General features: G+C 38.0%; 1 pseudogene; it reads right to left on the reverse strand.

The window, feature by feature from the left end:
• The window catches only part of LOC149249553 (inositol transporter 1-like), a 16164-nt pseudogene extending 14129 nt beyond the window's left edge, over window positions 1-2035 (reverse strand).
• Window positions 2036-72089: the final 70054 nt, after the last annotated feature.

The following is a 72089-nucleotide window of genomic DNA, read 5'->3' on the forward strand; positions in this document are numbered from 1 at the left end:
TTATGGTGTGTTTTGGCTTTGTTCTAGGCTGTAGGTGTTGGATGCTACAATAGTAAGTTGGAGGGCTAGTTGGATGAGCTGAGAGGCCTAAGAGTACTCTCCTAACTCAGCCGCAGTCAACAAGGGAAGGTCGAAGTTAGAACAGGGGTCATCTCCATGTGTTTAAGGGATGGTTTGTTTGTTGTTGGTACAAGAGTGTTGTAGGATGTTGTGAGGAGGGTCCTCAAGCCCTAAGCACAATATTTGATGTTGAGTTTAGGAAAACAAAGGGAGAAACTCTTTGGGAGAGGAATACAACATATTTGGACAGTGGTTGAGGTTGTTGTTGTATGCCCTAACCAGGCCTGTGAATGCACAAATACCAAGGGAAGCGATTTGTTGTAGGTAGACCATAGTGGGCTGAAGTCCCTGAGTAGTTGAAGAGCAGTAGTGGATAGTTTTGAGTTGTTCACAAACGGAGTTATGAAAGACGTGACATGAGTCTTCATGTGTTGTGCCCTTAATGGACTTAGGCACAACTAGTGAGCAGATTATAGAGCCGAGGTTTAGTGACCAGATGGAATTGGATTGTTGATAGAGGCAGTGTTGCAGATCTGGAGCCAAAGGACCGGGTAGGTACAAGGTATGACGAAGAGGAGCTGAGAGAGCATGTGACAACTAGATGGTTAGAATATCTTATTGAGGGTAGATTGGTTGATGATAGATTGACACCAAGCCCCAATTTTTTATTCTTGTACTAGTGGATGTATGAGGGCCATTATCCCTAGTACGAGAGCCCTAGACTGATGTATTATTTAGTCTGATTAATATAACAAAGTTGGGTTAAAAATTGTAAGGTTTCTATATTTTGTGCACTAGTCGATTTACTATTGTTTATATTCCATTGTGCAAAGTAGATTCATTGTGATTCTTGGTTTGGTAGCATTAGAGTTTTAAGATTCCATCCCAAACACTAGGGTCGTGGAAAACCAACACTATGATTTCCCCCAGGTACAATCTACTTTCACTGGATATTTAAGGGAAAGAAGATTCCTTTCATTCATACATAAAAGCAACATAAGGTCATTTGGAAATGATAAATCATTGATCATTCAGATGGAAATACAAACTAAATGCATCGACATATTGACTCATATTATCTGCAATTTATCACTATACAAAGTTTAGTTGTTGAGATAATTAATTACTTAATTGCTAAAGAGAACTAAGTACAATCCATCCACTAACACATGAAATTTCTATGAAAGCATGTACCTCTCCCATGAGAATGTGGGTGTCTAATAATCATAGAGTTTATTTAAGACCTCAACTTCACTAGTGCAGAAAATAATAATTTAAAACGAAACAAAAAAGCACATCATGACTGAAAATCAAATATAAACTACGATATTTGAATGCTACTCAGCACTTGGCCAATCCTAGATATTTTTATTATTTTGGCTATTGTGCATAGATAGAACTAGAAACAAAAGAGAATATTATTCTAATCCTCGTCTTCTTTTTCTCCATTTCTTTTGTTTTTAAACTTGAGAAGATGTAAGTGATGTCAAAGAAGGTTGAGCACATGAACAACAATAAAAGAAAGATATGCAAGCATGGAAATATTTACCAATGAGGATTTCTTCATTAAATATTGATATTATTGCATTGGCAATAGATGGGGAATACATCCAACATTGTCTTATTTGGAATTTCCTCCAGAAAAATCAAGTGTAAGCTCTACTGTGCTATATTCTATTAGCATGCAACCAAAAGCCCATTACAGGGAGGCTTCATATCATAAAATTAAATAAATAAGAGGTGAAGGGAAAGTGAAAACCGACATGTTGGCATATTCCTGGCCAAGAATCTTGATAGGAGTTCCAAATCGAGGAGACATTAGATGAGTGACAAAGAGTTCATTCATACCAAGAATTATTCCACGCCACCATGATCCGTTTCTCCTCCTTACCCAAACTTTGGTTCTGATGTTGTAATCACCTATTCCTTCCCAGTCTGCCCCTTCCCCGCTCTTCGATGCTTTTTCTCCCCCCATTGTAGCCAAACTATATTAGATTGAACATCAGTTAATTGACTGAAATCTCTCAAAGATAGTCGAAAATATAAAAAATAAAAACCCATGGACTACCTTGTTTCAATTCTCTCATCGTATCTACTTGCTCAGATCATTGCTAACCACTCAAAAAATTGAGTAGAAATCTGTAAGATCTCCACATAATCCAAGCCTCAACAACCAGTAATACCACATGCCCATACTATTTAATTGATGGAGCTCTGTGAACAAGGTCTCAGTTCCAATATCGTCCATTGTAAAAGCCAGAGCTTGTGGAATTTCATTCAATATCTAAATCATTTCTGCTACTTTTCCTATTGCATATCTTCCTACTCTATTTCAATTGCAACAATGTGTTGGCGCCATAACATGTAAATCAAATATTTTTTTGGAAGGTTAGCTTTCATTACAAACCTTCATAAATCAACTAATTCAAACTAACCTTTGCATCTCTTCGTACTTTATTTCAATTGCAACAATGCGCTTGGCGCCATAACATGTAAATCATTTTTTTTGGAAGGTTGGCTTTCATTACAAACCTTCGTAAATCAACTAATTCAAGATAACCTTTGCAAATCAACTAATTCAAGCTAGAGATGTAAATTTATTATTAAAAATAGGGGAAAAAGGGAAATTATTTTAGATATCAACATAAAGAATGGATAAAAGTTATCATTTCAAGATTGAAATTTATACACATTAAGCCAATATCAATAAATTTACTTAAACAAATAAAAAAGTAAGGCAAGGTTTCAAATTAGAATGTTTGGATGGCTTTTTGGTCCAACCCTCACTCATGCATTATGAGGGGAAAATATCTTCTTATACCATTCCCTCTTCCTTCTTGGATCACAAACCCATTGGCCTAATATTAAAGCTAAATCGAAATCCAAGACCCCTCCCCTTTAGATGTAATCCCTTATAGTTCAAAAATAAGCTAGAGGAATTTGATCATATTTGAAAAGAAGTAGTTGGCTCACCCTTTTTTGTTTAAGATAAAACATTGGAACATGTAAAATTTACCTTGAAGAGCTATTCTAAGCAAAATTTCATGCCTCAAATAATAGAGAGAAGGAAAAATACGTTAGTGGGAATATATGGATAGAATGAAAAATAAAAATTACCCTTGTTCATGGCAATATAAGGCTTGGAAATGAACCAAGTTATCCTCACAACTCAAAAAGAAGAAGAATATTAGTGTCTCAAATCCATGAATGCATGTATAAGCACAATAAATGATAATAATAAATTCTTTCACAATAATAAATAATAATAATGTACGTTCAAACTAGATAAACAACTTGATATCCAAAGTTAAAAACTAGTATCCTAAGTTCAATGGATATGACCTTGATAATAAAAAATGTAGATAGGCATGAAAAGTTAAGTATTCAACTAAAGGAAATGTGTCATCTACTAATTAACCAACACTTCTCCTTATAAGTATTCTTCATAATGTATTTGACCCAGTTGTAAGCCCACTCCCATTTTGGATAGTTTGTTAGCCTTTGAATTTAATTCCTTGTGAATGTGATTCTAGGATATAACCCTACAGTTTCTAATTAGGTCCATAATTCTAATCATCTACTAATCCAATACATAAGTGTTTATGGAAGTATAACCTTCCAGCCAATCTATAACAACCTTTGAATCCACTATCACTTGTAAGTTTAGATTTCTAAAGTGACACAATTAAAATGACTAACATAAACAATTGATTCATATTATTGTAGTACTTGTTAGGTAGTTGTATTTTTGTTCCCAAACTAAATTAGTCATTCATGTTAGTCATTTTTATTTGTGTTACTTATTAAATAGTTGTATATTTTAACATAGGACTAAATTAGTCATTGTTGGGGAAATTATGTGTGTTATAATTCCAACATTAAATTATCAATCTGGGACTCGTAAGCTTCGAGGCACAACCGTAGGTAACACAGGATCAAAGCATCTAACCTAAATTAGAGTGTGAAATCAATTTATTGTTTTACTGCTATAAAAGAACACCAATTACTTCTATAAAATAAATCCTTAAAAGAAACCACAATACACTTGCTAAAAAAGAAAACCTATGATAGCAATTCTAACATGAAAGATCTATTAAAAGAAACTCATTGTAACTTAATCTATGAAAAACCTTCAATTCAAGACTCCTAATCTAAATAAAATAAATCATTTGAAAGAAATCTCACTCTTCATAATCAGGAAACTCATAATTGAAATTCAAAAGTAAATGAAAGCCAAATCAATCTGCATTAAATTGATATCTCTACTTGCGCAATCGAATTTACACTCAGACTTGCTCTTACAAAGAAATGATTATGCTATAAAAAAAAAGAAAGCTTCTAATTGAATGGATTCTAGAATTTTTAATTTCAAATCTACAAGATAGAGTTTTAAGTACAGAATGACGCTAGATTTCACACAACGAATTTCTCGAAGAACTTCACACTTTGAATGTAAATCCTATGATCTGAATAAGCTAAAGGACTTGTTTCCAGTTGTGGTGAGCCCTTGCCACTCCTGGGGCAAGCCTAAACTAACTCAATAAAAATGAAATTCAAAACACAATCATAATACTTACAAATAATTTAGAGATGAAGCAAAATTCAATTAAGATTCAATTATTATTACAAAAGAGCTTCAATCCATCCCTTATTCCTTCCCTACTCTTCTTCCCTTCAAAATCCTCCCCCAAAATCTTACAATACAAACCATGGCTGAGCCATTTATAATATTTTCAAGGCGAATTAGTCATTTTCCTCCATTATGAAAAATTGAACAATTTTAACAAACTAAACCCAAAGATATTAGCATATCTTCCTAACCATGGTGAATTTTGGAAAACTGTTTGGAGGGAACCTAACTTGTTATATTTTCAATAAAAAAATCTCTTGGATTTGTCTCATTCAAATCCAAATCCTTGAAAATCATGCCCAAAGTTGGTTGTCTAGCTCTTTTTGCAAGATTCTAGAACTCTGGAAAAACAATCATTTTTTATAAAATTGCCTTCGAGACCCACTTATAACATTTAGAAAAATTCAAATCTAGAGAAAATGTTTTGGATATAGATAATATGGTTAAAAAACCCATTTTCTTATATTTTCCAGATTCACCTCCATATGCATGGAAATCGAGGTCAAACTTGGCAGTTTGGAAACTCTGCACATTTTGAGCAGTTTTGTTAATTAGCTCCTAGGGACCCACATGTGCGATCTGGCTGCAATACAACATATGGAAAGGTATTAAAACATCATTTTTGACAATAGCCTCCCTCGGTTTTCCTCGGAAGTGTGCCGAAATGTCAAAACACCAAATTGGATATTCCCGTACTCTACTTGTACTATGAAGAATTTCAGCGATGGAACCTTGTGACAAATGAAATTAGAAAAACCCTCATTAGTAAATCATGGAAAAATAATCTTTAATCATAGAAAATATAAGAAAACTAATGATAATCAACCATGAGGCGTAAGACATGAATTGGCAACAAGTGATGGAATTATGGTGTGAAATGAGTGTAATAGTGCATGAATATAGGTTATGAATGGTGGTGTTGAATGATGAAAACATGGGCATATTTGAGGCCCAACATCCCCTCACGCCTGAGGATTTGCATGTCCTCATGCAAATAAAGAATTTTCTCATATATAGATTTTATGGCATCATGGCTTTGGGCAGGGTTGGTTTTTGTGGAGCAACACTGCATGAATATTTGAGGGTGTTGGTTCTTGTGGAGCAAAACCATTCTTATTTGACTTCCATATATTTTATTTTGAGAGAAATACAAATTGAGGATAAACAATAGACGTGGTAGGAGGAATTGATATATGAGATGATAGGTGGCAATGGAAATGGTGGATGAGATGAGGTGGTGATGGAGATGGTAAAATAGGTGCTTTCATACTTGGTTTTGTGATGCCAATTCTTATGGATGGTTCCTTTATGAAAGGCATCAATGACTTCATCTTCTATTGGATACATTCAACTGACAATATATGTGAATGTAGGAGGGGAAGGTACTATAGTTACTGCTTTGTTTACATGAACCAATATACTTTTCTTTTCATGATTATGACCTTATTAGAGTAGCATGCATTCTATTATGAATGAGGAGTTTCCAAATGGAGGGTATATGAAAAACAAAATATATGGAATATGTGGTGGTTAATCATCAAAGTTTTCTTAAATCTCTAATGAATTAAAAAACCTTAAGCTAACTTTACCTCAAGTTTTACCTTTACCGTGATGATAGTTGCAGGCTGAAGTAGAAGATGGAATGGCTAGAGCTGATGCAACTACTGATCTAACCTACTGAAGAAGGTGGAAGGCTGAACTAAAGAGCAAAAGGATGAATTGAAGGTCCCCTTCTCCCCCATGCTTGAGGAGTTGTATGTCCCAAAAAAACTGAGGAAAGGTGACTTCTGATGAAAATGAATGGCCATTGCTTCTATATGGTAGCCTCTACTGAAATAAATATACTGTTGCAAATGAAAATGGAAATGTTGATACAAAGATCCAAACTGCTGCAAATTTGTGTTGAGATCACAAAACCATATAGTCTTCAACCACTACACACGCATGTGCAATCTTGCATATGTGAATAAATGGTGTGGATGTCTAACATAAGCAAGAATCATTTGATTATCGACCATTGAGGATGTCGTTAACCAATGTGAGATATCTCACCTTTGATGTCAATGGGAATCAAGGCACTAGGTACATTATACTAGCCATGAATGGATTTTTTGAAGTCGAATGGACTGAAAAATTCATCCACTAAGAAACATTGATGTATTTCCTTAGTAGATGATAAGGATACCTATCGTTAAGGCATGCAAGCTCCCAAGTACCTTATCTAACCCTAACCTTAATCCCAGATAATGTGCTGATGTCGATGGGATAATGATTATTGGCAGGTGGGCCTTAAGGAATCCCACATCAACCAACTCGAGTACAAACATAATGACCTGAAAGATACATGATTTGAAGAACTCATACAGATTTACAAACTTTATTGGGAACTTTGCCCTCTAGTTACCTGGTTTTCAAGTAAAGTCCCTGTCAAGTTGCACTAGGCAAGCTGGTTTTCATAAAAGGACTTATTTTTCTCTTTACTATTTTCATTTATTTATTACAATACTAACTTTCCTACTATACTGAAGAAAAGATGTCCTCCTTCAAGTGAAAGAGAACTTCTAATGAAGCCAAGTTCGGATCAGGTACAAGGATATATTCATGCTTAGATTTAACATATAAGAGTTAGAATGTACAAGAGCATGAGAAATCAACAACTTTGAAAGACGTGATACAAAGAGTATTTGAAGATGAGAGTGGTACTTTGACTGGATTGTGATCTGGAACCAATTCTCGATGTAATCTTGGTGTTATTGGCCCATTTCTTCATTTGGACCACTCTGAAAGTCCTCCTTATTCAAGCCAGGAAAACGTGGATAATTGGTCTCTTGAATGCATACAAGACTTGTTGCTGGGCATGGTGAAAGTTCTTTGATCTCAGGTTCAGCTGGATGCTCCCCATCAGATTTGGTACATTATTTCTCAATCTCCTTGGTAGATAGGCAAAAGGAATCAAGGGACATTTCCAAATCCTCTTCTGGTTGTGGAGAGATAATTATTTCTTGAATGTGGTGAAGATGAACTCTTCCTGAGAGGCATATACCACAGCTACTGCTAGGATTTGATAAAGTACTTTGAGGGAAATTCTTCAAGCTCTCGATCGTTCTTTTAATTTCTTGTGTTGGTTTATGACCCCTGTCTCATAACATGGATTAGTATAAGTGGGTTCTTACAACACCCCAAAAATGTTTTATCTTTAAAGAGCTTTGAAATTTTAACCTAAATGTATTAAAAAATGCTAATTGCAATAAAACTCACCAAACTTGCTTATTTGGACAACCAAACTTTGGATAAACCCCACAATAGTGGATGCATGGCTCTTAACTCACGTCTTACCATACACTCTCCGCCCTCTGATTTTCTTGCAACTAAGATCACACAAAAAACTTGTGAAATAAACTAAGCTCTAATCCCTTTAGCACCTCCCCAACAACGACGCCAAAAATGTTGGGGAAATTATGTGTGTTATAACTCCAACATTAAATTATCAATTCGGGACTCATAAGATTTGAGGCACAAGCGCAGGTAATGCGGGATCAGAGCATCTAACCTAAATTGGAGTGCGAAATCAATTTATTGTTTTATTGCTATAACAGAACACCAATTACTGCTACAAACACAATTATGAAAATAACACACCATACACTTGCTCAAAAAGAACACCTATGAAAGCAATTCTAACTTGAAAGATATATTAAAAGAAACTCATTGCAACTTAATCTATGAAAAACCTTCAATTCAAGACTCCTAATCTAAATGAAATAAATCCTTCGAAAGAAAGCTTACTCTTCATAATCAGGAAACTCATAATCGAAATTCAAAAGTAAATGAAAGCCAAACCAATTTGCATTAAACTGATATCTCTACTTGCGCAATCGAATTTACACTCGAACTTGCTCTTACAAAGAAATGATTATGCTATGAAAAACAAGAAAGCTTCTAATTAAATGAATTCTAGAATTTTTAATTCAAATCTACAAGACAGAGTTTTAAGTACAAAATGATGCTAGATTTCACACAATAAATTTCTCGATGAAATTCACACTTTGAATGTAAATCCTATGGTCTAAATAAGCTAAAGGAATTGTTTCCAGTTGTGGTGGGTCCTTTCCACTCCTAGAGCAAGCCTAAACTTACTCAATAAAAATGAAATTCAAAACACAATCATAATACTTACAAAGAATTTAGAGATGAAGCAAAATCCAATTAAGATTTAATTATTATTACAAAAGAGCTTCAATCCATCCTTTATTCCTTCACTGCTTCTCTTCCTTTCAAAAACCTCCCCCAAAATCTTACAATACAAACCATGTTTGAGCCATTTATAACATTTTCAAGGCGAATTAGTCATTTTCCTCAATTATGGAAAATTGAACATTTTTAACATGTTGATCCCAAAGATATTGGCATATCTTCCTAACCATAGCGAGGTTTGGAAAAATGTTTGGAGGGATCCTAACTTGTTATATTTTCAACAAAACATCTATTTTATATTTCTCATTCAAATCCAGATCCTCAGAAATCATGCCCAAAGTTGGTTGTTTGGCTCTTTTTGCAAGATTCTAGAACTCTGGAAAAAGTCATTTTTTATAAAACTACCTCCAAGGCCTACTTATAACTTTTAGAAAAATTTGAATCTAGAGAAATTTTTTGGATCCATATTCACCTCCATATGCACTGAAATAGAGGTCAAGCTTGGCAATTTGGAAACTGTGCACATTTTGAGCCGATTTGTTAATTAGCTCCTAGGGACCCACATGTGTGATTTGGTTGCAATATAACACATGGAAATGTATTAAAACATTATTTTGGACAATAACCTCCCTCGGTTTTCCCCGGAAGCGTGCCGAAATGTTGAAACCCCAAATTGGATATTCCCATACTCTACTTGTACCAACTAGTTCAACTGACTTGTGAAGAATTTCGACGATGGAACCCTGCGACAAATGAACTTAGCAAAAACGTCATTATTAAATCATGGAAAAATCATCTTAAATCATATAAAATATAAGAAAACTAATGATAATCAACCATGAGGCGTAAGACGTGAATTGACGATAAGTGATGGAATTACGGTGTGAAATGAGTGTAATAGTACATGAATATAGGTTATGAATGGTGGTATTGAATGATGAAAACATGGGCATATTTGAGGCCCAACAACTATCTTCTATAGTGACAGAGGTATTCTTAAATGTGGCAAGAGCGATGATATAAACCAGTCGCAATGTTGTGAATCTGATATTGTCATATTAGCCTGCCTAATCAGACACTTCAACCTTTGATCAAAATCCCAAGGTGTCTCATCTATCTTCTATCATATTTCCTTAAATTCAATTACCGATTGTGCCTCTGACTTAAGCTGACTGAAATCCTTGTTCAAAGCTAGCTGGGTATTCGCCAACATCGCGTTGGGGTTATCAATACAATACTTGATATACCATGTTAATGCACAATCCTATAAGGTTGTAACCAACTGCACTTTCTTAATATTATTGTCTATGATTTGTTGTGTTTTCCAAACAGCTCCTGTGACAACCAAAATTGTTCGGGATCTTCGCTCCTTGTTCCCTTAAAAATCAACATCTTCATTGCATTCGCTATGTTGAATGGTGGAAATGGAGGTGGAGGGGGTGAAGGCATAGGTGTATGAAGCGGAGGTGGAGTGAATGAGTGAGGTATCCTCGGAATACCCTGCATAATTAACAAACTGTACTTTGTTGCATAGTTAGCACTGCACCTTCGTCGTCACTTGAGGGGGGTTCAATGAGAGGACTATATTCTAGATCCTTCGTTTCTTCTAAAGAATCTCCTGCTTTGCGTAGCCCCAAACATCAAGGTAGCTACATAACCCTATTTTCACATAACAAAATTTTAATCCAAGTCTTCAATGATTTCAAATACTTACCTCAGGTCCTTTAAATATCCTCCGTTCCATTTCGCTATAGTTGATATTTCTGTCGATCGCGAAATAAGTCACAAATCTTCCCAATGTGTGATCAATCTAGTGGTCCACAGCCCACGCGATATTGCTTTCAGATGCTTCCAAACGTCGCACCAGTTCAGGATTCCACACTGTAGGGCCTTCAAGCCTACACGTCCCTTGACTATCGGTCAATTTAGACAACCACTTGTATAGTTCTTCAGGGAAGAAACCAAAGAGAGAGTCGGTCTCGTCTGTGTACAAAAATCTTTGCACTTCTCCTTGGATAATTTAGGGCTCCTGTTCTACTGAGCCGCAAATGCGTGTGATTTTCAATCAATCCACTTATCAAGCTATTTCTTCGTAGGAAACAATTTATCACACATCTCTGAGATAGATCTCAATCTCAGAAACATAACCATTTGTTGGCTTAAGGGGGCCTGACCCAGGTTTAGAGTTGTTTGCGCCAACCAACAAAGCCCTAACCGTTGGCCCTTTCGGAAACAACCTGCATAGCGCAGACTGCAGTCTCACTCGAAGCAATATTGGGGGATGCTAGAACCAGGTTTCTGCATCTAGGGACATGGGAAAAGTGGTTCTTAAGCACTTATAGCTCAGATCTTCTTTTTCGTAGATCAGTAGTATTCTATGGCCTGATGCTGCAATTCTAAGAAAATGTTTTCCAAACCTTTGCAATCAGTCTTTGCGGACTCTAAACAGACAAATTATCAACTTTCGTGCATTAATAAATTATTATAGACCTGTCTTCGCACAGATCTATCTAATTCATCAGAAATCATAACAGAAATAACCCTTATCTTCACGAAAATGGATAATTACTTAAATCATGCACCAATAAGATAGATTCAGTAGTTTCGCACAACATTTATTCATTATTCCATAGAAAACATATTATAAAGTGATAAATCATAACATAAACAAAATCGACCATAATGCTCAGATTGCAAGATAATTCTTCAAAATCAGTCTTTATTCATCTTCAACGTTCAGATTACAGACTCTTTCACCCTACACACTCAGCTGCAACTTACCACGGCCTCCTGCACACTTAGCTACAAGAGCCTTCCCCTTTCACCTAAGTACAAGAAGCATAGCCTTCCTGCCTTAGTACTTGCCCAAAACAATCTCTATGTTGACTCCCAGTTATCCACTACTACCTCTAGACTTGCTATGACTCAACTATATATAGCTTTCTTCAATACAATAAAATGGTCCACGGACCATGGGAGAGTCTCAAAACTGACCTATTTACTTATCCAAACAAGGGTCTAAGACCCCTTTGACTCTTATCTACCTATACGCTCCACATCCACATTTCGCAGAGACTTTACATCTTTTACAAAAGCTTATACAAAATTTGGGTTAACTAACCCCAAAACTGACCCTAGGGACCCTATCCCAACAAGAGGAGTACCCATAGGTCCTACTTTTGATGTCGAACCTGTAGGGTCCAAACCCTCTGCTTCCTCCAAAGTGATCAAACTCGGAACATAGTTCAGAGAAGCATATACATTGAAAGTAGTTCAAAGTGTGTGCATAATAAATGTGTTAGATCATGAAGCATAAACATATAAATTATGATATATTAGAAATTAATCATAAAAAACATGAGATCATAACATATCGGGAACAAGAAAAAGCTTCTTATATTGATATAAAAAAATAGTAGTGGAAATATACAACTTGATCCAACCATGGTACCAATGAAACCTTCTTGTGGATCCATACAGCCCAAGCCTCAAAGATCACCTCTCAAGCATGTGAAAAGGGATGCCATATAATGGAATATGAGCATCTATGCAAGGAAACCAGGGTTTCTTCTGACTGGGAGTGCAGGAGGCACATGGAAAATTAGACTTGATGTAGGGACAAAAGGACTATAATGTCGATATCCTATCTCCTTCTATGATTAAGCCTTCCCATGAGGTGTATAAATACCACCAGAAATCAGTTGATTCAGTTAGGCCACAAGCTCTTGTAGGTGGGATTTCGGTGAAACCCATAAACCCCACTCGAGAAATAGGAAATATTTTTATTTTTTCATATTTTAAATTATGTACACAGGTTCTGTATTATGGTACTTACATGTTTATGTGATTTTTAAAGGGTAGAGTCGCGTATGGAATTGAAAATATTATTTTTTAATAAATGATAAAGCCTGAATGGGAAATGGCTTCCCAGGGCCATATCAAAGCATCAGAACTACAGGAGTTTTGAATGATGCTATAACAGATACCCCCTAATATATGAGGTCAGAAGGGGTACATGATGGCTGAAATATATTAAGTACAAAGTGAGATCATTTGAGGACCTGAGAGGAGATCACCAGATTCCAGCCCACTAAATACCCTTAGAAGGAATCAGAAAGAAGACTCATGTCTCAGACAGGCATACCCATGCTCAGATATAGTAAAACATGTCCACTGATCAAGTATAAAGCATATTCATCATGTATACATAAGTGTACAAAGAAGACTAAAGAATACATAGTGGATCATCTGATCATAACTGTGAAGAAACATAGTGGAGATATGTCTCAATATCACATATGAAAGAAAATATGATCAATGATGCTCGAAGAATGCGTGGTCACCGATGTTGCATAACTGATCCTCATAATAGAACCATGTCATATAGTTGGAATAGTGATACTGCATAAACTTGGGTGTCAACATATAGGATGCTGTTGTGATGAACTGCAACATATAAGGGTGGCTGGTGACATTGGAAAAAAACTGAAGCCGCTAACAAGTGAACCAATATGTTGACAAAACCTAAGGTCTTCACCGACTGCAGATGGTACATTTCTACACTATGGGAGTAAATGAGCTGAAGTCGATCATGTGAGAAATTTTTTGATTACCGGTAATTCATGAATATTGTTAACAAAAGCGAGAAAACTCATCGATAATGATGATTAGATTCAAGGTACCCCAGTACAATCTAACAAGTGTGAATAAATGTGTTGAAGTCTAACATTTGAGAGAATCTATAAATTAGGAGACATTGATGTATTCACATTTTTGACATCGAAGGAGTCTACCATTGATGACTACAAACCTTAAGGTACTGAAAAAAAGGACTCTAGATCGCGTTCCATGAGAAATGAGTTGGATTTGATGGGAAAATATATATTGGAAGGAAGGCATCCCGCATCAACTAGCATGAGTGTAACCCGCAGGCCAATAATTTCGAAGAAATCAGATGAAAAGAGATGAAGTAAACATTTTGAAGTACGTTTTTGACATACACAAGATGTGGCTAGTACACAGCAAAAACCCTCTGAACCAACCAATAATGAGAGCTGACACAGAGGCGAGGAATCCACCAATAGGGTCAAATGGAAACCAAGGTATTAGACGAATCCTAATGTGTGACAATGTAAGCTGGCATCAAACACAAGGGAAACCACTCAGTCAAAAACCCATGATACTAATCTATGCTGAGCACAAGGTCACCTATTAGTGATGTAAATAGGTGTGGGTGCAGCTCTAGGCCTATTCTTAGAGAAAATTTTCGGAGTCGATAAGAGAATACCCGCCAGCAAGAAGTTGATGGAGACCTTCTTAACCAACATGAGTGAAGGACCAAATAACTGATGTGATACTGAAGGTAACATGACAGACCAAGTATGGCCGACTGAAAATGAGTTAAGAAGCACCACAAGATGGCTGAAATAGGTTATCTTCCCTTGAAAAAAAACATGAATCATGTGTGACTCTATGGCAGCATAAAATAACTTGTATAAGTTTGCAATGTAGGAGGCATTAACAAACTCTCCATATGATTGGAAGAGATAACCAATCAAAGGAGGACAGACTTAGGAACAAGGTTATGGCCCTCCTAAAGTTAAACCAAGTCCCATCCCAATGGAGGAAAGACTTATTTTTAGTACTTTGTTCAAGGGAGACATAAATGACTCTTGCTTCCATCAAATATGGAAGTAACTGCCTCGTTCCCACTCTTTTTGGAATATATAATTTTTTTGTCTTTTTCATATATAAAGCCTGAAAAAGAATAAAAGAATGCCTATAGTACAATGGAAATAATGAGTGTTAAGGGAAGATGCACTAGTTCCTGGGATTGGAACATTCCTATTCTCAATGCAAGGTGGCAAATACTAGTCATCAACACTCAAGGAAATGTTCTTTCCATGGATAAAAGGTGCCAAGTTGTAGAGGCTAATGAATGCATGGTTTGAGCTTGTAGAAAGGTCATGGTCAAAAGTGGCTTATACACGTGTCCAAATGAAGTCGGATTAAGGCCGAAAGGGTACAACTAGTCAATATGCAATGCAATAGTATAAACCTCACAGGGAGGCTTTCATCCCCAGAAGGAGCCAGTGTTAGCCCCTGAGGTGCAGTGCTGCTATTTTTAGCAGAAATGTCCCCTGTTTCAGCTTTGACAGCCACATCTCCTCTTGCTCTACTTTGGCCAGAGTCCAGACTTCAAAATATTCCTCTTGCATCTATAATTGCATCGGTCCTGATCCAAATGGGTCCAAATATGCTCTTTAAGTCTTCAAAAACCAGTAAAATCAGGCCAAAGATCAAAACTAGCGCAGGAGAAGAACCCTTAGAGCAGCAGAAAAGCACTATGGGGAGGCAAAAACACATAAAAATAGTGAAAAACCAAGTATCGGAGGCATAAACAGTGAAATGCACAGCAGTCGTCCGATCTCGTCAATCAATGGTCTAGATCTGATCAGCGGGTTGCAATCAGTGGTCGCAATCGGCAAGTCGCAATCGACACAGACCATATGAAACTTGTGATGGCGATCGGTGATTCAACGTGGACTGTCGATCAAGCACGATGGGAGCCTCTAGGGTATAAAGCTAGAATGATAGCGAATAACAAGAGGAATGAGGCTTCATCGCAAAGTCATGGTTGGACTAAAGAGCACTCCTAAGCCTAAGAACAAATGTTCATCATGGGTGCCAAGTGACAAAAGGGTAATATCTAGGGTTCCCATGTTAAGGTAGGCTCCTACCACACAAGTTATGACACTTCTAAGTAGTGAGAAGGTTTCGTGTCACATCTCGGTAGGGATGATCCTAGGGCCAAAACATAAAAGGAAACTAATAAATGCACAATGCATGTGGGAAACCTAACCTATATGCCAGTTCCAAGAACCTATACCTTGTTAGAATGGATCAAAGATAAAAATTCCAAAAAGAGAAGTCTTCAAAGTTCTATAGACATAAATAAGAACACTAGGCAAGAAGTTAATGCATCCCATATAGAAAATTCAAATAAAAGATTGTGTTACAAAATACAAAACTTGAAAATATGTACCATATACATAAATAAAATATGGTACAGGGAACCACGCAGCCTTGTAGCTTACGCATAATAGCTCTTCAGAACAAGCCCCTTCTAGGACTCAGGCCAAGGACTCCTTTGGTAGCTGAGACTCATGGCTTCAAAAAATTCCTCCTGCATAGGCAACTCAACTTCCAAGAAATCATGAGAACTAGAAGGATCAAAAGAATGAAATAAGGGGTCCCATGCCCCCATAGGAGAAATCACTGGATCAACTGCCGGGACCAAGTCCTGAGAAGGAAAATAAAAGTTCAAAGGATCCTTCTCAAAAGTAATTGAGCATTGAGGATATAATGTCACATAGTTTACTCATGGCAGGGTAGAGTCTACTTGAACACTTGGAACATACCAAGGGGTATTCTAAACTAAATTCAAATTAGGAGGGTGATTATCAAATGAAAGTTGATTAGTAGTGAAAATACTTCCGTTATGAGGAAAATACATCACTCGAAATAGTGAAGACACCACAACATTCATAGGATATACATAATCACGCCCAAGTGGCATATTAAAGTCTAAAGTACGATCAACCAACATCATATCGATTAAGATAGTCTTCCCATCCAAAGTAATAGGTGGTTGAGGAAGAACACCCATAGATTCACCAAGTCTTCTATCATAGGCTAACAACTGATTATCAACTTCCAACAACTTTGGAGAACCCAAAGCTTTCCATGTCGAGGAGGATATTGTAGAAAATCCTATAGATTCACAAGCTTGTGCAATGTACTAAAGCACAAGACAAGAATCTACTTCTACTTTCAACCAGTGGAAGCCAATAGATCGATGAAAACAATAAGAACAAGAAGAAGATAAATTAATGGCACATAACAAAAAATGTATCTGGGGAAAGCCACTGCTCAAAACCCCGCTATCTGTATTGCATATATCATAAATATGAGTGAAGATACAAATCTTGTTATCACTATACCAATTCTGCACAAGTATGCTCAACTCTCTTAACTCACAAGCTAGCTCTTGGCCAACACTTAGCTAATTCTAAAACTCTCCAAGCCCCTAATATCTTGCGTAATTCCTAGGATGAATAGCCCATATTTAAAGGGAATTCATGCTTCCAAAACTACGCAATCCAAACATAGGATCAATCTATGATGAATTCATTGTATTTACAACTCAGTAAATCACACAACTGATAGTACATTGTCCCTACACTATAGTATCAACTAGGTCTTTCTCAGAATCGACATGCACGAGTTTCTGATGAGGGAATCTTCAGTTAACTAGAGTAACACTAGTGGATGTACTAGTGCACCAATTGACTGTTAACTCTCTATTAGTTCCTCAAATAGTTTGGAACTAATTTAACTGAACATAACTCAGTAAATTTAGTTCTCTAATTTACAACTCAATTTAAACTCATACTGGACCCCTAAAACTTAGGGAGAACATATACATGACTTCAGAAAGACTTACAACTCAAAATTCCTAAACTAATTAAGTTAATTCAACTTAATTAACTGTTTACAAGTTGTTATGAGAATAGAATTCGATATTAAATCTCAGTTTAATTCAAGGACAAATTAAACTGGAATTTCTTGGTGCCATTTCTCAACACTCCCTCTCAACAAGGAAGGGATTATTTGCTACCCCGATCCTGTCTCTGTGAAACTCGAATTTACATCTTGACAATGCCTTTTTCAAAATGTCAACATCTTGCTCCTCCGTGGGAATGTACTCTAACAACATAATCCGCCTCAATACACAATCTTTGAGATGATGATATCGGATATCAATATGCTTGGAACGATCATGAAAAAATGGATTTTTAGAGAGTTTGATACAACTCTAATTATCGCAATAAATCAAATTTGGACCCATATGCTGACCAAACAAACCAACCATGATCTTCCTCATTTAGATGGCCTCACATGATGCTGACTCACAGCCATGTACTCTATCTCTGCCGAACTGAGTGCAGTGGATATTTGCTTTCTGCTGTACCAAGAAACCGTCGCTTACCCAATACTGAATTTCCCTCTTGATGTGCTCTTCCGGTCAGATGGACTCCCTGCCTATTTTGCATCGATGAAGCCTTGAAGCTTCACTCCCTATGTCCATTTGTACCATAATACATACTGAGAAGTGCCCCCGACGTATCTCAACACATGCTTTGTCGCCTTACAATACAACTTGGTAGTCCTAAACATCGCTTGAATAAGTTGGTTAACTGCATAGCACATATCTAGTTGTGTCTTCACCAAGTACATGAGTGAACCCACAAGCTTCTTGTAAATAGTAGCTTCCACCACTTCCCCTGAAGTAGCATCCTCCTTCCTCCAGTTACCTACTAAAGGAGTCTCCATGGGTTTGCTGCTCTCCATGCGGAATCTCATGAGCATCTCATTGGCATGCTTTCCTTGAGACATAAACAACTCCCCATCTCCCTGCCATACCTCCCTGCCAAGAAAGTAATGAATGAGCCCCATGTCCTTCATCTCAAACTCTCTTGCAATGTCATCCTTGCAATATTTGATCAGCTAATCATCACATGCTAGTATGAGATCATCAACATAAAGTACAATGATCAATAGTTTACCTTCCACCACTATGTGGTACTAGTTCACATCCGCTTCACTCTTCGTGAAGCCCAACCCAGTGAAGTAGATATCTATCTTGGTGTACCAAGCACGGGGTGCTTGCTTCAGCCAATACAACGCTCTTGTGAGTTAGCACACATGTGACTCACGGTCAAAGGTCTTAAAACCTTTAGGCTACTCTATGTACACCTCTTCCTCAGTCATGCCATTAAGGAAGGCTATCTTTACATCCATTTGATGTATCTTCCAACCCATCTGTGCTGACAGTGCCAATATAGATCTGATTGACGAGTACCTTGCAACATGAGCAAATGTCTCATCATAGTCAATCCCCTCTACTTGCGAAAATCCACCAGCGACAAATATAGCCTTATGCTTCTCCACACTACCATTTGTAGATTGCTTTAACTTGTAAAGCCAATGAGAGATTGCCACTGAATTATCCTCTTGTCTCGAGACCACATCCAAAACATTGTTACGAAGTATGGAGTCATACTCCTCCACCATGGCATCAACCCAAACTGCCTGTTAAACTGCTTCCTTAAAGGAAGATGGCTTTGTCACAACACATTCGTCCATAAGAGCCATGTATCCAATGTACCTCTCAGGTGACCTCCTCTGCATGCGCTAAGAAGTGGATGCTCCTACATTCTCCCTTGCATCGTCCAACAATTTTTTAGCCTCTTTAGTGTGATTTTTTTCCTCTCTGGAAGACTCTACCTAAGTAGATTTCTCCACTCATGGATCCTCTACATGTGGTTGCTCCACATCAATCTTAGGCACCTCAAAATTAGGAGCTAAAAGCTCTTCATTCACATGTAGCTCAAGCTCCCTCTAAAGGGAAACTTGCATGGCCTTCTCCTCATCGAATCTGAGATCCCTGCGAACCACTGTCATCCTGCTAGTTGGCAAGTACTCTCGATAGTTGTGGGGTGTATCAGTGTACCCCACAAATATCCCCAACTCTGTTGTCAGCTCAAGCTTCTTTTGTGCATATTTGGCCACATGGAAATATACTGATGACCAAAAAATCCTAAAGTGACCAACATCTTGCTTCTTATTGGAATAAGTCTCCTCTGGTGACTTCATCTCAAGTATCTGATGTGGGCTACAGTTCTGAACATAGACTGTGATGTGTTGCATGCCTTAGCCCATAGTGTAGTTTCAGGACCTGATCATGCAACATCTCCCTCGTTTCCCCTACTATGCTTATGTTCTTCCTCTTGGCCACCACATTTTGTTGAGGTTTATGGGGTGTCATCAACTCACATTTAATCCCTTCCGCTGCACATAATTTCTTAAACTCGTTTTAGACATACTCACCACCATTATCACATTAGAGAGCTTTAATATTCTTGCTCGACTCTTTCTCCACCAATGCTTTAAACTCACAAAACTTTGTGAAAGTTTTATCCTTTTTCTGCATGAAAAATATTTAGCATTTATGAGAATACTCATAAACGAATATAACATAATATCTATGTTTAGTCGTGGATGTTGTCGAGAATCGTCCACACACGTCTAAATGGACTCACTCTAGAATAGTCTCTACTCGACTGTCTCTGTCGTGAAAGGAAGACTTGGCATATTTTCCCAAAGTACACCCCTTTCATGTATCAACTTGCTGAATCACCTTTGGAAAGATCAGTAGAGATTTGTTGCAATATCTTCAAAGCCCCATGATGCAAGTGGCCCAATCACTTGTGCCACAACTCACCAACATCTAGGCTCTACACCCCTTCTACTTTATTGCTAAAAGAAGCACACTCCTCTACCTCCAGCTTATAGATATTCTTCACCCAAATCCCTATCTTCTTTACTTGACCCGTGGCTATGTGTTGAAGGAACGCCTTTCCTTTCGAGAAGATCACATCATTGCCTCTATCCTCAAGCATGAAAATGGATACCAAGTTCTTCTTCAGCTTGGGCACATGCATAAACTTATTCAAGGCGAGTGGAGCCCCATGCTCCCTTTGTAAAGTAATCATGCCCAATCTAGTAAAATTATAGTTCTTGTCATCACCCATCTCGATATGCATCTGGAGATCTTTCTCCTCCAGGTCACTGAATAACTCTTTGTCGCTAAACATGTGGAATGAAGCTCAATTGTCTAAGTACCATACACTTCCCATCATTGATGACACCATGCATGCAATTATAGAAAAGTCTAATTCAAATTAAGAGGCCAAAGCCTCACCGACCGCTCCTCATGAGGACTTCTTCTTGGACTTCTTGAGTGGAAAATTTGTAGCAAAATTTCCCAGCTCATGACAATGAAAGCACTTAAATTTCGTCATGTCTTTCTTCTTACCTCCATGATAAGAATATGATTTGGAATGGTAAGGTTTCCATTTCCTCTTCTTCACCTTAATCGCTAAGGCAAAATTATCATCTGTATCAGTATTTGATGAAGATCCATCCTTGGTGTTCCTCCTGATCTCCTCCTCAAATCTAACCATAGTCGTTCCCAATCTGGCAGCTTCTCCTAACCATTGATAGAGTCCTGATAACTATGCCAACTCTTTGGGAGTCCTTGAAGAGCAAGACTCACCATATCATCCTTGGAAATCGTGATTCCAACACTTCCAAGTTCATCATGACACTCATTGAACTTGGTCAAGTATTTTGGAATCATATCACCTTTCTCCATTTTGATTTTTCGAAATTTATCCTTTAGTGCCAATTTCCTTTGGTCACTGCTATTCTGATACAAGTTTGTCAATGTTTTCTGCATAGCATATGAAGTTTCCTTACCATGGAGACTCAAGATAATGTGGTCTCGAACTCCCTCAAGGATTATCCACCTCACCTTCGCCACACACTTCTTCCATTCGACCAAATGTTGTGCATCTGATGCTGCTTAGGAATTTCTTAATCAATGAATTCCTTCAATGATCCAAGTGGATGTTGGTGGCCACCCACCTATCCCACTTGGACCCCCACAACTGTCTCTTTTAGCTTTTTAGTTTCCTTATTTGTAGCACAATTTACTATTTTTAGCAGTTTTTTGGGTCCTGAACTTCCGGAGCCATTTTGAGGCCCTAAACGACGTTTTTTGGGAAATCTGGGAGCAACATGGGTCCATGGACTGCTCTTTCTCTTCCCAAAGTTGTACTTCCTAGATAGACATTTCTAACGAGCTATTGTACACGTCAAATGGAGATCAGGTGCCAAAGTTATGACCTCGGGAAGTTGATGTACCAACTTACCCAAAACAGGGCCCACAATTTGGCGTTTCATCTCCTAGGGTTAGGTTTTTGTAGGTTTATGGTTTTCCATTGTTCCTCAACAATAAATATGCCTTGGAGCCTCATTGTAACACAGTTCAGAGGCATGTAGCCACCACATCTCTTCTTAGAGATAAGCTACCATCGCCCTAGCTGGTTTATTTCCATTTCTGTTTGTAAGCATATTTTAGTATTTTACATTAGCTCTGTAATTTGTTGTGTTGCTATTTAAATACGGATTAGTGGTATCAGAGTGGTCTACTTTTTTCTCTGTTTTTCTTTGCATGTCCCTAACGAGGTCGGGATATAAGGAGTTAGGGCTTGAACTAGTCGAACCTTTGCAAGACTAGCTTCGCAAATCTCGACGGCCTCCCATGGCAGATGAGAAGAAAGATGAGGGGCTAGGAGAACCTATCAAAATTTTGCTCAAAGAAGCCCTCGAGCAACAAAGGAACGCGATGATGGACAACTTTGCCCAGATCCTTCAACGACTGCCTAGAGGTGACGCATCGGCTTCCAACAGCTACTCTGGAAACGCCACACCTTTTAAGGTACAAGTTAATTTTGAAATCCCCATATTTGAGTGTCAGACAGACATAGATGTCATAGATAAATGGTTGAATCTGCTAGAGGGTTATTTTTTTGTTCATTATTTTTCCATTCGGGAAAAGATTATTTTCGCTCTTCTCAAAGTAGCCCCCCAAGTCAAGGACTGGTGGGAAACCTACTGCGAGCAGAAAGATGAAAGTATGGGGTCACTATTTTTAGCCACACCCACTTGGAATTCATTCCGGGATGCCATCAAGGAGCAGTACTACCCTGTCAAAAGCTATGAGGACAAATACATAAAGTGGACCATGTTGCGGTAGGGAAGGGACCAAGATGTGCCAGAGTTCACAAACATTTTTCATACCCTTCGCACACAGTTGGGTATCAAGGATTCTGAGCTACATTTGGTACTCAAATACCGCGACTGCCTACACTGATACATCCAGGAAGAGATGGAGTCCCTAAACATCTTCTCTCTTGGCACGACGTACCGATACGTTGTCAAAAAATCAAGCAGAAGTTTAAACAGAAGAAGCGAGAATTTAGATCTGTGAATCTTAAGACCAAAGGACAAAGCCAAGGCGGGGTGACCCAAGACAACCTCTCGAAGCCACAAGAAAATAAAAACACCACGAAGTCGAACAAGGACACAGGAAAGTAGTGTGAGTTCCATAAGAGCCCCACTCACAACACAAGTGAGTGTCGGACCAAGCAGTCACTGGTGGCCAAGTTGAAGGCTTCAGAATCAGATGCATGTTTGGACCTTGAGTCAGAACTCGACAAGGGGAATGGTAAAGGGAAGCAGATCATTGACGCGGAGCCCAGCGCCACTGTTTCCACCACCAAGATCCAGAAGAATGAGCTCGAACATCCGGAGGAGGGGGAGCATCTTTTCCACTCACAAATGTGGGTGAAGTGTTCACCACTGCAATTCATTGTCGACAATGGCAGCCAAAATAACCTCATTTCAGTAGAGGTCTTGAAGCGGTTGGGCCTACCAACTACACCACGCCCGCAGCCGCACAGTATCGTGTGGCTTCACCAAGGATGAGATCTTTGAGTTCGCTAGTAGTGCCGCCTTCCCTACAACATCAAACCCTTCACAGATGAGGTATTGTGTGATGTTACACCTCTGGATGTTTGTGATGTATTATTAGGCCAGCCATACTTGTCGAGGCGACATGATGTGTATGAGTCAAGGCCTCGCGTTGTTATTGTTTCTTTATGTAATTCATTATACATGATACTGGAGGTAGCCCCACCTACCACCACCTCTTTGATCGCTGCCAAGAAAGGAAGCAAGCTCATCTCACAGAGTAGGAAATTTATTTTTTGTTTGATTCGCTCCCAAAGTAAGGGGAAGATCATTACCACATCCATGACCCCCGCGAAGGGTTCCTCCACGCAGCAGCAGCAGCAAAGGGATACGATCATGATAGAACATAGGAACAACTTCTCCTCACCCACAGGGGTACCACACAAGTTTCAGGTGGGTGACAAAGTTTGGTTACATCTGTAGAAAGAACGCCTTACAAGAGCCCATCAAAAGCTCAGACCACTCTGACATGGTCCTTACAACATTACCAAGGCTATGGGAAACAATGCTTTGGAGGAAAAACTTCCCTCATTCCTTCGCCTGCACCAAGTGTTCAATGTGTAATGCCCTCGACCATGCTTCCCACCATTACTGGACACATCTGAGATTGCAGAACAGCTCACCAGGGACCAAGTTCAGCAGATGGAGGAACTCAACGCAATGGGGACCATTGCTTCCTAAGGAGGGAGGAATGATCCAGGTGGATGTTGGTGGCCACCCACCTATCCCACTTGGACCCCCACAACTATCTCTTTCAGCTTTTCAGTTTCCTTATTTGTAGCACAATTTACTATTTTTAGCAGTTTTTCGGGTCCTGAACTTCCAGAACCATTTTGAGGCCCTAAATGACGTTTTTTTGGAAATCTAGGAGCAAAATGGGTCCATGGACCGATGTTGCTCTTCCCAAAGTTGTAGTTCTCGGATAGATATTTCTAACGAGCTATTGTACGCGTCAAACAAAGATCGGGGTGCCAAAGTTACGACCTCGGGAAGTTGATGTACTAACTTACCCAAAATGGGGCTCACAATTTGGTGTTTCATCTCCATTGTTTCTCAACAATAAGTAGGCCTTCAAGCCTGATTGTAACACAGTTCAGAGGCATGTAGCTGCCACATCTCTTCTAAGAGATAAGCTACCATCACCCTAGCTGGTTTATTTCCATTTTTGTTTGTAAGCGTATTTCAGTATTTTACATTAATGAAATGAAGTATTATTTCCACTGCATATATGTGTTTATGGTTATTTTTGTAATTTTTTGCATTCCTGTTTAAATCCGGATCATTCAAGCTATTATCCTCTAGCACAACCTTCATTATGTCCCTCCAGGTTATAAAATTCGAGTTGCCTTCCAAGGCATACTCGAGCCGCAAATCGTAGAACACCATCTAATGATCCTGAAGTATGTATTGTAAATTCGAATTTCACCTGTAACCCAAAACTAAAAACTTCGAAATCTCCTCTAGTATACTGTCTTCAACTCTGATACAATGTAGAAAATCTTGTAGATTCACAAGCTCATGCAATGTACTAAATCACAAGACAAGAATCTACTTCTACTTTCAACCAGAGGAAGCCAATAGATCGATGAAAACAATAAGAAAAAGAAGAAGATAAATCAATGGAACATAAAACAAGATCTATATAGGGAAATCCACTGCTCAAAACCCCGCTATCTTTATTTCATATATCAAAAATATGAGTGAAGATACAAAGCTTGTTCTCACTAGAACAATTCCACACAAGTATTCTCAACTCTCTTAGCTCGCAAGCTAGCTCTTGGCCAATAATTAGCCACTTTTGCAGCTCTCCAAGCCCCTAGTCTCTTACATAATTCCTAGGATGAATAGCTTGTATTTAAAGGGAATTCATGCTTCCAAAACTGCGCAATCCAAACATAGGATCAATATCTTATGAATGCATGTTACAACTTAGTAAATCACACAACTGATAGTACAATTTCCATGCACTCTAGTCTCAACTGGGTCTTTCTCATAATCGACATGCATGAGTTTTTGATGAGGGAATATTTAGTTAACTAGAGTGACGCTTGTGGATGCACTAGTGCACCAACTACCTGTTAACTCTCTATTAGTTCCTCAAATATTTTGGAACTAATTTAACTGAACATAACTCAGGAAATTGAGTTATCTAATTTACAGCTTAATTTAAACTCATACTGGACCCCTAAAACTTAGGGAGAACATATACATGACTTTAGAAAAACTTCAAACTCGAAATTACTAAGCTAATTAAGTTAATTCAACTTAATTAAGTATTTACAAGCTGCTATGAGAATATAATTCGATTTTAATTCCCAGTTTAATTCAAGGACAAATTAAACTGGAGTTTCTTGTTGCTATTTTTCAATAGATATAATACTTGTAGAGGATCCTTGATCCACCATACATCGATAGGAATTTTTGGAATTAACTCTAACCCTTGTTTGGAAAAGTGCAATAGAAGGAAGACAACTCTAAATAATATTATCCCAATCAAAGGAGACACTCCTGGAACTTGTAGGGGGTACACTCGAAGAGACCAAAATGTCCCCTAGACCATAAGACCCTGAACTAGAAATCAAGAAGACTATGTTGTTAGGAACTTTGCCCCCTAAAAGAGGAGTGGAATCAGCCAAAGATTGCACTAGCTCAACCAATTCATCAACCAATGGTTGACTAGATTATTGAGAAACTAGAACAAATTCAGAAGTAGAAGAACCTTCATACACAGAACTTAAACTTTGTACCACTGAAATACCAGGGCATAAATGAGTAAGATGGTCTCCCTTACATATCTTACAAGGTAACTTAGGTTTAAATCTTATACGCCTAGGTTTCTGATCAACATCCATTCCCCCAACATGACTAGCAGTGGTTGGTGGAGAGTCTCCAACATGACTTGTAGAGGTTAGTGACTCTTTCCCAAGAGAGATATGACTTGTGCCCCCAGTCCTACTCACATAAGCAGGTGAGTCAACAAAAATATGACTCACATAGGTAGGTGACCCATTTCTAGTATGACTTGCAGTGACTACACTTATGCCCCTAGCGTGACTTACAGCGGCTGAAGGCTCATCTCCAACTTGACTTTCAGAGGATGGTGATGATTCATGGAGAGAAATATTCTTCTTCTTATTCTTCCTCTTTTTCCTCTTTTTAGAGTTCTTATTACAAGATGAAGGAGAAAGAGGAAGTCTAGATTTCCCTTGTGAAGAAGATGAACATTTATCACCCATTCGATGCCCTTGAAATAAAGTATTCATCTAAGAATCTTCAAGAACATTTGGAATATTTGGAGTGGATCACAACCAAACTGGTAGACCAACATTCAATCCAAGAAAATTCAAATTGGCTATCAAGGGGTACCAACGTGGTACCAACATTTCCAAAGAAAGGAAAAGCACAAGGATCCCCTTTTGGAGGGGTCCCTTGGCTGGCCTTCACAAGAATATTGGCCATACCCAACTTATATGCAGATCCTTTCCTTGTGGGATTATTCAAATGACTTTTCAAGGAAGATAGATGCATAATCAAACCTTTTCCCTTAAGGAGGAAACTCCACAATTTCAAAAGAAAGATCAAAATCCTTTCAAGACTAGTGGAGTGGTTGGTCAGTCACTTAGAATCAAAGGTCCAAAAGTGACAAGACAAGTCCACCTAAAGCCAACTAAATACAAAGAGCAAAGAGCACTCCACTATAAAGTCCTAAAGATCCAAACTAGCAACTTCCAAGTATTTCCACTCCAGGTGGTTAGGACTAGCCACCAAAATAAAAGAAAGTGAAGGACCTCCCAAAGGTAGTTTGGGATGATAAGGGCCCAAGCCTACCAGCGAAGGTGTCAGAAGTAGTTATGCTAACCTCTAGACAATAGCCTTTGTCGGTAAAGTAACCAAGCTTCGCAAGGGAACCCTTTAGAAGTACTATGAAAGTGATGCAACATTTTCCTTAGGTACCACAGGCATTCCCCCCCACAGTCACCTCTGTGGTCCCTAGGAAAGGCAACTAAGGTCACTAGTTCGTAATCAGAAACCGGGTGGGACAGTTGTGGGCGTGTGATCCAACAAGTAGGATAGGGGGTATCTATCTTCCTTATCTTCACACATCCTCATGCTTAACTCATGTGTTAGAAGAGCTTTCCCAGACAGCTTAACGAGATTGGATTTCCACTCTTTAGTAAACTTCTATACTTTTAGTTCAAGTGGCCTTAAGATTTTACTCCCCAATCACCTATTCCAAGGCCCTAATTTCCTAGACTAGTTGATGTATCTATGAAAAAAATAAAATTCTAGCTCATTTTAATTAAGCGCTTATGTTAAGTGGTTGTTATTTATGACATAGGGAAACATAAGTGCAACTGATGGTGTTTTGACGTGAAAAGAAACCAATATAAAACTAGGCTACATGAAAATGCAACTTCTTTTTCTTTGATGAAAAGTAATCTCTACAAGGTTCTACGAGAATTCTATGAAAGCAAGAAATCTTTTCTTTTTCTTTTAAAGACACACACACATTCAACATCCGTCGAAAGAGACTAAAATTCCTAAAACGAAAACTACCTTAATTCATACTAGAATGCCTAAATGCAAGATTATATAGAATGTTCTAAACAAACAAATGTGTTCTTTCAAAGTCCTAAAGCCAAAATTTAACCAAACAAGGAGAAACAAATATCCAAGAAAATATCTCCCAAGTGAAGCAAATTTCAACCTTAAACAAAGATTCACACTCTTGTTGATAAACCAAAATATCAAAAACCAAAAACCAAAAACCCAAGAAAGAAAACACAGAAACATTTTTTTTTTTTTTTTTTAAAGGACTTAAAAAAAAAGTTTCAAAGGCAAAGCAATCAATCACCTCAAGATCAAAATCAAGTGAAAAGACTCCAAGCTTCACAAGCTATAAAAAATCATCAAGATGATAAGACTAAAGTGACTAAGAGACCAAAACACTTGAACAACTTAACCTTAAGGATACCTAAAAGATTCAGAAAAATAGAAAGATTTTAGGAAACCAAAATCCTTCACTAAACCGAAATTGCAAAGACCTTTCTCAAATAATGAAAAAGAAACCAAATGAGTAAAATTCAAGAAAGCGAAGTAGCAAAAATATTGGATTATAAGCTAGTTGAGAATCAACTCATTATTCCAGAGCCATAGAAAAATCAGACACTTTACCAAAAAGGTCTGAAACCCAAACTTAAAATGAAAAAAACTTCAAAAATTTCAAACCCTATGTTGATAAAATCTTTTTGTAAAAATAGACAAAGAAACTGACACCAGCAAGAAACAAGACCGTTCCAGAATGAAAATGACTTCAAAAGAGCAAGAAAACCAGGCTACTCACCCAACTGAAGGCAAAAATTTGAAAGAAAACAAAATTTCCCAAATATATGTGATTGTGTATTGGCAGAGTCGCGTGTACAAGTGACTGTTTCTGAAGAAACAAGCATATACGTGGGTTTCTTTCGAAGAAACCGCATGTGGATGCTTCTGTATACAAGAAAAAGTGCCTATATACACAAAAATAGGGAAAAAAAAAATACAAACTTGATCAAAAAGATCAGACTGATTGCCTAGATTGAAAATGAGTTAATAATACTATAAAAACACATATCAAGAAAAAAAACAACCCTTCTAGGACATATGAGACTGTATTCCCCAGTAGAGTCACCAATTCTGTTGGCGGGAAAAACTTACCGAAGATAAGGGTTGACAACCTCAAGAGATCGAAGGCAGACTATCAACAAGAAGCCTACATTCAAGCAAGAAAACTATGCAAACTACTAAAGTTTGGTTTGAGAGGATCACCCATAGGTCCTAGGTTTGATATCAATCCTATTGGGTCCAAACCCTTTACTTCCTCCAAAATGATCATAACTGTAACACAATTTAGAGAAGCATATACATAGAAAGTATTTCAAAGTGCATGCATACTAAACATGTTATATCATCAAGAATAAACATATAAATCATGATATATTAGACATGAATCATAAAAAGCATGAGATCATAACATATCAAGAACAAGACAGAGATTCTTTATTGATATCAACTAGTAGTAGTGGAAATATACAACCTGATCTGACCAAGGCACCAATGAAACCTTCCTCTGGATCTATCCAGCCCAAGCCTCAAAGATCACCTCTCAAGCATGTGCAATAGGATGCCATATAATGGAAGCTGAGAATCTATGCAAGGAAACAAGGGTTTCCTATGACTAGTAGTGGAGGAGGCACAGGGAAAATCAAACGTTATTTGGGGACAAAATGACTATAATGTTGATATCTTATCTCCTTCTATGATTAGGCCTTCCCATGAGGTGTATAAATACCACCAGAAATCAGTTGATTTAGTTAGGCCATGAGCTCCTATAGGTGGGCTTTCAATGAAACCTGTAAACCCCGCTCGAGAAATAGGAAATATTTATTATTTTTTCATATTTTAAATTATTTACGCGGGTTATTATGGTACCTGCATGTGTTTGCGCTTTTTAAAGAGCAGAGTCACGTATGGAATTGAAAATATTATTTTTTAATAAATGATCAAGTTTGAACGAGAAAGGGCTACCCAAGGCCATATCAGAGCGTCAAAACTACAAGAGTGTTGAATGATGCTATAACACAAAGGGGGAGATTGTTGGAATTATGGATAATGTGTTGTCCTTGATGGCAGCCTACTTGATAAAAATGTCAACATTGTGATAAAATAATGTTTATGCAAAGTGATACAGAGGCTACATGTCGTATGTACAAAGGAATGTCAATTCAGAGACAAATGGATGGTAAAGGTTAAGTTTGAGAAAGTATATGTAGGTCTTGAGAAACAAGGTCGCATACATACATAGGTATTGTGAAGAAAAGTCATGTACAGAATCTGCACAATGGTAATTTTAATACCATAGGTCTTTACCATGGTATTGGCCCATAGTAATCAGCATGACAACAATTATTTGATCTCGTAAAAGAATACTAATGACATTACCAAGGGATTGGCCTAAGTTATTGGCTAAGGCTAAAGCTATCTAATGATATGGAGATCAAGGTGTTATGTGTGCAAGTAATGGATTATTTGGAACTTGTTTGCACTAGTCAGCAAGGAGGAGGCTCAGATGTAAAAGATATGAAGACATGTTGAAACATATGATTGTTTGACTTGCTTGTTGATGTTTAAGTAACTAACAATGATAGATCTATGATGATGATATGATCTGCATATAATGGTGTGTGACTGCAAGAATATGCATGCCAAGATTTGGGTTTGACAAATGATGTGACTTGTAGTGAAAGTTTTCAGATCTGTACGCAGATTTGTTTGGGAATATTCACGTACATACACAAATCCATCTTTGTAGGGTCACGTATATATTTAGAGATAAAGTATGTAGTATGTTGAGATCTATACGCTGGTGTTTTGCATGGTAAGTGCGTACATACGCTGATATGTTTCATGGAGGTCACGTATATATTATCGGGTTTTGTAGTATGGATTGATGATGACATCTGATTAGTTCTATTCTATTTGTTGATGTATGTCGATGATGTCTCTATCATGATAATCTGTGTTTGACAGTGTTGATAGGGTTGAATTGGTTTTGGAATGGAATGTTTATTAGTGATGATGCTATAGTGTGGTGATCTGTAATTGGTTCAATGATCTATGATTGATTTAGTACATGATTCAGTGTTTCTTTTAGTGCTACAACGATTCAGATTCAGTTTTCAATAGATATGTACACAGGTCCTATACAGTGGAAGCAAGTATATATGTAGGTGTGCTTCAAAACAATAGTGTATACATTATAATATACGTATGAATAGGGTTTGCAAGAGCAACATTATGTTACTATGATGATGAACAATGTATGGTTTGGTATATGATTGTGCATTGGTATGATTTTATGGTTTATATCTGTTATGGATTGTTTTGATCTTGTTGTAATGGTTGATTGAGATTCAATGATTGGTTTGATGGTAATATAGTGATTCAGTCGGTTCAGTATTTGGTTTCAAAATTGTTACTTGGTATTGGGCTTAATATTAGAAGTGGGTCCAAATTAAAAATATGATGAAAGGTGGCCTATAGGTTTGATGTTTTGAGTCAAGTGGATCCAGTTTGAAATATTATGAAACATGGTCGAAAAGAGGTTCTGAGGGTTGGATCCTTTAGTAAGGGAATAAAATCTTCCTTCCAGTGGTAGCTGCTAAATTTGTTCAAGGGTTAGGATTTCCCTTCTTGTAGGAGCTAGTAAAAAATATTAGGGGGTTGTAGCTCCTTTCTAGTGGGTGTTGAAGAACGAGAGAAGGTTGTAGCCTTCTATAGGTGGGTGCATGTGTGCTAGTAAGAGTTTGCACTAGTACAATATTGTAATATTTTTTCTTAATAATAAAAGAAGAATATAAAGACAATGACCACGATGGTTTTCTCCCACATTGGGTATCCACCTAAAAACGCTGGTGTTCTCATGTGTTATTGTGTTTCTTATGTGCGTTGGTTTATTATGCTCTTACTAATGGTTACTTTTTAATTAATAATGAAATAATCATGCACTAGTTAAAGATGAACAAATGATGAAATATACAAAAATTTAGTTAACTGGATATCTGTTGTTTGCCTTTACTGAAGTCAAGTACATACGTTGGTTGCATGAATGACAATAGCATATGGAAATCAGAATATGAAATGAAAAGTTTAAAGTGAAATAAAGTACTGATTCACCCCCCCTGCCCCAGTATTTTTCCCAACATTAAATACATATGTGCCTTCATTAAATCTCAATAGGCAATTCGAATTGCATGATCTACTAGGGCTAAATTTAGCAACTGCTACTTATTAACTGAGAGTAAGTTGAGTTAACAAAAATTCAATTACTCAGCTAAACTCATGTCTATCTCTATTCTAGAACTAGATATCAATTAACTGACAGACACTAGAGTTAACTCCACTAGATAGATAATTTTAGCCATTGACTAGTCGACAACTCACTGCATGCCATCTAACTCAAATTAACTGAAAATAACTCAATGATAGGCCACATCACACATGTTACCTAAAATTTAACTCAAGAAACTATGAGACTAAATTAACATCTGCATATATGTCTAAGGTACAAGTCAAATAAGCCATTCCTTGCTACATTTTCAACACATCTTTTGTAATTCCCTCCATGTGGATTTCCAATCCCTGAAAGGAGGCTATAAAGTATTCCATTGTGTTGGTTTGGCATAACTTGGTTAATCATATCAAATAGAATGTTGGTTTCAAATCAAGCATGATGGATATGATAAATTAGGTTTAAGCAATGTGACCCAAATATGATTTCATTTATGTTTTCCACCATTTCCAATATTCCTAATCCAAGTGTAACACATCTAGTCAATGTTTCATCAAGTCATGCATAATACCTTGGGATGGAAAGTAATTTTCCATTTGAATAAGACATCATGTGAGACTAGAGCCATCAAATTTGTTGAAATCTACTTTACAATATATGTGCCACATATTGTGTTGATAAGCTAAAAGTGTGGACTTGTGCAATGCCCTTTCCTATTGGAAGAATCACCCACTTCTAGTTGCAATTCTACATCTTGTTGAATTTATTTCACTTTTAGAACCACATAGAAGTGCTTTTTGAAGCCTTCAAATTTAGTTTTGACATCATCAAAATTATACTCAAATTTAGCAATGCGGTTCACGACCTTGATGTTAATAGTGGAAACCTTGGCATCATGGTTGGAAACCCCAATTTTCAAGTTGTTGATCATTTTTAAATTTGTGTATAGTTTCTTGATTATGCTTTCCATAACATTGATCCCAATATCCATGATTTAAAATGGATGCCATTGGCCTTGAATTTCATCAAAAAGTGTGATTTGAGAATTATACCAATGCTATCAAATTCTTGTTAGAAGAAAATTGAGACAAATCACTTATAATATTATGATCGAGTCCACATAAAAGGGTAATTAGGGAGTGCAAGTAGACCTTCGTGATATGTCTCCCATAATGGTCCAAGCAATAACCATAATTTTTTTAGAACTCTGATAGAGTTTTTATTCCTACCTAAGTATTACCGCACTAATGAAATTTGCAAATTCTCGTATATTCAATAAAATAGCTTTTAGTTATTTGTCTTGTAAAGGCTAAGGTTTATAGGTTCCTAAGGATAAAGATGTGCCATATGTTATATATCTTTGATATATATACTGGTTTCCAACAATTGTATTCAATCAAATATCTCACAATGTTAAATTGGGAGGCTAGGATGTACTTTCATCTATATTGCCTTGTTCCTAGGAAATAGAGAATGATATACCCAAATGTTGTTCTTGGGGTATTGTAATAAAAAGGCAACTAGAAGGTTTATGTAAGGTGGTTCTTGGTGAGAATGATTAATCTGGGAATATAATTATAAACGAAGATATTTTTCTCTTTAGTAAGATGAAAGGAAGTTACCTTAGTAATCATTTTCTAGAACATGGCTTGAATTTCAAATCTTGAACTCATTATTTCATCTAGTCAATGTACCACTTCCAAAACTAACATAATATAAATACAATTAGTGTACGTATTTCAGTAGAGTTAAGACTTCGAGGATGGATATCTTTACTAAGAAAACTTTAAGATGCGAGGATACCTAATTCACCTTTGTAAATAAACATCATTCCTTTGCATTTAAACCTAATTATGCTGAGAAGATGTTGCTAACATAACGGGGGAATGAAAACACCTTTATCGTGGTTATAGATGCCTGATGGTATCACATCAATGGCTACGGTATTAATTCTAACCTAGTGCGCTAACATCCATGTTACAACATAAAAATATATTGTAATCATATTCCAGTGGGAAATGTAGGTATCTTCACATGGGCTATGGATGCTTGAAAGCAATAGAGCAAGTCCTTTTTTGTCAAGGTGAATACACCAAAGGATATGGATGTTTTTTGGTAGTGTACTAACACCATAATGATGAGGCATAATACTCTGTAACAACCCCAGGTTAAAGTTTCATGTGATAATGAATAATAAAGGCAAAAGAATATCACCAAGGTCACGACACTTGTATTCCAAGCTGAATGTTGGGAAAACACTATAGTGGGCATCAATTTTGGTTTATTATGGCTATGGAAATTGGCAAAGGCAAAGAGAAATTAATTGGAATTTAATTATGAAAATAAAGGAAAATAGGAGAAAAGGAAGGTGAAGAAACAATTTTTCATGCAAGGGAAATTAGAGGAAAAATGAAGTAAAATGAAGAAAATACAGACATCAGTAATAAAAAGGTATTAGATGATCATTTCATAACTTTTGTCAATTCAATTTGGCTCTCTCATTTTCATTCTCTATGTCATACACTCTTGCACACTTAGAGTAATCTTGGAGCATGTGGGCATTCACTTGGATTTGGAGAAAGGAAAGCAAAGGAAAGCAAGAAGAAGGTTGGATCAACAGCTTCAATAGAAGGATTTTGTAGGTAAGAAGTTGCATGTGTGATTTCCAAGCTAAGGTGTGAATGAAAGGTGCATGAATTTGTATATTTGGTTCATTTGTTGTCATTGGTATGAATTTTTCCTAGTTTGACAATGGTTTCACCCTTGCCTTGCCATTTCCTGGATAGCCATGGCGTGATGGGATTCATTCTTGGTTGAGATTTAGATTACCGGAAGGTTTTGGAACCGGTGAGGTGGTCGTAGGAAAATTCCCAAGGGTTGGGGGTGGATATGGTTTTCTTTGGGAATCCCTCGACAAGTGGGTGGAGACAGGAAAATTCCTCAAGGTATGCTGAGGAAATTTTGAGGCATCCAATCTTAGTTTGGTTTGTGATCTTAGGACTGGTTTAGGTGATATCACAATATCCTGAGGGTGGAGGTGGTTTAACCTTTGGAGTCCCTGATTGATTATGTATTGGTTTAACCCATGAGATCCCACATTCATGATTGGAATATGGCACGAGGGTGATTGGATGAAAGAAATATTTGGTTTAGCCTAATCAATGGTCGGGTGGTACGTGGAAGTCCCTGACTTGGTTGGCTTTTGCATATGTTAATAAGAGTTATTTTCATATTATTATATATCAACACTTGTACTTTTTATTATGTTGATTTGATGGATGATTTGTCATGATGAATATTCTGGTTATATGTTGATTATAAGCATGGTTCTATGATGTACTCTAGTTATGGCTCTTGTTCATGATTTGATAAGTATTTGAATGGTTGATGAATGCATGGGATAACAAGTATTGTTGCAACTATTTGAGAGGAAATTAGACCTTCTTGGTGATTCTCAGATGAATTTCATAGATTTATGATTAGATATGCATTCATGACCTATATCTTACATGTTTACCATATGTTTGATGAAATGTCTAATGTCTAATAGGCAGTCTAGGGAAAGTCTTTTCTTCAAGTTTGAATGTTTGGCATTGTCGTCATGTTAATTATGATTCTGGAAAGTTAAAGGCAATTATGGGCAACGGTCTGGAGACTGGTCTAGAAATGTGGCTCAAATCTCGGAACTACTGGCACTGAATTGGAGGATTTAGATCACAACCACATGGAAGCAGGCTTGTTCGTGTGGTTCGGGCCTCATAACTACACTCTTTCCTTGTTGTGTGTGTGGTTGGGATGTTAGGTCATAGAAAAATGGTTCCAACTTAGGGATTGATTACCTGAGGTGGTTGTCCGGCTCCTAAGTGATTTGTAGTCCCTGTGGATTGTCATTAACAGTTTAGTTTTAGGCCCCACTTCCTTAACCGGAAATTGGAGGTCGGGTCATGTCATAGTAGAACTCATCCTCACATTTAACCTAGAAGCTTGTAAAAGTGGGTAAATGTTGGGAGGAGGCATTACAGGGTGGTAACAGAGCTTCCAGGTTCAAACACTTGGACTAGATGAGCTATATAATATTGTTATGCATGCATGTCAATTGTATGCATGCATTGCAGTGGATATGGTTTTCATGTATGTAGTCAGTGTTATAGTTTGAGTTATCATGCATGATGTCAATAGATTGATAAGTTGGTGTTGTGTTGTATATATATATATATATATATATATATATATATATATATATATATATATATATATATATATATAGATATGTATATATATATGTATATGTATATCGTGCTAATATAGACTGATTTGTGCAAATGAGATATCCTCCCTTGAACTTCATTAAGGTATGTTTGATCATGTTTATATTTGGTTTATTTGACATGGTATGTTTATAGGAAGAAGAAGATCAGAGATGACGAGAAAAATGGTGGTTTAAAATTCATGTGAATATCCTTATACATCAGCTGAGCAACAAGGGCATGAATACTCTCCTGATATAGAAGATACAATGAGAAGCTTGAAGGAAGGAATCAGAAGTTGCAAGGTAGATAATGATAGGATAATTCAGTCAGAGGAAAGACTTTCCAGAGCTCAGGAAAAGAAAGCAGAGGTTAATGTAGTGATCCTTTAGAGATTATCATATTTGCAGAGACAGGGACAACCATGGATCAATCATGGATAGGATGAAAGGAATAATCGAGAATATGGTAGCAGGTCTTGATCATTTTATAGGTTGGACAGGGATGACACTTTCATAGGTGGCAAATGGTTGGATACACCTGACAGGAGAGGTAGTGCTTCTAGGTTTGATTCTAGTTATGGTTCAGAGAGACATCATTGTTATCACTACTATCATCCTTACAGGAGGAGTGAGAAGTAGTACTTACCAGATGAGTTCAATAAATCCAAGCCTCCTACATTTTAAGGAGAGATGAAGGAATCAAAAGATGCAGAAGCATGGTTGCTTGGGATGAAGAAGTTCTTCGAATTGCATGACTATAAAGAGAATATGAAATCACAGATATCTATTTTTAGTCTCAAAGTAAAAGAAAATATATGTTGGGAAGATGTGAAGCGTGTCAATGGAATCAACGTAGAATTGTTGAGTTGGCATGAGTTTAAAAGACTCTTCATGAATAAATGCTTGTCTGAAAGTTATTATGATGGAAAGGCCAAGGAGTTCTATGAGTTGAAGATGGGTTATATGATATATGAAGAGTATATGACTAGTTTTTTGGAGTTGTTGAGGTGTGTTCCTTACCTCAAGGGTGAGAAGAAAAAGGTCCAAATTGGCCTTAGAAGTAAGGAAGACCTCAGGATGCATGTGAGAAAGAAAATGTGGCTCCTTACAAGAAGTTTAATGCAGCTGCAAAGGGACATGGACCTCATCCTAGAGAGAAACAGAATAAATATAGTGGCAGAGAACCATTGCAAAGTTGTATTTGTGGCAAAGATCATCGTAAGAAGGATTTTCCATTGTAATAAGGGGGCATACCTCAGATCTATAGTTCTCATTAGGCGCAGACAGTTGGGGATGTTGGTCATAACATTCCTTATATATATATATATATATATATATATATATATATATATATATATATATATATATATAGATATATATATATATATATATATATATATATATATATATATATATATATATATAATGTTTGATAACAAGCATGCAGATCATCAGACATCCATTATTGAGATGGAAGATAAGCTTTGTGGTCGATTTGTTTCCATTTTGATTTATTCTGGATCTAATTATAGTTGTGTTAGTCCTGATATGGTGGATAAGTGTGTCTTGAATAAATAAGTGCGTGCAAAGTCTTGGTTGGTGTAGCTGGCTACAGGGACCAAGAAAAGGGTTCATCATTGGGTGAGAGCTTGTGCATTTGATCTGAATGGTATTCCTACATCAACACATCTAAATGTGATTCCATTGAGATCATACAATATGTTATTGGGCATGGACTAGTTGTTTACTCATAGGACTAAGGTAGATTTTTGTGGGAAGGATATTAAGTGCCTGGAAGATGATGGACATAAGCTAATCTTGCAAGGAAAGAAGAAGCCTACATCAGTGAGAATGGTTACAACTATGTAGCAAAGCGTAGTTGCATGAAACATGTTTCCAGTGATAAAGAGAAATATGTTGAAGATGATGAAGTATTGAAGAGGTATATTTTTTTGTAGCAGTTTCTGGATGTGTTTCTAGTATAGATTTCAGAGTTACCACCTCATAGGGAAGTGGATTTATCTATTGAGTTGGTACCAAGAGAAACACCAACACCAAAGGCACTTTATACGATGAGCACTCCAGAGTTGGTAGAATTGAAGTTGCAGATTAAAGAAATGTTTGGTAAATGATACATAAGGACAAGTGTATCACCTTGGGTTGCACCCGTATTGTTTGTAAAGAAGAAGGAAAATACTTCTAGTTTGTGCATTGCTTACATGTAGTCAAACAAGGTGACTATCAAGAACATGTATCCATTGCTACATATTGATGATCTGTTTGGTTAGTTGAAGGGAGAAACAATGTTCTAAAATATTGACTTGAGATCAAGATATCATCAGGTGCGCATCAAATAAGAAGATATCTACAAGACCACGTTTCGTACTAGGTAAGGACATTATGAGTTAGAGGTCAAAATTTTTGGTCTTACTAATGCTCCAACCACTTTCATGTGTTTGATGAACAATGTGTTGCGTCCTTATATAAAAAAAATTGTGATAATGTTCATTGAGTATATATTGATATATTCTAAAAATGAGGAAGAACATGCAAAGCACCAAGTAGCAATGTTAATATTTCTAAGAGAGCATCAATTGTATGCCAAGATTAACAAGTGTAGTTTCTTTTAGACTGAATTTCATTACTTCGGGCACGTTGTTTCCACGGAAGGCATAACAGTGGACCTAGAAAATATCAGAGTTGTCATGGAGTGGAAAACTCTTAAGAATGTGGATGAGGTCAGATTAGGATTGAGGAGTGTGCAACTAGTTTTGAGAATTTGAGGCATTTTCTTACAAATGCTCCAATTTTGAAGATTGTAGATCCTAACAAGGAGTTCATGGTATGTACAGATGCTTGCAAGAAATCACTTGGTGGAGTCCTGATGTAGGAAGGATAGGTAGTATGTTATGAGTCAATGAAATTGAATGACCATTAGAAAAACTATGTGACTCGCGATCATAGTGGAATGATCATAGTGGAATGAGGTACTTATTTGACCAACCTAATCTAAATTCTAGGCAAGATAGATGTTTAGATACCCTCAGTGAGTTTGAATTTGAGATTAGATACATCAAGGGAAAGGAGAATCACGTTGCATATGCTCTCAGTAGGAGAGTGCAGGCGAATCACATTTCCATTGTGAATTCTTATGGGATAGATTTACAGGAGTAGATCTTGCAGGTAGGGTAGCATGATGACACGTACCAATAGCTGAGGAAAAGGTTACAATAGAAAGGTGAAGGTGATAGGGACGAGGAGTATTGTAGTGTCCCTTTTTGGTGAGATAGCTTTAATGACACTTGGAAAGGGATATTTTGATGCAATGATATAAAGACTATGTATTTCAAACTTATGTGTATGATTGTATGCTATATACCTAGTTTAGGTCACATGGTTGCTATGTGTTAGTGATAAATATTGATTTTGGTTAAGTGCATATTATCGATGTTTTCTCTTTTAGTATACTAGTTTGGACATGGGTGTATGACATGGATGGTGATCCAAGGTTGAGACACTTAGATCCATGGATGGTCATGTTTATGTGGAACATATGGTTAATTATGATTTATGGGTGATATATGATTTGTATTATTATATGTACTTAATATTGTACTGAGCAAGATGTGGCAGGGGGCCTGGTTATTTGTAAACATGGATGCTCAAATTATAAATAACTGTGGAAGTCATGATATATCATTTGTATGATAGTATATATGCTTAATCTTGTATTGGGCAGGATGTGGCAGGGGACGTGGTTATTTGCAAACAAGGATGTTAAAATTATAAATGATTGTGGAATTCATTTCTTCAAAACCAAAATGACTATGGAAGTCACACACAATTCTTGGTCTTGCAACAAGACTTCACAAACGAACCATCTGATGGGTATGAGCTCACAATAAGTACCTTAAGGTGAAGCACAGCGTTTCAAAGAAGAGTAAATGAGAAGCCACAGATATTAGGGCACAGAGTCATAAATACATGAAAGATAAATCCATGGAGTCTTGGATCTATAATAAAAGGATTAGGGTGTCTAAAAAATTTAAAAGATGAAGATGTGGAATCTTGGATCCTTGGAGTAGATTAGGGCACAGAGTCCTCAATCTACTAAGGCACGAAGATGCATGCAATAGGGATGTGGAGTCCCTATTCAAAAAATACCACCCATGGGCAGCTCAAGGATGCATTTCCTTAATAAAATCTCATTTCTGACAATTCTGGAGTGACTTTCTAAAAACAAAAAGTCATGTCTAGCATCTCAAACATGACTTTCCAAAAATAGTAAATCACCTTGCATCAATTGGTAATCAAGTATAGTCAATGGAAAATCACTTAACTTATCACTAATCAATCCTAATAGTTCAATCTTGGCTTAATCATCAATATTATTATTATTATTATTATCTTTCATGAAACTATGATATTATTATTAAAAGGAATTACAAGTCACCTTCATCACCTAAATCACTTCACACCTCTCTCCTTTATGAATCTCATGGCTCTACATAACTCTGTCTCTGAATGATACATTACACTCTCTCTTACGCACTCATCAAAGACATGGAAAATTCCTCTTACACATTGAAAGTGTGTCATAAAAGATTCCTCTTACTCTTTCTTTAATGCACATGTTACACTCTCCTTAACTAAGGCATTCATACCTATCCTTAATGGCATGAGTTACACTCCTCTAAATGGAATATGTTACTTTTTCTCAAGGAATGCATATTACTCCTCCTTTATGAAAATAATTTGTTGCTCCTCCTATATATGTGTCTCATGTATTCTCACTTGGGGCAAAGAAAGGTGCATTGTGAAACTAAGAGTTGGAGAGATTTGAGTAATATTGTGAGAGGGAGAGACGTGGAGAGTAGCCAAATTCTAATCTAAATTACTAAGTAGCTCTACCCAATGGAGTTGAACGTGAGTGGTATTGAGAGGAAGTGAAAAATTATCTTCCTCAGCTTGCCTTGTATATCTCTCTACTGCTATATTTTGGTACTTCTTGTGAGCTTATATAAATCGGGGGTTCCAAAGGGAGAAGTTATTCCTGGATATGCTTGGGAAGAAAATTGGATGGTTCAAATGAGTTGGTTAAGGAATCAAATATGGATCATATTCTAGCAATGGAGGTTGAATATCTCATCAGGTATAATTTTAATTGTTCTAAAATTGTAGTATAGCATTAGCATAAAAGAAAAAGTAGAAATTTAAATTGTTGCAAGAATCTAATTTTGGTTTAAGCATATGTTATCTAGAATTTTATTGGCTAGTTGAAAATGAATACTAAGGGAAGTATATATATATGGACGTTTAGATCTCAAGATTGGAATTATTATTGCTATAGTTTACGGTACTAACCTTGGTATTGTAGCATTTGAGATAGGAAAACCAAATATTGCTAAAGGTAATTGCAATAAAGAATTTCCAAAGGCCTTGGGTAAGAGTTTCATGAATTATGGTTTTGTTTCATTTTAATTGAAATAGGTAATTAAAGGCATGTTTTAGAAAGAGTTTCAGGATATGTTACCAAGTATTTGGAAAAATCCTTGAATGAGTAATGCTATCTATTAGCACTCCATGATTCCTTTTAGGTTGAAGGAAAAGGGTCACAGAGGTAACCAGATACCGCTTTTGGTTAGAAACTGGTATTTTCTAACCAAAGGGGGTTCCCTCGTTCTGAAAAAACTTAAAATTGGGTACTTTGCAAGTACATACAAGACAAAGACCAGACCTGAAAGGATTCTTTGAGAAAATGTTTGTTGAAAGTAAACTAATATTACTGAGAAATGAAAATCAGTGATCCTAATAGTGCTGGCCAATGATGCTTATGCATTTAACAACCAATAAAACACACATAGGCGTGTCTAGCATATACTTCAGATAGAGGAAACCAATTATTTTATAGTAGAAGATGAACATGAAAAATTCTCATTATAACTTAGCTAATTTTTCTTTTGTTCTTCTGAAATGTATAAAGGTTGTTGAATGTCATCAATAAGTTCTGGAGAAAGCACGTCATTGAAATGCATATTTATTTCATTTTCAACGCTTGGAGAAACTATTGCTTTTTGTAAATCCACCTAAATATCATGGCAACTATCCTCTACTATTTCTTCTGGATGTTGAAAAGGATTCTCATGAAAGGCCTCTATAATCTCATCATCCATAAACTCATCATCTCCATAAAAAATTTCCAAATGCTGAATGAAATTCTCAAAATGATCACAGCATTTTTGAACTAGTAGAAGAGATGGGTAAGATCCTTTATAATTAAAAAAAAAATAATGTATGAGAATGCTTCAAAGAACATAAACTAGCAACTGGTATTTTTTCATACCATGACCTTGTTTTTCCTTCCAGAGTGGCCATGAACATCTTCATGAAACAATCTTCAGGAAATTGAACCCTTAGCTTGCGTACATGTATGTAAAATTTTACCAGATGTAGAGAAGCATTATCTCCATCCTCATATTTGAATCTTGGCAAATAAGTTTTCCAATATACACAAGGCATGTGGTTTGGAAAGCCTAGAATATTAGCACGATTCATAGGTGCATACCTCGTAGTTTGAATTCATCTTGAAAATGTTGAGACACCAATGGAACTTGAAAATCTGGTTTATACTTGATTGGAGTCGCTAAGAGAAATGTTCATCCCTCTGATATCTAAATATTGTTCACCATTAGCAATTAGACTTGATCCTTGTCGTTCACACCCGGGGAAAAATGTGACTTTTCACTCCCTGATAACAACGTCAATATGTTAGCACTCCATGATTCCTTTTAGGTTGAAGGAAAACGGTCACAGAGGTTACCACATACCACTTTTGGTTAGAAACTGGTCTTTTCTTACTAGAGGGGGCTCCCTCATTTAGAAAAAACTTAAAATTGGGTACTTTGCAAGTACATACAAGACTGAGGCCAGATCTGAAAGGATTATTTGAGAAAATGTTTGTTGAAAGTAAACGAAGATTATTGAGAAGTGAAAATCTATGATCCTAATATTGTTGGCCAATGATGTTTATGCATTTAACAACCAATAACACACACATAGGCTTGTTTGGCATATACTTCAGATAAAGGAAACCAATTATCGTATAGTGGAAGATGAACATGAAAAATACTCATTCACATAGAAGAAGAAAATACAAACAACAAAGGCATAAAATATTCTATTTGCAACTCAAATATCTGACACAACATAATTAGAGCAATGCAAGATTGAATTCTAATATAGCTGAATCAATAATACCCATGAACTAAAATACTGTAGAGAAATATAATGAAATAATAAACACAAGGAGGGAACAAATTTGAAACACAGTACCACAAGTAGCTTTGTGAATATCCATTGGCACACTGATCATAAACACCTTTTATTTATAAAAATAGATCATAATCACAAGATTCTTATAGCTAATTCATAATACCATCCAACCCCTTCTCATTTCCAAAATTTAGCATTAAATATCCATACAATATTTTAAAAATTATATCCATATGCAGAGCATCTCTTATCCATGAAATGGATCAGATTGAAAACAAAATAGGAAATTTAACATACTTATCAGTTTTTTTTCTTTAATAGAAAAACAAAACAAAAAAAATACAAAATCTTGACATATTTTTATCATATTATCTTGTCGTGATTGTTATCCAAAGTCTAGTCTTTAGAAACCTCGACCATACTTTTTACATAAAATGAGAAGAGGAAACAACAATAAAGCCCTGCATTGCATAGCAACTAGTTATGATGCCCTGTTGGCATAGGTCTTCACAAAATCGAACACCTGGTTGACGAATGGTTGTCTTACCTAGATCCCAACTTAGTAGCACCACATTCCATTCAGTCTCTGACAGTTGGCATCCTCCAAAAGCTTGTGAATACCTATGTGTAGCAACAACGCGACGACTGCATAGGGCCTGTACATCGTGCCAATTTTTTGGGTATATATACCAAACCGTAATACTTGTGTAAAACCTAGAGGAGGTTATTGTATATGATATTTTTTTTGAAGATAAACCTCTCTCAGTTTCTTCAAATTATTCCCCAGCTTCCCATAATATTCTCTGCAAAACAATGACTTAAAACCTGAAATTTATGAATTACGAAAAATGAGCTTTGAAGATGCATTTGAGACTCTAGATCTATTACACCTGTGAAAAAACTGGAAGATTTTATTGTTATTTCGCTTGTACTTGGAAAAAATACATTCTATTTCCAAAAATTCTCCTCCATGGTCGGAAATCGTTCTGAAAAATGTTCACTAAAATAGAGTATTTGTGCAGCACTCGGGAAGTGAAGATAGGTCTTATGCAGCAGATTCCCATAGTCAGTGTGACCTGGTTTCTTTCCAAATTCTAATTGTAGATCGACATGTGGTTTCATGGTGTGGATGATATGTCTGGTGATTAATGTAGTGAATGTACAGTGCATAACATTAAGGTAGCATAACCATTTGAATGACCCTTGTTCTTTGTCTTGTAGCATAGTAATTTGTATTGAGGACTTGGAGTGCTTCACTTGATTTGGCATGAGCATAGGAGTATGGGGAAACGTTGAAGTATTATGGATATGGTGTCATTTAGGTATGGGGGGTTGTGTATTATGCATAATGGGCATATATGGTGTGAGTATGGGAAAGTAGTGGTGTTATGGGGGAATGGGTAAATGAGGAATATTAGAAGAGGAAAAGAAGTGTAGTATCCAAAAAACCATGCTACTTTGAACAACATACCCTTAACTATAGTTGATTTTCAAATGAAACCTTTAACAGACCTTCACTTTGACAATATACCCCCTGACCCAAAAATCTATGACGATGACTCCAAAAGACTCAACACCACTTCATGCTATCAACCAAAAACTTTGACGACCAGATTCATGGTGATTTTGAGATAGTGGTCAGTCGAACTCATGACATAAAAATTGTTTGTGAGTTCAACTTATCCCATGACAAAAAATTATGGATTCAAATACATTAAAAAACTGAAAATTGACTAACTCTAACATCATCTCCATGGGTGATGGCAGCCTCCCAGTGAGGTGCTAAGAACCACACTGCAGACTAGTAGCCTATCTAGACCATTGGGCAATGGAGTCAACATAGACGCTGAAAATGTAACTGACTGACTGAAATTAACTCACTCACTCATTGAATGAACTTACATATGGCAACATATCACTGGAATCTCAAGGCCTTCTCCTCGGGCTTCAACTTCCAATGATAACTTCCCACACCTGCTGAAGATATATATACACTCATGTGATATGATCCCTCCAATGTAGACAATCAAGAAATGGCTACTTACTTGAATTATGCTCACACCCTCTATAAGCAGACAACAAAATGTAAGTGATGGCAACTTAATATGAAACCTGAGTCCAAAACCTATGCTGACGAACAAAACTAACTCCACCTTTTTTTATGCTTCCAACAGACTAACCAAAGGATCTTGAAGGATTGCTTCTTGTTGATCAGCAAAAGGAGAAAAATAAACATCATTCCTAACTATTGGTTGTTCTTGTTCTATGTCATCAGTTTCAAGGCCACTCTCAAAATAAATGGCAGCAATTTGTTTATCATCCTCATTATTAATATCAAGGAGAGACTTTGTATATTCTTGAACAGATTGAAAGAGGAAAGCCACATCAAATACATTAGCAACATTAAAATTTAACCCTTCATGTGATTCTATTTGAACTGTGTCATATAGCGGGTTGTTGCCTTCTTCCAGATCTAAGATATGTGATGTTTGAGTGTCTAAAGTTTCTATAATTGCTGATTTATAAAATTGATTTAGATCTATCTTTTCTTGAATGAAATATTAAGGAAATGTACAATCTAAAGAGACATGTCAATGACTATCCTCATACCTTTGATCACAAAAAGATTGACAAGACTGTTGCAAATGTTCATTAAACTTAGAGGATGGAACATGATTTCTATATCTAAGCATTGATTCTTCATTATAACTAAGATGATTATTCTTTTGTTCTTCTGAAATGTCTAAAGGTTGCTGAATTTCATCAGTAATTTCAGGAGAAATCATTTCATTGAAATGCAGATTTATTTCATTTTCAGCGTTTGGAGAAACTATTTCCTTTTGTAAATCCCCCTGAATATCATGGAAACTATCCTCTACTATTTCTTCTTGATGTTGAAAAGGATTATCATGAAATGCCTCTATAATCTCATCATCTCCATAACAAATTTCCAAATGCTAAATGAAATTCTGAAAATGATCACAACAATTTTGAACTAGTAGCAGAGATGGGTAAGATCCTTTATAATTTTCAAAAAATACTGTATGAAAATGCTTCAAAGAACATAAACTAGAAGCTGGTAATTTTTGATAACATGACCTTGCTTTTCCTTCCAGAGTGGCTAGGAACATCTTCATGAGACAATCTTCAGGAAATTGAACCATCAGCTTGCATACATGTATGTGAAATTTAACAAGATGCAGAGCAGCGTCATCTCCATCCTCATCTTTGAATCTTGGAAAATAAGTTTGCCAATCTACACAAGGCATGTGGTTTGGAAAGCCTGGAATATGAGCACAATTCATAGGCACATACCTTGTAGCTGAATTCATCTTGAAAATGTGGAGACACCAGTGGAACTTGAAAATTTGGGTTCTGCTTGATTGGAGTTGCCAAGTGAAAGGTTCAGCCTTCTGATATCCAACTATTGTTTACCATCAGCAATTGGACTTGATCCTTGTTGTTCACACCTAGGGAAAAATGTGACCTTTCGCTCCCCAGGGAAAAATGTGACCTTTCACTCCCCTACAATGGTGCCAATATGCCAGAAATCCATGATTCCTTTTAGGCCGAAGGAAAAGGGTCACAAAGGTAACCACATACCGCTTTTGGTCAGAAACCGGTCTTTTCTAACCAAAGGGGACTCCCTCATGTTGGAAATAATACTGAGAGGGGGGGGGGGTGAATCAGTATTATCACATTAATAAAACTTTTTCATTTCCATAATCAGATTCATATATGCTACTTCCACAACTTCTTATGATTAAGTTAATTGATCTTCAATGAGTGCATTAGAACATTATCAACCATATTATCAGATAACAGATGCCGTAATAGAGAATAGATCATCACACATAAGGCACACACATGAACACCATGATATAAGGTGGAAACCCAATGCGGGAGAAAAACCACCTTCTGCAAGTCATCTCAATCTTCTTCTTAATAAGAAAATCCTTTTACAATATTTGTACTGGTGCAGTCTTATACCAGTACGGGAGCTACAACCCCCTTTGCTCTTGTACTAGCCGATCCATTTACTAGTACGTAGGCTGCTACCTGCTACAATGCTCCAAAGATCTTCCTTAGCTTTTGTAATAGCTTAGATACTAGTACATAGGCGCTGGCCTACAATCTTCTCTCCTCCAGGTACCACGTTTCATCAATTTTCAGACTGGATACACTGAAGCACAACACATAATCTGAAAGACCACTTTTCATCCAATTTTCATACTGGACCCAACAACAACATTGAAGCTCATAATCAAACAACCTTCTGAATCACCCAATCACCAGATCCAGACATATACAATGATATTATGAGAGTTATCAACCAGATCTAGTACATAAAGATAAGTCATTAATCATGCTGTTATCTAAACTAAATACCAGTAACCAAACATCAGTTATGCACCCAAAACCCTGCAGAATAGTCAAAGGCAGTTAAAACAAATTTTGAGCAGGGATCGCAACTTCACTGGTATAGATCTGCGGATATCTGTACTACCTCCGCACCTGCGCCTTCTGTGGCGCTGTGACCACCGCACCTGCGCCTTCTGTGGCGCCTCCGCACTGCGCCTTCTATGGCGCCTCTGTGGCGTCTCCGCACTGCGCCTTTTGTGGCGCCTCCGCACTGCGCCTTCTGTGGCGCCTCCGCACTGCGCCTTCTGTGGCGCTTCTGTGGCGTCTCCGCACTGTGCCTTCTGTGGCACCTCTGCACTGCGCCTTCTGTGGCACCTCCGCACTGCGCCTTCTGTGGCACCTCTGCACTGCGCCTTCTGTGGCACCTCCGCACTGCGCCTTCTGTGGCGCCTCTGCACTGTGGCGCCTCCGCACTTCGCCTTCTGTGGCGCCTCCGCACTATGCCTTCTGTGGCGCCTCCGCACTGCGCCTTCTGTGGCGCCTCCACACTGCGCCTTCTGTGGCGCCTCCGCCTCCGCAGCAGCTGCAGTGCTCGAGAGATCACCCTTCACAGATTCGCTTTCAACTTCCCTTTCATAGATCAAACTTTTAAAACAATAACCCAATATTTCAGATCTTAAGATATTCGATTTGCAAGAAATGAATTAGCCAAGTGATCTCCTTTGCTTTATATAGGCTTAGGCCTTTCACAATACCACGGGCCAAAACCATAGGATCAAAAAAACTGTTGGACTAATACCATGAACCAACCATGAAAGTACGTGAGATCAACACTTTTGACAAAGTACCATGGTCCAAAACCATAGGTTCAAATACCAAGGACTAACTACCATGGACCAAAGGTAAGTTCTCCAACATATACGCGCTTTTCCTCATAGGTTCAAATACCAAGGACTAACTACCATGGACCAAAGGTAAGTTCTCCAACATATACGCGCTTTTCCTCATAGGTTCAAATACCAAGGACTAACTACCATGGACCAAAGGTAAGTTCTCCAACATGAAAGTGCGTGAACTTTTTCTCTACATGAAATAAACTTTTCTCTACATGAAATAAACATTTCTCTGCATAAAAGTGCGTGAACTTTTCTCTACACTATAAATTATTATCTGAGATAGTGGGTTGCCATCAAGTACAACATATGTATCATAATGCCAACAATCTCCCCCTTTGGACTTGATGGCAACAACAACCAATCACTCTCCCCCTTTGACATCAAGGGCAAAGGGTTATGCTCCCCCTAAGAACATGCTCCCCCTGACTATAAACCAGATCTGCAAAGAAGAACCATAATCCATGACCATGAAAGAGATAGATTGCAGCAATAATCAGACCAGCATCCAAGATCTCCTTCTGTACGTCCTCCATAATGCCAACAATGCATTATAAGCTCCCCCTGAGTACCTGTTGAAATCTCTGAATGAGCTCCCCCTTTGTATATGTCATGGTGCACCAATCTGATCATGCTCTTTCTGAGAACAAGCTGAAATGTCTGCTCTGCTATATAGTGTTGTTCATGCTCAGGCTCCCCCTGACTGTAAGCAAGGTCTGCAAAAGGATGTTCTACATCACAAATGACCTTCCTAAAAGATTCAATACATACATCCATCACCCAACCAAGTGGGGATATATCAGAAAAATGAAAACCAAATACATTACATCTTCATCCCAGGCATAGTGGGGAAACCAACATAGGTCGTTACATGACCTGAAGAGATGACACTATTACATCATGAGTCTTGATATGACATCACCTAAATAAGATGAACATCAGCAACAACACTTTATGATCTGCTCCATAGTATCTGTCAACAGCAACTAGCCTATCAACTTGTATTAGTGCATGAATCATCAAGGTATGTCCGCATCAACAGAATTTCACATTCTATGTGAGAAACATCATAGCCATCCAGATCTACATGAATCAAGTATCATCAATTGGGAATATCTGCATTAATCAACATATGTATGAAACAATCCTATCATCATATAGATAAGAGCTCATTATCATCATGTCTCCAACAATGCAACTTTGAATAATCATCCCTGTATCCAGCCAACAATCCTCATCCATTTGTGCCAAGAATGAAAGGAATCATAACTGTAATATATGATCTTTATGCATATGACAACAACAGCATATGAGTGACTCAACATCAAGAAGATGTGAATTCAAGCTAAGTGCTTCCCATGCAAGCATCATTAGAGAATCAACCATAAATCTGATCCAAGAACCATGTGAACAACTCATAACCATAACAAGATGAATCATTTATCCATATAAGTATCATCACCAAGGACTATTAACCATAATGCCAATAATGCATTAAGTCCATATGCTCCCTCTAAACCTGTGCCATCTGTCTGATCATGCATATCAATAAGAAGTATCAAGACATCATCAATATCAAGTTAGAACCAAAACACTTCTAACCATCATATCCACACATCATTATTATTAACTAGAGCAAAACTGATCCTTCTCTTGAATCTGTCCCTACTGCCTTTCTTCAAACAATCATATACGTGACTGTGCAGTAACTAACTCGCGTATATATGCAACTTTCCTTTATGGAGTTTGCCTATGAGATTCAGGACACTGAAGTTTTGTACTTTCAGCTCCCTCTGATTCTGGTATGTCTGTACGTTGTGCAGTGCCGCCTTTTTCTGACTGTACTTCCTTTTTCCTCCATATCTTCAAGCGTGATGATGACATTTTCTCCTTTTGATATGGTGCCCACACTTTGTTCCTGCATTCCTTAGCTATATGTCCAAGCTTGTTACATGCATGACATCTTACATGTTTCATATTCCTCCTGTAACAATCAGCAGCTTTGTGACCAAACATATTGCAAGCAAAGAAATATCCATAAAAGTACCTTGAATGTGATGATCTTTCTGCATAATGGTCTTGAACCCTTCTTCTTCTACATCTAGCTGCAACATGTCCAAGATTATGACATACATAACATTCAACATTATTCATAGGAGGAGTAAAGGATTTTCTTTGAGGAATCTCTTTTCTTGGTTGATGATGAGATTGATCTTTCATTTCTTCGTTGATCACTTTAGATTTCTCTTTAGCGTTCCTTGCCTCACCTTGTGAACTAGATTCACCTTCAACAGATTCATGGAAACCAAGACCAGTCTTTATAGCAGGAGACCTTTGACTACTAAGAATATCATCCAAGACTTTAGAACTATCTTGAAATCGTAAAAGCTTATCCTTTTCTTCTAGTTTACCTTTCAAGATATTTACCTCAACCTGAAGCTGTTCTTCCTTTTCAAGAGATTGCTTTTTCAAATCTTCTTCAGCTTTCCTTCCTTCTTCCATTTGTTCCCTTAGTTTGAGAATCTCCTTTTCTTGTTCTTCATTCAGATCCTGCTGCATTTGACGAACTCGGAAGGCACATTCTAGTTGAGATTTTAAGCTGGTGACTTCGTTTTCTTGTTTTGCAATAGCTTGGAGTAGATCTGTATTCTACTTCTTTGATTCTTCAAGATCTCCTTTTAGTGAGAGGATTGTAGCTTCAAGATTTTCATAGTAGCTGGATCTATCTTTGAGTTTCTTGATGGTTGTGCTTCTTTCGTTGACTTCTTTTCTTAATGATGTCACTTCATGCTGCAATTTTTGACATTGGTCTTCCTTGTCCTTGAGTAGCTTTCTTACCTTGTTTCCTTCTTCTAGTTGGGCCTTTAGTTTGGTAGCTTCTTCTTTGAAATCACATTCCCTTTTGTTCAATAGATCTTGTTGATCTCTAATTTTGTCTGTCAGCCTTTTAAATTCTGCCTCTATTTGATATCTTTCTTGTTCACCCATAAGAGCAAATTCAGTAGTTTCGCTATCACTTTCATCTCTTCCAAAAGGAAAGATAGCTGGAACATCAGAGGATAATATATTCATACCCGATAATGATTCTGAATTTGATTTTGAATTTGAAGAGCTTCTTATACCTAATCCCCAATCGATTCTCCCACTGTCATAGTTCTTCTGAGATGACTTCTTTTTCTTAGGTGCTTTCTTCTTAAGCTTCTTTCCCATTGTTCCACGGATCTCCTTCAAGCGATCAAGCTTCTATCAAAGGACCTGCTCTGATACCAATTGTTGGAAATAATACTGAGAGGGGGGGGTGAATTAGTATTATCACATTAATAAAACTTTTTCATTTCCATAATCAGATTCATATATGCTACTTCCACAACTTCTTATGATTAAGTTAATTGATCTTCAATGAGTGCATTAGAACATTATCAACCATATTATCAGATAACAAATGTCGTAATAGAGAATAGATCATCACACATAAGGCACACACATGAACACCATGATATAAGGTGGAAACCCAATGCGGGAGAAAAACCACCTGCTGCAAGTCATCTCAATCTTCTTCTTAATAAGAAAATCCTTTTACAATATTTGTACTGGTGCAGTCTTATACCAGTACGGGAGCTACAACCCCCTTTGCTCTTGTACTAGCCGATCCATTTACTAGTACGCAGGCTGCTACCTGCTACAATGCTCCAAAGATCTCCCTTAGCTTTTGTACTAGCTTGGATACTAGTACATAGGCGCTGGCCTACAATCTTCTCTCCTCCAGGTACCACGTTTCATCAATTTTCAGACTGGATACACTGAAGCACAACACATAATCTGAAAGGCCACTTTTCATCCAATTTTCATACTGGACCCAACAACAACATTGAAGCTCATAATCAAACAACCTTCTAAATCACCCAATCACCAGATCCATACATATACAATGATATTATAAGAGTTATCAACCAGATCTAGTACATAAAGATAAGTCATTAATCATGCTGTTATCTGAACTCAATACCAGTAACCAAACATCAGTTATGCACCCAAAACCCTGCAGAATAGTCAAAGGAAGTTAAAACAAATTTTAAGCAGGGATCGCAACTTCACTGGTATAGATCTGCGGATATATGTACTACCTCCGGACCTGCCCCTTCTGTGGCGCTGCGACCACCGCACCTGCGCCTTCTGTGGCACCTCCGCACTGCACCTTCTATGGCGCCTCTGTGGCGTCTTCGCACTGCGCCTTCTGTGGCGCCTCCGCACTGTGCCTTCTGTGGCGCCTTCGCACTGCGCCTTCTGTGGCGCCTCTGTGGCGTCTCCGCACTGCGCCTTCTGTGGCGCCTCTGCACTGCGCCTTCTGTGGCGCCTCTGCACTGCGCCTTCTGTGGCGCCTCCGCACTGTGCCTTCTGTGGCGCCTCTGCACTACGCCTTCTGTGGCGCCTCCACACTGTGCCTTCTGTGGCGCCTCTGTGGCATCTTCCGCACTGCGCCTTCTGTGGCGCCTCTGTGGCGTCTCCGCACTGCGCCTTCTGTGGCGCCTCCGCACTGCGCCTTCTGTGGCGCCTCCGCACTTCCACAGCTGCAGTGCTCGAGAGATCACCCTTCACAGATTCGCTTTCAACTTCCCTTTCATAGATCAAACTTTTAAAACAATAACCCAATATTTCAGATCTTAAGATATTCGATTTGCAAGAAATGAATTAGCCAAGTGATCTCCTTTGCTTTATATAGGCTTAGGCCTTTCACAATACCACGGGCCAAAACCATAGGATCAAAAAAACTGTTGGACTAATACCATGAACCAACCATGAAAGTACGTGAGATCAACACTTTTGACGAAGTACCATGGTCCAAAACCATAGGTTCAAATACCAAGGACTAACTACCATGGACCAAAGGTAAGTTCTCCAACATATACGCGCTTTTCCTCATAGGTTCAAATACCAAGGACTAACTACCATGGACCAAAGGTAAGTTCTCCAACATATACGCGCTTTTCCTCATAGGTTCAAATACCAAGGACTAACTACCATGGACCAAAGGTAAGTTCTCCAACATGAAAGTGCGTGAACTTTTTCTCTACATGAAATAAACTTTTCTCTACATGAAATAAACTTTTCTCTACATGAAATAAACATTTCTCTGCATAAAAGTGCGTGAACTTTTCTCTACACTATAAATTATTATCTGAGATGAGTGGGTTGCCATCAAGTACAACATATGTATCATAATGCCAACACCTCATTCATGAAAACTTAAAATTGGGTACTTTGCAAGTACATACAAGACAAAGACCATATTTGAAAGGATTCTTTGAGAAAATGTTTGCTGAAAGTAAATGAAGATTACTGAGAAGTGAAAATATATGATCCTAATACTATTGGCCAATTATGTTTATGCATTTAAAAACCAATAAAAAACACATAGGCTTGTCTTGCATATACTTCAGATAAAGGAAACCTATTATCGTATATTGGAAGATGAACATGAAAAATACTCATTCACACAGAAGAAGAAAAGACAGACAACAAAGGTATAAAATATTCCATTTGCAACTGAATTATCTGACACGGCATAACTAGAGCAATGTAATATTGAATTCTAATATAGTTGAATCAATCCCCATGAACTAAAATATTGTAGATAAATATAATGAAATAATAAACACAAGGAGGGAACAAATATGAAACACAGTGGCACAAGTATATTTGTGAATATCCACTGGAACACTGAGCATAAACACCTTTATTTATAAAAACTATATCATAGTCACAAGCTTCTGAGAGCTAATTCATAATACCATCCAACCCCTTCTCATTTCCAAACTTTGGCATTAAATAGACATACAATATTTTAAACATCTCTTATTCATGAAATGGATCAGACTGAAAACAAAACAAGAAATTTAACATACTTATCACTTTTTTTCTTTAATAAAAAAAAACAACAAAATCTTGACAATTTTTTATCGTATTATCTTGTCGTGATAGTTATCCAAAGTCTAGTCTTTAGAAACATCGACCATAATTTTTGCACAAAATGAAAAGAGGAAACATCAATAAAGCCTTGCACTGCATAGCAACTAGGTATGATGCCCTGTTGGCATAAGTTGTTGGGATGGGGTCCCTTGGGTCAATTTTGTTGAGTTTTGAGTTATTTTTGTAATATCGTTTTGTAGCAAAGGTAAAGTCTGTGCGAAATTTGGAAAGCGGAGCGCGAAGCAAAGTAGTGTCGAAGGGGATTTAGTCCCTTAGTTGGGTAGGTGATAGAGTTGTTTTGAGACCTGCCCATGGTCTGCGGACCATGGTATTGTAAAGAAAATGCTATAAATAGATGAATCATAGCGAGTCTTAGAAATAACTTTAAGTGAAGAATCATTGTAGGGGTAAGGTTGTAAGGCAGGAAAGGTATATTTCTTGTACGTAGGCGAAAGGGGAAGGCTCATGCCGCTGAGTGCATGGAGACATTGGTAAGTCCGCAGCTGAGTGCGCAGGCCCCTGCAGCTGAGTGCGAAGGGTTAAAGAGTCTGTATCTGAACGGTTATACTTTATGAAGACTATTTTGGGCCGAAATTGATGCATCTACGTTCTTATATTTACCTATGTAAAGTTTATGTATCTAGCTCTGTAATCTGTTTAATGTGAATTAACGTTTATTTACTACGCAAAACTGGTAGATTTGTAATATTTCTGCATGATAAGTACAATTAAGTTCCATCGCAAAGATCTGAAGGTCATTTTGATAGAGTTGAAGTAATCGACATTTGGAAGGAATAGATATGCGCAAAAGTATATCTAAACCCTAAGGACCTTAGGAAACCATCACACAGGCCACTGGATGTAGAAACCTGGTTCTAGCATCCCTCAATACTGATTCGCATGAAACTACAGTCTGCGCTATGCAGGTTTTTTCCAAAAGGGCCAACAGTTAGGGTTTTTTTGGTTGGTGCAGTTAAAGTTGAACTTGAGTCAGGCCCCATCAAGCCAACAAATGGTTCCATTGTTGGGAACAGGATCAATCTAAGGAATTTGTGATGTCAAATAAGTGGTTTCCTACTAAGAAAGAAATTGAGAAGTGACTCTATAAGAAGGAACACGTGTTCACAGCTCAAGAGAACAGAAATCTGTAGTTATCCAAGGAATAGTGGTTGAATAGATACCTATACTTAGACGAAACCAAAAACTTTTTATGTTCTTCCCTTGTGAATTACACGAGTGGATGTCTAGATTAGCGAATAGTCAGGGGATTTGGAGACTTGACGACCCTATTGTGTGGACTCTAGAGTTGGTGAGGCATTTGGAAGCTTCAGAAAATAACATCGCACAGGTTGTTGATCATTGGATTGATCGTATCATAGGAGGATTTGTCACTAAGCTTGCAATTGATATGTCCATCAGTTATAGTGAAGCAGAGCGCAGGCTCTTCAAAGGACCATGAGGTAAGTATTTAAAATCTCTGAAAGCTTGGATTAAGATGTTGCTGTGTGAAATATGGGTTATACCATTACCTTGATGTTCGAGACTACGCGAAGCGGAAAACTCTTTAGAAGGAACGTAGAATCGGGCTCTGTGTATAGTGCACTATTTGGATCTTCTTCAAGCGACAACGAAGGAACTATTCTGAATACACCACGAAGTGCGTTGTAGTTGGTAAGTTAGGGTATCCTGAGGATACCTCATCCATCCACTCCACCTCCACCGCATACACCTACACCTTCACCTCCACCTCCACCTCTGCGTCCACCATTCGACATTGAAAACACAATGAAGATGGAAATATTCAAAGGGGTAGGGAGTGAAGACCCTAAATAATTTTGATTTATTGCAAACGTTGTGTGGACAGTGCAATAGATCACTGATGATAATCTAAAGAAAGAATAGTTGGTCACAGCGTTGCACGATAGGGTGCTGACTTGGTATATCAAGTACTGTCAAGACAAACTTTGTGCGACATTGGAAGAAACTCAACAAGCGTTGAATAGTGAGTTTAAGAAGCCTATGTCTCAAGTGCAGTCCGTTATAGAGTTTAAGGAAATACAAAAGATGGTAAATTAATCCTCATGGTATTTCAATCATAGGTTGAAATGCCTGATCCGACAGGCTAATATGAACATCACGAATGAACAACACAAAGATTGGTACATTGCTTTGTTGTTGCCTCACCTAAGATTACCATTATCACAACAAAAGATAGCAATGAAAGAATAAGTTGTAGAGATCGTGATGAGGTTGGAAGCCTCACCAGTAAAAGACATGAACATTGGAGTACAACAGATTCACTCACAGCTGAGTTTCAGAGCCTCAAGAAGGGAAAGGAAGTCCAACCTGAAGTTCGTGCAAAAGTATGGTGATTGAAATGCAAGGGCCACGGTCACGATAAGGACCATTGTCTAGTTTATCAGAATTATCTTATTGGGGAGGGGGCCTGTCCCCTTCAAGCCAGAAAATACCGCGGGGCTGAGTATAGGAGCAACACTGTGGTGCTCTATTTGTTAGGTTATAGGACAACGTGCGATAAATAATTGTCATCTACTACAGAAATTAGTACAAATTCCCTAGTAGTTGTTTTGCAATTTCTACAAATATGTAGGTCATGATGAGTGCCAATGTCAAAGTTATGGATTAATGATGGATAGGACCCCTACCTATCTAATGCAGGCAAAAAATTGGCCTCAGGATCAAGGCGCAGGTGCAGCGCATGGAGGATTCCAAGGTCATGGAAGAGGAAGAGGAGGAGGGGCTGGCAGAGGTCATGGACAAGTTATTTGTTACAACTGTGACAAAGTTGGACATTTTGCGCGTGACTATCTGAACCCAACACATCCATGTTGCCAATATTGCAGACAGTTTGACCATATGATAGAAGATTGCCCGATACTTATAGCAAATATGAAAGAAAAGAAGATGCAAACCCGACAACCTACGTAGAATATTGAGATGATGAGGGTGGAACCTCGCGAAGAGGATCATAACATCAATATTGTAATGTGCAGTGGCATGGCCACAGGTGAAGATAAGGGAAAGCAGCCATAAACCAAGGGATGGGTGTGCAATGCTGTTGAAAAGGAAGTAGGGTTTGACCTCGACTGGGCTAAAGAAAATTTCATGGAGGCTAAAAATAATTTCACTGAAGCTTCTACATTTGGGAGTTGAGAGAAATTAACAAGGAATAATGAAGTGCAAGATGTGGATCCTTCGATGTTAGCTAATTTTTTGAAAACTTGTATGAAGCTGCTGAGAGATTAGAAGGAAGTAGAAGGGCTCCAGGAAGTGATAGACGATTGTACAGGTAAGATTGAGATTCCTACATAACAGTGCACTGTGAGGAAACTAGGTAAGCATAAGAAGCGGAAAGGGCACGGGATGAGGTTGACCGTGCAGATAGGAGAGTATGAATTAGACCAAGTCATCCTGGATTTGGGTTTTGATGCGAACATGATGTCTAAGAAGACATGGTAAAGGATAGGGATACTTGCACTGCAATGGTCTCCTAAACAGCTATGCATGGCCAATCAACAAAAGATTATTCCTATGGGGTGCATGTATGGGGTAACAGTAGACATTGAAGGAGCAAGTGCTTTGGCTGATTTTGAAGTAATTGAAATCGTGGATGACAATAATCCTTACCCTATGCTACTAGGAATTGATTGGGCCTTTGATATGGATGCGGTGATCAATATAAAGAAGCGAATGATGACTTTTGAGAAGAATGCGTTCAGGGTTATTGTGCCACTGAACCCTAGTGAAGGAAAGCGCTACACTGAACCGGTCCGTGACTATGAGGGGGACGATGACTTGGACCAAATCTACAAGATTTTTACACACAATGAATATTGTATCAATCCCACTGCAGATGGATGGATCATGTGGGATAGAGACAACTATTTTACCTTAGACTCATATGAGGAGCTCGAACACTACCAGAATAGGTTGCATGAGGTCTCTACACTATGTTGCAATATGATGACAAAATCGCTGTGATGCGTATCTACATAGGTAAGAAAACTTCTGCATTATGATGGCTTGAATGATGTTAGTCTCTTTTTGGATGAGTTTGAAAGGGAGGTGCCCAAGGAATATCGATTACGGGCACTTGAATTCGCACTACGTGCTACGCATTCCTGATGGTGGGATACGCATAACGAAAGATTCATTGACTAGAAGGAATACAAGTGAATGATGAAGCTGAGGTTTTGATACGTTAATACCCAGATGATTGAGAAATATAGTGGAAGGTATGATCCGCGCGAGCACTTGGTGCGGTGGACTAAAGCTTGGGGGAAGAGTTGCAGCCAGAGTGGGTGCATATCTCCTGTTACGCTTTAGATACTATTCCAATGAATTGGTATTTGGAAACAGAGCTACACCATGGGACAACAGAATGGGACATCTTGAGGGAGGGCTTCTTATTAACTTTTAGCTTTGGGGATGAATTTGAATGCATTGATGAAGCGCTACAAGAGATTAATGTCGTTATCTTTAGAATGCCTTAAGAACTGGTGTAATGGGTCCAACCAGATTGGAGTACATAGGTGCACCACGCGTTGGAATGATACAATGTAACTGTTGAAGAAGAAGAAGATGATCCAAGAAAAATCAACATTCCAGAGATTGAGGGACATCGAGAGGTTGAAGGACCTAAAGCAGAGAACCCTGATATATCAAAGCCTTTGAAGCCCAGGCAATTAAATATTGGGTTTGAGGCAAAACCTAAGTTTGCAAAGATAGGTGATTACTGGGATGAAGATACAGTAGATAAGGTTGCAGAGGTACTACGCGAGTACCAGGACTTGTTTCCTACTAAGTTCTCGGACCTAAAAGGAATAGTATGGGATCTGGGTGTCATGAAGATCACTTTAAAGCCTGATGTGAATCCTATGAAATAGAGACCCTACCAACTGAATCCTAAGTATAAGGAAAAGGTGCGCAAAGAGCTCGATAAGATGCTAGAGGCCAGAATCATTGAACCAGTTGAAGAATCTAATTGGGTAAGCCCCATGGTGGTTTAGGAAAAAAAGCAGCAGGGTGAAATCAAAATATGCGTAGAACTGAGAAAGTCGAACGATGCATGTGTGCATGATCTGTTTCCAACATCATTCATAGATGAAGTTTTAGAGAATGTTGGAGGACAGGAAGCTTATTCATTCACTGATGGGTTCTTAGGGTATCATCAGATTAAGATTGCAACGGAGGATCGCAGCAAGACGATCATCGCGACAGAATGGGGATGTTTCCAATACGCAGTGATGCAATTCGGGCTGAAGAATGCACCAACAATCTTTTCAAGGGTCGTAATTGTTGCGTTTAAAGAATCTATCCATAAATTTCTTGAACTATATTTTGATGATTGGACTGTGTTCGGATTGGTAAAACGCCATGTTGCAAGTTTGTGCCTCATGTTGGATACTTGTCGTAGATACCAAATTTCCCTAAATTTGAAGAAGTGTATCTTTTGCGTGCCTTATGGGATACTGCTAGGTCATGTGGTCTGCAAGAAGGGATTAAATGTAGATACTAAAGATAGTAGTGGTTGTCAATTTAGAAGCTCCGAAGAATGTAAAGTAGTTGCGCACAACGTTGGGGTACACTGGTTACTATAGAAAGTTTATCAAATATTACGCACAAATCACCACACCGATGGAGAAATTATTGAAGAAGGATGCGACCTTCTGCTGGGATGAAGAGTGTCAGCCCAGTCTAGATGTGTTAAAGGAAAATATGGTGATTGTGCCTATTTTGGTGTTTGTTGATTGGAAGAAAGAATTCCATGTGCATATGAATTCCTCTTGTATCGCATTGGGTGTGATATTGACCCAACCGGACGAAGGCGATATTAATCATCTGATAGCCTTCGCAAGCAAGAAACTATCTAAGGCTGAGAAAAATTATTCAACTACAGAGAGTGAAGGGTTGGCGATGGTCTACACACTGCAGAAATTTTGACATTACTTATTGGGCATGCATTTCAAAATGTATACATATCATTCTACTCTCAAATACCTAGTCAATACGCCTATGTTGGGGGGGAGATCTATAGGTTTTTACTACTGTTTCAAGAATATGATTTTGAAGTGATTATGAAGCCTGAACAGTTGAATGCGGGACCAGATCACCTATCCAGGATTGAGACAAGTGAAGAGCCAACTAATTTAGATGAGGAGGCGTATTTATTTGTTGTATGAGTAGTAGATGATAATTTTGCAGTTATTATTCAGTTTCTAACTACTGGAACAACTCTGGAATCGTATTCTATTAAGAAAAAGAAGGAACTAGTGGTCCGCACTACTGAATTTTTTGTGATAGTGGGACACTTGTATATGATAGGTATTGATGAAATACTACGCAGATACATTCCAGAGTTTTAGCATTCTAATATCCTCATTGAAGTACATGGAGGAGTAGTGGGAGGACACTATGTAGGTAGAGCGACCGTGCAGAAGATTCTGCGCTTTGGATTATGGTGGCCAACAATGCATAAGGATTCTAAGGTGTACTGTAATGCATGCGATGTTTGTGAAAGCATAGGAAATCCATTGCGAAGAGCTGAATTACCCTTAAATCCTCAAACTTCATTACAGGTGTTTGACAAGTGGGCTATTGACTTTATAGGTCCGATACAACCACTAGGGAAGAAGATAGGTGTGTGGTACATTATTATTGCAATAGATGATCCGAATAGAAAATGGCATCAACCCATGTTATTCATCCACCCATGGAATTTAACCATGGTATTGTAAGTGACATCCACCCATGTTATTCATTCACCCATGGTATTGTGACATACACCCATGGTATTTTCCCATGGTATTGTGACATACATCCATGGTATTCATTCACCCATGGAATTGACCTGTGGTATTGTGACATCCACCCATGGTATTCATTCACCCATAGAATTGACTCGTGGTATTGTAACTGAAAAAGACTATAAGTAACAAGTCGCATTTTATAAAAGGACAGATTTTCCACCACAATGTAGCCTTTATATTTATTATTGGTTTTAATAAAAAGTTTCTTTGTGGTTTTATTTACTGTGTGTTTTGTCATTTTCTTTCTATCATTGAAATTCTTCAGATCTTGGGGGCCTCCCAAGATCTGAATAATTGCAATGCTAGAAAGAAAATGACAGAACACACAATAAATAAACGCAAAAATAAACTTTTTATTAAAACCAATAATAAATATAAAGGCTACATTGTGGTGGACAATCTGTCCTTTTACAAAATGCAACTTGTTACTTATAGTCTTTTTTAGTTACAATACCACGGGTCAATTCCATGGGTGAATGAATACCATGGGTGGATGTCACAATACCACGGGTCAATTCCATGGGTGAATGAATACCATGGGTGAATGAATAACATGGGTGGATGTCACTTACAATACCATGGGTTGATGATATTTTCTATTCGGATCAACAAAGTATTTGATAAGATGTGCAGAATCACAACCGGTGAAGGACTTTACCGCTTCTACAAATACGAAGTTATTGTTTGAGTATGTCTTGACCATGTTTGGATGTTCGAAGATACTGATGAGTGATAGGGGTACACACTTCTTCAATGAAACTATTGCCACGATGCTCGAAGAATTTCAGGTGTATCATCAGAAGAGTACGCCCTATCACCCTTAGGCAAACGAAACAATTGAAGCATTTAATAAGATCCTGGAGAATGCATTGACTAAGGTCTGGAACACACAAAGGAATGATTGGGATGTGCGCATACCAATGATCCTATGGGCATATAGAACGACCTATAAGAAGCTAACAAGACAAACCCTGTTCAAGCTAGTCTATGGGATAGAAGTAGTCATGCCAATGGAGGATATTGTGCCAAGTTTGCGAATTGCAACATTGACTGAGATGGCTAGTTACTAGAGCTTGAAGAAGACAAATTTCTAGCCGAATTTCATCAACAGGTGTAGAAGGAACATGAGAAGGCCTGGCATGATAGGCATATTAAGTTGTGCACCTTTAAGGTGAATGATATCGTGCTATTATATGATAGCAAGTTCACAAAGTTTCCGGGAAAATTTCAAATGCACTATTTTGGGCCATATGTTGTTAAGGAAATCACGGATGGTGGCGTAGTTCAACTCATGAAGCTGAATGGGGAACCATTCCCAGGAAGAGTTAATGGAAGCTGACTAAAGTTTTATCAAGGAGATCCTACCCCTGTGTGATGAATATATGATGGCAGGACAATATTAGTACTATAGGCAGCTACAAGGAGGTATGGGACTAAAAACTATACTGCCCAAAGAAAGGGGAAACAAAGCAAGGGGGTTGTGCGAGGAAAGAAAGCAGTGCGCCAGGAGGGCTATGCCATGGAGGATGGTGTCATGCAGCTGGGTCCAAAAATAGCCATTGAGTGCACTGTAGCTGATTAGATGGTGAAAATCTTGTTAGGAGGAGCGGGTAGGCGCCATTTATAGCGAAAATATTTGGAAATCTGCTGCCAAAGATACATTTATGATCAGATGTTGGAGGGAATGGTCAGATTTGAATTTGAAATCACCTATAAATTTGGCATGTTGGGCTACAATCAAACAATTTACCTTTTGAAAATTATTTATAAGCTTTGTTGTCTGAAACTTATGAAACGAGAAGATTGGGAGGAACTTCTTTCACGACCGAGGTTAGCTGAGTTGCCTGAGTGGAACCAAAAATCCTTCTTAGACAATATGACTGGAACCAATCCCGTAGAAGCCGCTAGTTCTAAAGTTGCTGCCTCTGAAGCCGCTGTATCTGATGCTACAACCCCTGAAATTGTGCCAATGGAAGCTACACCATCTATGCATATAGTGCCAAGGTTGCCTAGGCATAAATACTCTACTGCTAAGGAGAAGCAGAAGAAACTACAGGCTGTACCAGTGAGGCAGTCATCGAGGAAGAACCCTGCGGAGGTTCGACAAAAAGGAAAAATGGATAAGGAAAAATAACCATACGAACCCCTCGATCTTGACGAAGAGGAGCTTCGTGATAGGGTCTAAGAGTTGGATGTTAAGGAGGGCGAGCCTATCACTAGGCTCCTAGAGTATATCCCTCCACGAAAGGGCAAAGTGAAGGTACATAAGGATCCCGATTCAGGAAAATTGATGGTCTCTGCCCCACTATTGTCTAAGAAAGTTCCATTTGAAGGCGCATAATTAGGATGTATCCCTACACTGAAAATGGAGGATCGAGATCTTGCTGATCATGAGAAATTCCCGCATTTTTCCACAAATATATATCTGGCAAAGATATATTATGAGGAGACCAGAGTCTTGCGAATGGAGACTATGAAGTGGGTCGTGGGGGTTGAAAAAGCTGTGTTGCTGAATATGTTATCGGTACCACACTTTAGTTGAACCACTATCAAAATGGTGTGCGTACACCAATTGCTTATGCAGGTGCATGATGGGTGTGTCTAGTTGGGAGAGCCCATCCCCATCACAAATATGTCGATCCACCATATCACAAGGTTTCCCTACCAAGTGTTGGATCCCACCAAGGAGTTTGGAGGCAAGATTCAAGACAAACAAATTGTGGACAAAATGAAGTGCGAGTATGGCTTAGTCAAGAAGTCGTGTAGATACTCCATCTGCTCCATCATTGATAAAGCAGTACAGTTCGCTACTCAGATCTTGGCCTGCAAGATCATGAGGAAATTTCATGTGGACGAAGTGTCGGCACCAGTAATCTCATTGGTTGTGCAATGCACGAAGGGGGTGCAATATAAATAGGTGCAGTACTTGTGCAAAGAATTCTTGTTGAATTATCGCAAAGCACAAGATGATGGCAAGGCTTTTCACTATGCCTATCTTTTGTTATTGATTGTTCTCATCGCATGGAGACTCCTGGAGGATAGCCAGTTCCCTCCACAGGATGAGGATTTACTAGAAGCAGTGAAGTTCGCTTCGCTGTGGGCAACAAAGGACCCAAAGCAAGTCATGGAAACGAAGGTATTCTGGGTGCTGATGGAGATGGACCTTCGCACCGTGATCAATCAGAGGCCAAGGTTGTCACCAACATTGTTTGGAAAATTGGAGGCCTACGTGGAGTTTAAAGCCGATTTTCATAATGTATCCATCCGCGCGAGGTGAGACCCTAAGAAAATATGGTACAAGTTACCATACCTAGTAATGGATGCAGATGTGCAGGAAGTTGTAGGAAAATGGCCAGCTGAGTGGAGGCAGCCATCAGATCTCGGCGCAAGAACAAGCACGACTGGGGAAAGTTCCTCCGTGCAAGCCACAACAATGTAGAAAAAGAAAGAGGCTGAGAAGGTTGTAACCTAAGAGAAAGCAGAACAGAAAAAGAAGGAAGTTGTTGCGAAGGCAACTGCTGCCAAAGAGCGCGCCACAAAGGAAGTTGCTGACAAGGAGTGTGCTGAAAAGGAAGCCACAGTGGAAGTAGAGGAGTCTGCTTCTCATTAGACTGCGGACAAGGAAGGGTCCAGGGAGGAAGAAGGAGGTGGTGGCAAGGAGCAGAGCACCCCCTTCAACTTGTAGAAGCGGACGAGGGAGACCACTTTTGGGTGCAGAAAGAAGCAAAATTTTGATAAGAAAGCACGCACGGATCCAATGGTCCTCATTGAGGGGGACTTGGATGAGATCGGGGACAAGGTCCACGAAAAAATGACAGAGCTATGGAAACAATTCAAGTAGCAGTACATGCATACGTTGGAGAGCGTCCATAAGGATCTGCGCGAGTTGCATATTCAAACAAGTAGAATTAATGCGAGCGTGGGACAAGTGTGCGGGATTCAAGCGAGCCTGTAGCAAGCCAGCACATTGGTACTAAACATAGAGAGGAATCTGGACCTCATAATCATTCCATTACCAGAGGGATCACTGTGCGTGGACATAGATGAAGTAAACACCCAACTCAGACAGATCAAGGACGTGGGTATCAACTTAGTTGTGCTACCCATTCAAACCCTCCATGCACTTCATCAGGGGGTCTCAGACGAGCTTAGGATAAGAGAGAAGCGCACTTTATCATTCATAAGTGAGGTCAATATGAACAATGAGCAGGTCTTCGTAATAAAGGCTCAGGAACTGAAATAAAAGGAAGCATTAGCCATGCAGAGCCAGAACTTGGAGGAAACAATTGCAGAGGCATGCAAGACGCTGCCAGAAATTCACATTCTAGAGGATGCAAAAGCAGCAACGAAGATTCAGAAGTTGGTTGCCATAGTTAGAGAATCGAAGGACGAGATTGTCGGAGTAACCTTTGACTTCCAAATGAATATCGCAGATTTGCAGTTGAAATTGCAGCCATCCACTCTGCCAGATGTCTGGGAGCAATGCAGAGCAGCCATCAGGGAAAGCATGAGAACTTTGGATACAACAGTCATAGGTTGCACACTGATATTCGAACTGTTGGGTCCCTATAATACTAGTGATTAACCCATTACTATTGTAGTTATACCCCTTATTTATATTGTTGTGCCCCTATTACCCCCATATTATTATTTCTGTGCCCCATAGAATCCCTCTATTGTTATTTTTGTGGCTTTATATTATTATTGTTAGGTCGGCTGGATTATATTGTGACTCCTTAGACTCCTATATATAGAAAGGAGGTTTTGTCATTTGAATCATCCAAGAATTGTTCATTTATGTAATGTAAAGGAGGTTGCCCCCTCGAAGAGGTTGAATTCTAAGGCGTTGATCTATCTTTTCTATCTTTTCTTGAGCTGGTTTCATAACATTTGGTATCAGAGCTTTGGATTCTAGGGTTTCGCTGCTCCAAACAGGTCATCGTGGAATTTTCGCTATAACTGTTTTTCTGTGACATTTCAGAAGTCGCCAAAAAAACCCATTTGAGAAGAATTGACGTTGAACCTTGGGTCCGAATTTCCGAGCTTTGCGCGTGATATTTGCGGAGATATGATCTGAGGAAGTTGGTCTTTTTGCAGACTCCTGAATTACATTCAAAACAGGTGACCTGGGGAAAATCGTCATAACTTTCTCTCTGAGGATCGGATTGAAATTTCGTAAAAAGGTATAGAAAGAGGATGGACTGTAGTTTTTTGTGGGTGTTTTTTAGATCCAAAGGTCGAAACAGTGACTCACAGCACGTCGTACAAGTTAGCTCTACTGAACTAGTCTATAATCAAGTCACTGTGGGAGATTTCGCATAACTCTTCCTTGGAGAATCCAATTTGGGTCAGACTTGTGGCATTGGAAAGAGGACACAGAGAGCTACTACAGGTCACAAGTTTAGAACTAGATGACGGGAAAGTATAGAGATACATCAGAGGCAATATCGAGCTCCTACAAAGTGAAAAAAGGTGTGTAGATTTTTTTAAATTTTTGCTTAAGCTTGGTTTGAAAATTTATTTTGAAGGAATTCAAAGGGCATAGTAGAGCATTATTATCGGTAACTGATGCCCCGAGGAAAGAAAATGCAAACACCTAGTAAGGAACCTGAAAGCTCTAGCATGACTCATGAAGAAGAGGAAGAAATGCTACATGATATATCAAAATTACAAGAACAAATGCAACAAATGTCACGCTCACAAAAGTTAACAGATGCTAAGATAAATGGCGTGGAAGCTAAGATGAATGGCATGGAAGCTAATATGGACAATTTGAAGATAGATTTGAACACAAATTTGAAGACAGGCATGGCAGATTTGAAGACAGATTTGACTAATTTTCTACAAGAAATACTTACTAATGGTGAAAAGGTAGTAAAGGAAACTCATGATGAGAACAAAAGAAATGTTAATCATGATTCCATAGACGCTAATGTTGGATCGAAGAATCACCACATTCCAAAAATCGATATGAGGAAGTTTGATGGCAAGGATCCCGCCACATGGATATTACAGATGGAGCAATTCTTCGATCTCAATAATGTGCAAAACACACAAAAGGTACGTATGGCAACTTTATATTTGGAACCAAATCAATTTGTATGGTATCAATGGCTTTGTTCTCGTAAACAATTTATCACTTGGGCAATTTTTACGGAAGAATTGATAGCACATTATGAGGATACAAAAAGCAACACTTTTTTTAGCCAATTGATAAGTCTCAAACAAAAGGGTTCAATAATGGAGCACATTGAGGAGTTCCAAAAATTGAACATAAGGGTAAAAGATATTCCAGAGGAGCATAGGATTGATGTGTTCATAGGGTCTTTAAAGGATAATATCCAACATGATGTGCACCTTTGGGAACCTGATTCATTAGAGAAGGCATTCAGGTTAGCAAGAAAAATGGAAAGCAAAATTATGGCAACTAGGAAGCATACCATTCACAACTATAAAGACGGAAGTGTTGTTGCCCATAGTCTTCCACAACCTACAAGGTTGACACCACAACAATTGGAAGAAAAAAGAGCAAAAGGGCTTTGTTACAATTGTGATAGCAAATACACAAAAGGTCATAAATGTGCTGAGAAGAAATTATTCTACATAGATTGTGAAGAGGAAGAAGAAAAGGAGCAAGAAAGGTCAAAAGAAGAGAATGTATTCCAGGAACAAAGCCTAGATGAAGAACAAATAAATTCGATCATATCTTGTAATGCATTGGCGGGAATTACCACTCCTCAAACCATAAAGATAGAAGGACAAATCAAGAAGAAAAAGGTAATAGTGTTGATTGATTAAGGAAGCACCCACAATTTTATTCATTGTAGGGTAGCAAAAGAATTGAATTGCTTCCTATATCCAGCACCGGAGTGTCAAGTGATGATTGCAAATGGAGGAACAATAAATTTTTCTGGAAAGTGCCATAATACCAAGCTATCCATGGGAGAATATGTATTGACTAGCCCAATGCTTTCCATTCCAATGGGAGGTGCTGATGTTGTACTAGGAGTCCAATGGCTACAATCCTTGGGTACAATAGCTTTTAATTTTCAAGAACTTTTCATGAAATTTTCTGTTGAAGGGAAGGAAGTTGAATTAAGGGGTATTACAGGGAAACCAGGAAAGATAATCAGCTCTAATGGCATGACAAAGCTTCTAAAAAAGGAGCAAAGAGGTGTAATTGCACAATTATGTTCGCTAGATGTTTCCACATTGGAATCATCTATTTCTCCAGATCTCCAAAAAGTCCTGGACAATCATTCCAAGTCATTTGAGACTCCCAAAGGTCTCCCACCTATGCGTGATCATGATCATGCTATTCATCTGATTCCAGGAAGTGTTCCTCCAAACATCAGGCCGTACAGATATCCATATGTCCAAAAAAGTGAAATTGAACGTATGGTTGCAGAAATGCTAGAGGCTGGTATAATTCAACCAAGTCAAAGTTCTTTCTCAGCTCCAGTAGTATTGGTGCACAAGAAGGATGGATCATGGCGCATGTGTCCAGATTATAGGGAGCTCAACAAGCTCACTATTAAAGATAAGTTTCCCATTCCTGTCATTGATGAATTACTGGATGAATTGCATGGATCAATTTACTTCACCAAGTTGGATCTTCGTTCGGGATATCATCAAATCAGAATGAAGATTGAAGACATTCCGAAAACGGCATTTAGAACTCATGAGGGTCATTATGAATTTTTGGTCATGCCTTTTGGCCTTACCAATGCACCTTAAACATTTCAAGGTTTGATGAATTCAATTTTCAAACCATTCCTTAGAAAATTTGTGTTGGTATTTTTTGATGATATACTAATCTACAACAAGTCTTGGAAGGATCATGTTGAACATGTTGACAAGGTGCTACAACTATTGGAGGAGAAACAATTATATGCAAAAAGATCCAAATGTTTCTTTGGAGTCTAGGAGGTGGAATATTTGGGTCATATTGTATCTCATGAAGGAGTTAAGGTAGACCCTAGCAAAATTAAAGCCATTAAGGAATGGAAAATCCCCACATCCATAAAGCATCTGCGGGGATTTCTTGGGTTGACAGGGTATTATCGCAAGTTCGTTAAGAATTATGGGAGAATAGCAGCACCTCTAACAACATTATTGAAGAAAGATTCATTTTCATGGACTACGGAAGCAACAAAGGCCTTTAAACATCTTAAAGAGGCAATGTGCCAAGCACCGGTCTTAGCTACACCGGACTTCACAAAAACCTTTATTGTGGAATGTGATGCTTCAGGAAATGGAATTGGTGCTGTTCTAATGCAAGATGAAAGACCCATTGCTTTTGAAAGTCGTCCAATCAAGGGAAATTTTTTAAGCAAAGCTATTTATGAGAAGGAAATGTTGGCAATACTCCATGCACTTAAGAAATGGCGACCCTACCTAATGGGAAGACACTTCAAGGTAAAAACGGATCATGATAGCCTTAAATACTTTTTAGAACAAAGATTATCCTCTGAAGAGCAACAAAAGTGGGTCACAAAGATGTTGGGTTATGACTTTGAAATCATCTACAAAAAAGGGAAGCAAAATGTGGTGGCAGATGCACTCTCAAGAAAGGATGAGGATATGGAAGCATTGTTGTGTGCCATTTCTATTATCCAACCAGATTGGATAAACGAAGCAAAGGAGGAATGGAAGAATGACGAAGAAGTGTGGGCACTTATTCGAAAGCTACAACAAGATTCCAGTACTTCTGATACATTTAGCTGGAAAAATGATTCGTTATGGTACAAAGATTGCTTATACCTCTGTAAGAATTCCCAGCTAAAACAAAAGATTCTTATGGAATTGCACACTTCTCCCTTAGGAGGGCACTCAGGATTTTTAAAAACTTACCACAGGGTTAAGAAGGAATTTTTTTGGGATGGCCTTAAATCAAATATTCAAAAGTTTGTGGTGGAATGTTTGGTTTGCCAACAAAATAAAGTTGAAACAATTAAGACACCGAGTCTATTACAACCTTTATCCATTCCAAGCCAACGTTGGGAGGAGGTTTCAATGGATTTTATCACAGGTTTACCCAAGTCTGAGGGAAAGAGTGTCATCATGGTGGTAGTTGACAGACTTACCAAGTATGCACACTTTTGTGCATTATCACATCCATTTAAAGCCATTACAGTTTCTACTGCATTTATGGAAACAGTTCAAAAGCTACATGGAAACCCAAAGATTATTGTAAGTGACAAAGATCCCATTTTCACTGGAAATTTTTGGACATAATTATTTTCTTGTCTGGGTACTCAGTTAGCTCATAGCTCATCTTATCATCCTCAATCTGATGGGCAAACTGAGATAGTAAACAAATGTTTGGAAGGATATCTTCGTTGCTTTGTATCTGATAAACAGACATAATGGGTCAAATGGTTGCCTCTGGCTGAATGGTGGTATAACACTTCCTTCCATACAGCAACAAAAATGACCCCATTTATGGCACTTTATGGGTACCAACCACCATCAATCACATCATATTTAAGAGAAAATTCTAAGGTTCAAGCAGTGGAACATCACATCGAACATCAAGAATAAGTCCTCCAACTCTTAAAGGATAACCTCGTGTTGGCACAAAATAGAATGAAACAACAAGCAGATCAACATCGCAGTGAAAGAAGTTTTGATGTAGGTGATTGGGTATTCCTACGGCTACAACCATATAAGCAAATGTCCCTAAAGCAAGCTAAGAAGGATAATAAATTATCACCGAAGTATTATGGTCCGTACAAGGTGTTGGAAAAGATTGGTACTATGGCATACAAATTGGAGCTTCCTGCAGCTTCTCGATTGCACCCAGTTTTCCATGTTTCATGTTTAAAGAAGGTTATAGGCGACAAGCTCCCAGTTCAAACAATATTTCCAGAACTTGACGAGGAAGGAAAAATTATATTGGAACCGGAAGCAGTCACAGAAACAAGAACTCGACAGCTACGAAATCGATCAATTTAAGAGTATCTTATCAAGTGGAAGAACTTATCCGCTGAAGATTCCACATGGGAGGATGAGAATTTTATGCAGAAGTATCCAGAACTACTCAAGCGTTGAGGACAACACTTTTTTGAAGGAGAGGGGCATGTTGGGTCCCTATAATACTAGTGATTACCCCATTACTATTGTAGTTATACCCCTTATTTATATTGTTGTGCCCCTATTACCCCCATATTATTATTTCTGTGCCCCATAGAATCCCTCTATTGTTATTTTTGTGGCTTTATATTATTATTGTTAGGTCGGCTGGATTATATTGTGACTCCTTAGACTCCTATATATAGAAAGGAGGTTTTGTCATTTG

The sequence above is a fragment of the Pinus tabuliformis genome, chromosome 7 (genome assembly GCF_031772625.1).
Source record: "Pinus tabuliformis cultivar Carrire ecotype Pingquan chromosome 7, CPIR1, whole genome shotgun sequence".
NCBI classification, from domain to species: domain Eukaryota; kingdom Viridiplantae; phylum Streptophyta; class Pinopsida; order Pinales; family Pinaceae; genus Pinus; species Pinus tabuliformis.